General features: G+C 31.9%; 1 protein-coding gene across 2 annotated transcripts; it reads left to right on the forward strand.

Annotated features, from left to right (window-relative positions):
* Positions 1-29,461: 29,461 nt before the first annotated feature.
* LOC127715152 (putative carbonic anhydrase-like protein 2) lies at positions 29,462-52,329 on the forward strand. 2 transcript variants are annotated; one of them, XM_052221175.1, is made up of 11 exons: positions 29,462-29,600; positions 36,495-36,542; positions 42,691-42,827; positions 43,276-43,467; positions 46,349-46,444; positions 47,094-47,160; positions 48,223-48,377; positions 49,520-49,649; positions 50,474-50,513; positions 51,326-51,593; positions 52,148-52,329. In XM_052221175.1, exons 1-10 carry the CDS (start codon positions 29,540-29,542, stop codon positions 51,330-51,332), a joined length of 933 nt encoding a protein of 310 aa, XP_052077135.1. In that variant the 5' UTR covers positions 29,462-29,539; the 3' UTR covers positions 51,333-51,593; positions 52,148-52,329. The 2 variants fall into 2 exon arrangements, with proteins under 2 accessions (XP_052077135.1, XP_052077134.1); XM_052221174.1 differs by having other exon boundaries at positions 49,520-49,645.
* Positions 52,330-72,089: the final 19,760 nt, after the last annotated feature.

Genomic DNA, 72,089 nt, shown 5'->3' on the forward strand with positions numbered 1-72,089 from the left:
TGAAGGTTTGAATAGACAAGTAACTTATATGTAGACAAAGAAGGTGTTATAGAGGCTTACTTAATATGCTCACGTCAAACTGTTCTGCGTCATAACCTGGCCGAAATAAAATAATTGTATAACTCTATCACAAAATATATCACATTTAAAAATGATGCAAAGAATCACCAACTGCGTAATGCACGTGAATGTAACTACTATTAAATGTGAAAGAATGAAAACATCGGCGAATAATATTCGATTGAAATGCAAATGCATTTATAGGGCAAAAACTATTTACTAGTTCATTCTAACGGTGTTAATGGGATTTGATATTTTCCTAAATTTGAAGAGATAAATGTCTTTTATAATTTGATTCCTATGCAGATTTGAAATTGACATTCCCTTGAGTATACTTTCCGCGATTTGTTTCAGGAAATGTCATTTAGTTTTTGTGAGTTAAAGGAGAATCGGTAAAAAGTATAAGCCAAACTACCGAACTCAAATGTAAATTAAAAAAGGGCGGAGTCCATAAAACTTGACAAAATCAAACTTTAGACGTTGAACAAAAGTCAGATGTTGCTCCCTATAAGACAAACTCATAGAAGGCTCATACTTTAGAACGTTAGACTGCTTTTGTTTCCATAAGATCCATCAATGTCGCTCCGAAATATAACAATTTCATAATGAATTTGAAAAGCATACAAATAATTTCAAAGTCATGCTAGAAACGCTTAATGCCATCTATGCCTTATGAGTAGAAACATCTTCTTAAAGAGGAGATGTGGGGCATTTAAGTCAATTAGATAGCAAATATACGATACAAAAAAACAAGTTTATTTTCATTCAAGACTCTGTGGTATTTATTTATTTCTCATAAAAAGTTGACCTGCTACAACACTAGTGTAATAACCTCAAAAGTGTCAGCCATTTCTATTTAGAATGAATCTGTAAAACCGTATCAGAAAGATCAGAAAGTGTTGTTATTTGAATAGATATTTAGACGTTTCAAACTGTGAAAATGAAAGAAAAAATACCCATTTCTGGGTGTTATTCAACTGGTTAATTTGACTGTGAAGGAAATATTCTCTAGCCTATTTCCAGGTTTTAGTTTTCAATGTTTGAACTATTTAATGTAAAAACAAACCTTTTTATACATCTTACGGAAATGAATCATACACAATTACTTGAAGAAAATATCATTAAATCTAAGAATACTATTCATAGTAACCAATGCAATAGGGAATTAATGTACATGAACGTCTTGAATGAAGTTGCTCGTTTTCTATTTTGAGGTACTACATATTTCATCATTAATAATTGATTGCATTTTTTTATAGTTGGGTACAAATCAATGAATACACCGAACAACGACACAGGAAACGAAAGAACATATAATATTTACCAAATAACTGATTCATTGAACAGGGAAATGAATTTTAGGTAATAAAATATGTGAAACGAATTGTTTCTATTGCATTCTATAATAAATTATTTTCGTTCGACATTCCTCAAACCTATATCATGTATGTGTTATAGCAAAATACAATTACCCATGTCACAAGTTTTTTCAGTGTAAAGAGGAGGGGCAAATATCCCGTGAAATTAATTTCACACTAGTGCCAAATTAGAAATTCCTTCAATCATTTAGAACTTACAGCATTACAGCTTCCTGTGTGTTCACTGGGGTGAAATATTACAGATTAACCAATGATACAGGTTGGGTTAAAAAATACAAACAATATTTTATACATTTATTGCATCCGACGCGCTTTTCTTAATTTATCTTCATCAGGAACGCTCAAGGCTGAATATTTCAAAGCTAAGGATGTATAAGAACTGAACTAGTTAAGAGCTAAATGACTTTAGGTTAAATGTTTAATAGTAAAGGAAAATTCTTTTTATTGAGTTAAGGTATTCTGATTAGAATTTTTACAGTTTGTACATACACATACACTGTGTTCTAATAAAGATTTAAAACAGATATTGTCCAACCTGACAAATATGCATAATGTACTTTGACTTGACCACTCTGATTAAAATAACGCTACTGAAGTTAAGATTTTCCTTAGTAAACACGTAACTTAAGGAAACTCCGTCCTTTTTACCTAAGTTCTTAAATACGCATTTTCTTAGTATATTCTTAGAAGGTTTAAGGCACGACCAAAAAACTTGCATAAAACCCCTTAACCTAAGAAAACTTTAAGATTATTAAGATTTATTGCGAAATATGAACGACCTTTACAACTTTCTTAAAATCACTATAATCAACAACATCACGAGCTGACTGAGGTTAGTTATGTAATTTCATTCTAACCGTCTGTCTCAATCTCGCTATTGAATATTCCGAAAAGTACTCAAAGTTTTTACACGCATGGAATTCATGGTATTAATTTTCTTTTGGTTCCTCTGTTCGTGCATGCTTACATAATAAGTGCGGTGACAGAAGTGTAAAAAGTCGTCTAAATGTCGAGTTCAATCTCCCCAAATAACACACAGCTAAAAATGGTCTCAACGTAAAGGCGCATATGTCTACTTTTTTTTCCACCCTGTCGTAAAAATTCGGATGGTCATATTTTTCTAAAAAAATTGTTTAAAAGTGAAGTAAATGTTTATTGTAAATTCAGACACAAACTTTGTTTTCTTTTCATAGTAGTAGTCATTACTAACTAATAATGTTTTAAGCAAATAGTACTTCATACAACTTGTTACTGATAAACATTTCAGAACGTGAATATTAAAAAGCCTTAAGATATCAACGAAAAAAGAATAAAGAAAAATACTGCAAATTCATCACGGAACTTAATCACTTCCCTTGCATCACATTTTGTGAATTATTATACCTTACGGTTAATAATTTGTACTCGACTGATATATGAAATTACTACCTTTTTCGCTTTTATATACAGATATTTTCAATTAAGTGCACTTATATATGTACAAAGTTTGTTTGTATATGTTTATATTATAACTTCTTTTTTGCTATAATCCGTCAAATATCACTTTGTCAGAAAAGTCTTATTGTATAAAATCAAAAATAAGCTTCCAAAAAATACATGGACCCTTTTTTCCTCGTCCATGTCATCGTTTCAAACAGGGAAAACTACCGATGCCAAACATTTCCCTGAGATTAAGGTTGTTTTTGAAACACACATGTTACCTTTGACTGAAGAGTTCCGGAGATGGGATTGTGAAAAGTCTCCAATATTTAAGTTCTGGGTCATGTTTTTGCAATACTTCTTCAGAACGTTAGATCAAAAAGAGAGGGTAATTCGTCTCTTCACTTCTCTGCTGCTATGTTACCCTTTATCCTATATAAATGTTACAAATATTAGTCATTTGCGGAAACTGTCATATACTTACGATTAGGATTACAATTACACTTATAGGTAGCATTTTAATCTTTGGTCGTCTCAAAGTGTAATTTATCTCCGTCGTTCCAAACAAAAGACAGACTCCTATAACATTTTTCTATAGTTGAAAACAATGGGTTTTAAAGAAATATATGTAGTAATGTGTACACATTAATTATTGTACAAATGTACTTGGTGTTATCCAGGTTGGACATGATGTAAATGTACGGAGTATGATAGAATGGACAAACACCATTAAATGAATTGTACATGAGACATGAAAAACAATCGAAATTATCGTTGGCTAGGTTAAGACAGTTAGAAATTAATTTAGCAAGACTTCGTGTTATAAAAGGGCGATCAACTAAGGAGCATGTTGACAAATTTAATGTTTATTCTAAGACATACGTATAAATTTTCCATATTTTTAAGAGAATTAGGGGTTGGGTGCTTACGAACTATTTATTCTTCATGGCACTATACTTGCAATTCTGTATATTTTGATTAGCTTTTATTTTTTCTGAATTGGACATACACTTTTTCCACGTTTTTGGTATAAAAAAAAATTAGAAAAATATACGAAAAAAACATAGCACTGTTATCAATTAACATCTTTGTGTCGAATAAATAATTTGAACTATTCGTCATACTCTGTTGAAATGTAAAATAATTGGAATTTTACTGCCTATCTTTTCAAATTAAACGAGACCAATACCGGGCCTGGACCTGCGTCACTGCATGTAACTGAATGAGGTTGGGTGTATACTGAAGAATAACTGATAATTCCTGTTCATTGAAGGCACGAAAAATTTGACGAGAAAATTCCTTATACACTGAGTGTTGTCAAATTTCAAACTATACAAGTATGAAACAGGAAATGGCTGCATGGGTGATGTAAAAATTGTTTACCCGCTACAACTCGACATTATGAAGCTGCAGACCAAATATAAAATCATTCCCGTCAATACAAACCAAAAAAACTTTAAGAAAAATTCATTGCCACAGGTCTTTCGGACGGACGGACGGACGGACATAATCGTACCGATTATCAGGTTGTCTGCATATTGATATTGTAAAATATCAGCTGCGAGTCACAATATGAGGCTTTTTGTCGAGTGAGCGCAGCCAACGAGTTTAAAAGGGCTTCATATTGTGTCGAACAGCTGATAGTTTACAATATAAATATGATGAAAATCGGATTATTGATTTATCGGATTGTATTGGTATATTTTGCACGAAAGAAACAAGTGTTTTTCATTGTTTTAACATCAAACTGAAGATGACTTGATAAGTTTGGGTCAAACTTATCAACGTCAGTTCATTTCGTATGACGTCGGTGAAATGTCCGGGTAAGAGTTATTTAGACTGGAATAACGTTTTCTAACGTCACAAAGCCATGGTATGCAATTTTATTAAGAGCTGAGCAGAGGGATACAGACAGTGGGAATACCGATAAGAGCTGTTACTAGACCTGCTTTCGACTTCGGCGACGCAGGTAAAAATGACTACCAGGTTTTGAGTTGTATGTTTGTGAGTATTTTTTGTAGAGATCTTTGGAATCATTAGAGTATGGATAGTTTCTTTTCACGGTGTCGATAATTCTCTCCCATGAACATGGGAGGGGCTGATCTGATCGAAGCATGAGCAGTAACTCCTGATCCGAGACCGGTACAATTGAACTATAGTGTGCACTTATGACGGTCACATAAAGTTATTCGCAAAATGATTCCGATGATTAATAGGTATTTAAAGTGCAAAAATATATCAGGCGATAAGAAATTTAAAAAAAATATCACAATCTATTTAAGTCGGTTAGGGAGCAGTTACGGATAGAAACGTGTAATTGTGAAAACAAGGACAATACTATTTCAAAAACACTGCACTGCTGAGGGTTTAATTACTATATTGTGTTACTTGATTATTCTCGTGATGTTCAAGTGCACCGTTCGTAGAGTACCCTCTTAACGATTTTTTTTTTATTTTGCTGTACTAAATTAAGGTAAGACACAATTTAGGAATTATAACATAAAGAAAAGTACTCTGTTTCTCGCGAAACGCGTATGGTTCTCTGCTTTTTTGGTGGGCTTTTTTTACACACTATAGAGAAGAGGTTGAACACGGCATCGGATCATTAAAAAGAAATTACAAAGTTATGGGGATTTATACGTGAAATCCAATACAGCGATTCAAATCTGCTGTGGCCATTTTCGCTGCATTAGTGTGTTGTCAAAAAGATTTATTTACATAACAACACAAAAGTCATTTGGTTTTACTTTGTATCTCTACTGTTGTTTTTTTTATGTATTTTGAGATGACCCCTTGTTTTTTGTCCTACATGAAGGTAAAGACCAAGTTTCCGCAAATGTCTAATAGGATCAACTACTCAGGGTGGCTACCTGTCTACCTGCTGTATATGCTAGCTTTACCAGTGAGTCTGATCCCTACAGCGTTTTTTTTCATGATGATAGAACCATGAGAAAAATCATGTAAAGCCGATCTTAAATTCACTTTCCTTTATATAGATGATGTTCTCTCACTGAATAATTCAAATTATGGTGATTATGTTGAACGCATCTATCCTATCGAACTTGAGATACAGGATACAAGAGGTACAGTTAATTCTGCCTCATATCTTGACTTACATCTAGAAATTGGCAAAGAGGGTCGGTTGAAAACAAAACTTTACGACCAAAGAGATGATTTCAGCTTCCTAATTGTGAACTTACCATTTCTATATAGCAACATTCCAGCAGCGCCTGTATGCGGAGTATATGTCTCCCAGTTGATACGATATTCCAAGGCTTGTATTTCCTATCATGATTTCCTTGATAGGGGGTTGCTGCTCACAAGGAAGCTATTAAACCGAGAATTACAAGTGGGGAAGTTGACATCATCCCTTTGTACATTTTACGGACGCCATCACGAGTTGGTTGACCGTTATGGAATATCTGTTTCACAGATGACGACGGACATGTTCCTAATGTCGTAACTACAGTCTCGTCCCCTTTCCCCCAAATATGACCTACCGAATTAGACATATTACCGGGTTTGTATTTACATTAGAAACTCAACGGATGCTATATGTGGAGCAGGATCTGCTAACCCTTCCGGAGCACCTGAGATAACCCCCAGTTTTTGGTAGGGTTCGTGTTGCTCAGTCTTTTGTTTTCTGTGTTGTGTGTTGTGTACTGTTACTTTTGTCTTTTTCTTTTTTAGCCATGGCGTTGCCAGTTTATTTTTGACTTATGAGTTTGAATGTCCCTTTGGTATTCTTCGACTCTCTTTTGTCATTATTTTGAGAACGAGACATCGTATTGTCCCTCTCTCCCCGAGTTCGATAAATCGTTTACCGTTTTGATTAGGAATGGTATGTCTCAGTGTATCAATGCTAACAATTTGAAACCTTTGGTGACCTGGGGACAGAGATCTTCCAATCTCAGCTCTACTGTTTTTCAAGGGCTACTTTCGTTGTTGATATCTTTGTCAGATATGATGTCAAACTTTCTATCAAGGCAGCAAAACGGGACGTCGACCGAAGATCAAACTTTACACAAAAGGTCTTCCAAGTAATTGAAGGTTGCTACCTTCCAGACTGTAAAAGTTTTTATCTTCCAATGAAAATAAGCAAGCATTGCTTTAGTATCTTGGAAATTTTATTGTTTGTTACCACGAAAAGAAACATAATGCACAAGCAAATAATAGTGAACTAACTTTAGCTGGAACTTTTTCCGATCCTGAAATCGTAAAACGCATATGTGCTAAAACGGTCATTGACTGCGTCGACCGTAACAGTACGCATGAGGAAGCTGATACGCGTATGATTTTGCACCCCATATACAGTTTGGCAGTGGTAGCTGTAAAGGAAGGATCATAGTGAAATACCCTGACACGGACGTTTTAGTTTTTTGTGTCAACTGTTTTTCTCCCTGAAAAACACAGAAGAACTTTAGTTTGAACCAGGAACTGTAATCAACACCAAGGACGCAAGACGTTTTATACCTTTACATGAACTAAGTAATTCTTTGAATTCCATCGTCAGTCAATGCTTGTTTGCCGTGAACGCAATGTCAGGATGTGACTCCACATCGGCAATGTTTTGTATAGGTACAAAAACGGTTTTCAAAGTCCTGAAACAGGTGTGTAGTGATGTTTCCGATTTAGTTAACCTGGCAAACTGTGATGTTGATAAATCTCTTTCAGTCGCAAGGAAACTCGTAGTTTTGCTTTATGATCAAAAGAGTAAATTTAAAAGCTTACACAGTGACCTCAATAGATTACGCGTAAAACTGGCGACTACTAAAGATGCGTATCTGGTCAAGCTTCCTCCTTGTGAATCAACATTTAGGCAACATTTGCGTCGAGCACCTTTGCAAAGAAGTATATGGATGACATCACACCTTCCTAAACCACCTATAAGGTTCTCCGTTAAAGTTTGAATGGATTGATAAGGATGGTTTGAAGCCGGTTTGTTGGAGGTCAAATGTCTTCAGACTTCCTACAAGACCTTCTCTGTACTTGTAAAGAAAAGTCTGTGCGCTCAAAAGAACATGTTTGCTTTGAGCAGAACCTTTCATGTACACACCTGTGTTCATGCCAGGCAAGTGAAATGTGTGGAAATATCAATAGGCGTCTTGTGTCAGTTGATGGAAATGAAGATGCTGGAGATCAGGCTTGAGTAACTTTTGAAGTCTGTGGTACGTTGCAAGGGAAAAAAAGGGGTTAAGGGAGTTAAACCGATAATATTATAGACATAAACTTGAGTAAACACACACAACAATAGATAACGCTATGGAAGCAGCAATAAACGGTGAAAAAAACAGAAGCAACATTTCGTCTATAAAAAACAAACTTATCCTCAAAGTTAATATGAGGTCATATTTGACTGTAGTGTTCTATTGCATCTGGCTTGATACCTCACCCAATATGCTAGTTTAAAAAAATAATATTGAAGTATAGTCCTTCATGACACTTGATATTTACGTGAAATTAAAACAATTTATAAGGTTATGGTGCTATAAAGAAATAAAGGTTGAAAACTGGATTTTTGAAGTTTTGTTTATCATGTTTATAAAAACGTCGTTTTGGGAAATTTTTGAAGAACAAATATCTATGATTAAGGTTTATTTATAATATCAAACATAACTACAGCCAAAAAAATATCGTTTGTATTTAAGTAGAAGTTAGAAATAGAAAAAACATTTCAAAATTGAATCCTTCAAAATTTTAACAGATTTGTAAAGATGACCTTTGACCTCAATGTTAAACAATTGTGACCTTATCTGGTAATTACGACAGGCATATTGTTAAAGTACAAAGTTTCCTCTTTCGAATGATATATAATATAGGTGTGTGTTCGGTGGGGAGATTAAATTCCAAAAAATCTGCCCTTATTCACCGCACTATAAATAACTTTGAACCTTATATTGTTAAAATACACCTCCTAGTATCGATTGTTAGTAAAAAACAGTATGAAGGAAGCGATTAGAATCCTTAGGCATGCAAAATCCTATATTCTAGGGGGAGGACATCAATGAGTTTAATTTTAAATATATAGTTTTATTCTAAAGATTAAATTTCTCCTGAATTGTTTCACTAACTGGGACAAACTCTATGGAATTCGAGGTCTATATAACATACTCATGATACTTAAACCGTAATCAATTATTTTTTTATATTTCCAAAAATATTTAGTGATTTATTGCTGTTAACGAAAATATTGCAAATTTCTAATTGTGCATAGACGGACGACATTTACCTAAATAAATTATGGTATATCTGAAAGACAATTTATGCAATTACTTCTGTTAGAATGTTTGTATTGGTTAGGAATGTCCTTCTCGACAATGTTTTGATAATTGCTCAATTTTTTTCTAAAATCCAGAAAGAAGGCTTGCAGTTTTGATACATCTTTAGACAGTGATGAAATATTTTGATATTTTATATTTATCCCTCCATGCATTAATAGATAAAAATCTGTCGAAAGTGTACGATTTAAAAGAAAATGGATAGAGAACCGACCATTTAAATAATTAATAATTATATCAGAAGTATTTTGTTTGTTTATTGCTTAATATTAATGACCATCTTCATTTTCTTAAGATCACGTTTAATCAACAAAATCAAGAGATAACAAAGAGTAGTTATATAATTGCATTCTACCCTTATTCCTCAATCTCGTTATTGTGTATTCCGAAAAGTACTCCCAGTGTTTACACACATGGAATACATGCTATTATTTTTCATTTGGTTCGTCTGTTCGTTCATGCTTACAAGAATAACATTGAACGTTCTATTGTTAAAAACACCGCCTAGTATCGATTGTTCGTACAACAAAGTATTAAGGGAACGATGGGGATCTTAAGGCATGCACAATCATGCTTTCTTGGGAGGGGGACATCGGATTTTCAATCATATAGTTTTATTCTAAAGATGTAAGGCAAATTTCCATGAGTTTTTGTTTCAACAACTGGAACAATTAATAAAGATTTTAAGGCCTACTGGAATTCGAAGTCCATATAACATACTCATGAGACTCAAACCGTATTCAATTAGTTTTCATATTTCCTAAAATGTTCAGTGATATATTGCTGTTAACGAAAATATTGCAAATTTCAAATTTTGCATAGAAAGATGACTTATACCTAATTAAATAATGCTGTATATGAAAGAAAGTTTTTGTACAGAAATTATTACCAATAGAATTTTGGTTTTTGGTTTAAAAATGACCTTCTTGACAATTGTTGGATAATTGCTAAAATTAAAAACATTTTCGATAATCTAGCAAGATATCAGTTTGAATTATTTTTAGCCATTGATGACTTTTAAGTGAAATATTCGGAAATACGCTTAGATATTGTTAACATATGAATCGGATACTGTGTGTTTTAGTACAGATTGAAGGAATGTCGAAAAATGTCCCTGGTTTGATAAGAATTCATGGAAAATTGATCCTACCCTTTTTTTATTGTTTTAAAAGGGAAATATTAAAAAAGTTTATTGCTAATGGGTTTTTTTTAAATTGATTTTGAAAACATCTTGATCCTGCATGTATTGTTAAGGTTAAAAAGTTATATGGTTATCTCCAGAAAAAAAACCCATGCCCCTCCATCCAATAATACTCATGAAAGATGAACGGTCGGTGCCTTAGAGATTGGACTAATCTGATGATGATTTAGAACTTTTTTTCATACGAAGATTTTACTAACATACACCATTATTACGCTGGATCATTTGCTACAAGATAATGTTTGGTATCCATTAAGCGACTCCTCGTGTGATTGAAGTATAATATAATTGTTTGTAAACCCCCCACCCCCCAAAAAAAAATGAAAAAGGATAATTTCAAAATATTTTGAAATTTTACATTTATCACTCCATGCATAAATTATCCAACTTCTTTTGGATGTCTCCTTATGGCATTTTCTGTACTTATCATGTTGTTATATATTCGTCATTTTCTTCCAAGCCTCTTTCTTATTACATTTTTTTTCTTCCCATGTTTGTCCATCTAAACAACCTTTTCGCTTTGAAATTTAGTTGTAACTCAAGCTGTGAATTCATTAATTTGAACTGTAAATAAACAAAAAAAGATAATTCCTCACTACGATATTACATGATTTTTACATAACTATACTCATGGTCAATATGACATTACATATACATAGCTATATTCATGGTCAATATGACATTGCATATACATAACTATACTCATGGTCAATATGACATTACATATACATAACTATACTCATGGTCAATATGACATTACATATACATAACTACACTCATGGTCAATATGCGGAAATAGAAACACCCAACAAAATCGTACAGGACGCAAAATCAGGAATAAACATTTCAGTGCAGATCTAAACAAATTCGTGCTGATACCATTTTCAAGACCACGATTGTGTACTGGGAACAAGAAGGGAAAGTGCATGTAGTTTACATGTATGCCTTAATCGTGTAACTTAGCATGGTATCAATTAACTTCTTTATGTTTCTTTAAATAAATGTAATTTGAGAGATTCAATTGAAAGATGATCTGTCCAAGAAAAAAACACACGCTTGAAGCCAAATCTTGTTTAGAAATATCCCGTTTAACTTGATATAGGTATTAGAAAGTACTGGTTTTTCGTACTTTCGGAGATATGTAAAGATACTCAAATAACAAAGGGGGATAACAAAGCATGCGAATATTGGGACCGTATGTAGGGAATAGTTGTTTCAAGTCAATTGATACATCGGTTTTACTTTTCAAACCACAATTATATGAAAAACATCAGTTTTTTTAATATAAAGAACAAACTTGTTCCTATGAGTCTTGGATAGATGAAAAGCTTTATTTACATTTTTTACCAAACCTAAATTCTATCAAACTAAAAGCAAATTTTATTCTTTTTTCAGATTCAAATTAATAATTCATTTGCATTAATTTTATATCGTTATTATTCTTATAACTCTTGTTTGTCATGTTTGGTTAAATGCATTTTAAGTTATCAACATTGAAAATCATTATTTTTAAACTGTTCTCGTTCGAACAATCATCGCTGTTCTTCAAAATTGAAATTATGTAATTCAAACATGATATAAAATGTTTTGCATTATTCCAAACATCTTTAAATACAGAATCACATATTTCTTTGTGTTTTAAGCATTGACAAAAATTAATGCAGCTTTAACAATTCTCGAAGGTCTATAATACTTTTCCTATTTTGAATTTGAAATAAAGATTTTTTTTATTATTATACATATGTAGTTTGCAACAGCTCGTCAACAATCCATAATGTAAGGTCAATTAGGTGCAGGTGCGAATTAAATATTAAGCTTACATTAACATAAAGGCATTTCCTTTAACCAGACACAATACTGTTATTAGCTTTTAATTACAAGACAAGTTAATATTATATTCAAAATCTTGTACTTCTTTTCAATTTGCGTTCGTTTTAAGATTTTATTTGAGGATTAAAAGGAACTTAAAAAGGTTTATTTTACTACAATATGACTGTAATTCTGTTTTATCCTGATCTATATACTAGATCACATAAAAAAAAATGTACATTTAGCGATCAGGTTACTAAGTACAACTGTCATAAGAAACAATATTCTTAATCATATGTCATCCTTATTAATTAGATATCAAGATAATTTTATGGAGAGTTCCTTGAAGTGTTTGTAATTAAAATAAAATATATTATATAACGTGCTCGGATTTTTTCTTTATTTCAACTAATGAACTGACAAAGCGTCCATCTTAATAATTTAAGTATAAATAGATTTGACTGGCTACATGCACATAAATGATCTCATTGCCATGCCGTGATTTAGAGAACATTTCTAGCGAAATAGATAGGTGTCCTGTACTGTATAATGGTCCTTTCTCCTGGCAAAGTAACTACCCAACAGAGCTATGAGGAAAACCACTGCATCAACACTGCATAAATTTGACGATTACCATCACGAATTGGTTGACCAATAGGATGTATCTGTATATTATAAACTCACGAACAACATGTTCTCCAGTGTGTGATTTGTACATTAACCTATCCTGTCGTATACCTTATCGGGACATTTTGTCTGATTGTGGATTCACCTTGCGGTTGATACGATGCATGCATTGCAGGAGACGCTTGGTCATGCGTTTCCTTTAGCTTTTGTTTCTACCCTTATTTGTATATAAATGTTATTATTAAATTTTAACACCTGTAATCTATTGTTTACTCTTATTTTTGAATCGGAACGATTTAGAGCTTGACATTTGTTATTGCCATGTACTTATTAATGAAGACTGTATGTTACCCTTAAGATGTATTTTGGTTTTTCGTTTCGTTGACGTGCTGTTATCTTGTCATACATCTCGCACCACCTTTTATTCAAATTAATTAAGATAAACGTTACATAACAGTTCCCCCAGAACCTATACTACTGACGTATCATAATTCGACAGTTGTTGAATCTATTTTGAGTTGAAATTTTATTATACATGAATACTATAAAAAGGTAATCCTCACAGATATCAAACAGGGGCCTCGTCTAAACAAGACTCAGCTGTATCGCCCGATTCAAACAGTTGGAAGGCTGAATATAATGTGTACTTACCGGTTTTATGAAGTCTTTTTGTTGTTTTGTTGTTTAGCTTTCTGTTTTTTGTTTTTAATTTTACCATTTTTCATAAATTTGTAATTAACGCTATCTATCACTTCTGACGCCAATGTCATGAAATATTGTAAACTTTAAAAACATGTTAAGGAATGAAGTCGTATGTTAAAGACACGCTTTATTGACGATAACATGTTGTTTCAACTATTATAATTTGGATTCGAGCGCAGAACAACATCATAATACAAAATAAAATAGATATAGTTAATCAAACATAGATGTCTTTATGTCAATTTTAGTCCAGATTGAAAATTTCGGTTCTTTTTAAGGTCCTGGAGAAAAATAAATTCTTTGTATTTGACCCCACCTGTTATATTCATATTCACCTGTTATAAACATCAACTTTTCTGAAGCCGAAATGTCAAAAAATAAACAATACAGTTGGCTGTCGGATTATGTATACAAAAAGTTACTGACAAACCTTAGTATTATTATAGGCACTTAGTTTATTCATTCTGCTAATGTCCAGTTCTCAGAAGGAAATGTCGATACTATGTTCCTATTCTTGTATTTTTAGATCAATACGATCCGACATACGCCAATTGCCATTCCGTATTAAATAAAACCTATAATGTTGTGTCATAATGCGATTTCAAGTGATAGAATACACACTGCAATTTAAAATGTTACGATTTAATGTATCATTGGTCATAAAAGGACTTTTAGAAAATAGCATATAAAGTCTAAAACAGAAATTTTATTTCAAATTGCTTATCAATGATTTATTGATATAGACAAACATGTCAATTTGTTTTTATAGTAAACAGTAAAGCGTTTTATTACAAACATTGCCAATGAAGTTTCTGTTAAATAAAAATGTCAAATATGCTGTCGGCAAACTTCATTTTTCTTTTTGTCACAAATAAAAACTGCATGGGTGTATCTTGTGACTGGGTTATGTGTTGGCCTGCAACCACACACACAAAATTGACAATAAGAAGAGTCTGCATGAACTCTGACTCTGGAACTAACTCTTGCAACAAATGACGACTCTGGTTTCCTCGACATATGATTTAATAGTTCAGCATGGAATACAATTGTACAGAGTTGGAACTGCTCAGTGTAATACTAAATCCAATCTGCCATATCGAAGTGATAAAACAGTTTATGTAACAAAAACTACTTGAAAAGACTTGACAAATATTTCTCTAAATGAGTGACAAATATCTCTCTAAATGAGTGACAAATACAATTAACGGGTTATAGAAAAATTAGCACATAGCAAAATAATTAACAATAGACCTTACAGACTTATTTATCGAATTAAATAAATAAAAGAATAATAGGTAAAATTAAAGTAAATGTCGCTAATTGTAAGACAAATTGAAACAAGAAATTAGATTAGCTTTATCTTCCAAAATAGACTTAAACCTTTCACAATAAAAATAACAAAATCCCTTAGTGAAATATTGCAAATATAAGAAAAACAGTGATTTTACAAATCTTTTACAAAATGTCCGGAAAGTCTCAAAAATCCAATTTTGTCCATTTTTCCACTGTGACAACATTTGTTGAATGTCGAATATGAAATCTATTTTTCTTTGTAGGTCTAATTCCAAATCATTTATGCGTTTTAAATGACTAGGACCGTTGTCTGTAGGTACGGATTGTCTCTTTTGGTCTTTTGTTAAACGTTCCACTACTGCAAGTTAATCATCTCTTTCATTTGAAGCACTTCGTAATGATGCTAACTGTTCTCTTACGTTTTTGATATCGCCTGTCTGTCTCGCACTTTTGTTTTGTTCAGTTGAAAGTTTGCGTTTGACACACGTTAATTCACATTTGATGATATTAGTAGAGTCCAAACAACTTCTGAATGCCGAATCACGTAAGTTTACGAATGGCAAACTGCGGGTCAATGATTTTGAATCTAATTATTCCTTTATGCGTCTCGAATCTCGCTCCTTTTTTGTGATTTGGATTTTATTTTTGTCTGCGGTACATCTTTGCACTTTTGAATTTTTCTGATTAGGACGAAAGACACACATTCGGGCGTAATGTCCTATGTGGTGACTTTTAAAACAGTTCTTCCTTGCTGCAAAACAAAATGTTTGTTTATGCTGATTACCACATCTGGCGCACGCTGGAATCTGACGCATTTGGAAAAACCATGGTCTTCACTGTGGCCAGAAGTTGTATTCCATTGCTGCAACTCTGCTCTGCTACATGTATATGTACGTCTCTGGGGAACTGGTAACTCGCTTGCTGCTTGAGGTATCAGGAAAGCGTGTTGAGCTGAAGAGTCAACACGAACCGGACCTGTCACCAAATGTCACAAGTAGAAACTGCATGGGTGTATCTTGTGACTGAGTTATGTGTTGGCCTGCAACCACACACACACAATAGACAATAAGAAGAGTCTGCACGGACTCTGACTCTGGGTCTAACTCTTGAAACAAATGACGACTCTGGTTTCCCCGATATATGATTTAATAGTTCAGCATGGAATACAATTGTACAGAGTTGGAACTGCTCAGTGTAATACTAAATTCAATCTGCCATATCGAAATGATAAAACAGTTTATATAACAAACTAAAAATTACTTGAATAGACTTGACAAATATTTCTCTAAATGAGTGACAAATACAATTAACGGGTTATAGAAAAATTGGCACATAGCAAAATAATTAATAATAGAACTTACAGACTTATTTATCGAATTAAATAGATAAAAGAATAATAGGTAAAATTGAAGTAAATTTCGCTAATTGTAAAACAAATTGAAACATGAAATTAGATTAGCTTTATCTTCCAAAATAGATTTTAACCTTTCACAATAAAAATAACAAAATCCCTTAGTGAAATATTGCAAATACAAGAAAAACAGTGATTTTACAAATCTTTTTACAAAATGTCCGAAAAGTCTCAAAAATCTAATTTTGTCCATTTTTCCACGGTGACATTTCACTGAAAAAACATTACTTACCTACTTCGAAAGCATGCTTTTCATGATAAAATGGTAGTACTTTAATTTTAAACATAGCAGTTCAAATTTTATTTTTAAAACTCCATGTTTATAATTGCCTAATCTTAAACAGGTTTTTGTTTTATCGTAATATTATTCATTTACTTTTTAGGCAAATACAAAGGTATTTTGGAAGTGGTACTGTAAGTTTGTACTAGACTTAAATTGTATCAAGGAATCATTATATGCTGAAACGGGCATAGAAATAAGGGTTGAGATCGGTTTACTATTATAAACTCAGAAAGATTCACATGTAGCAAAAACAACACTAGTCATAGACTGTCTTCACTTCCAGCAACTGGATGATCTACGTCCTTATTGAGGTCAAAAAGATACAAAATAAATTCCCTGTCGTGCATGCTTTTAAAACATTAGTATGTTATCATCCATGCAATAACAACATTCATTTGGACTTAGTTTCCCAATATTTCCGTAGCATTTCACCTTGTGCATTTGATGCATGCATTTTTTTCATTGAAATCACATCCAATAATGTCTTGTTTCTGGTAATGTCACAAATCTTTCCTCAATGATTTGACATGATGTCGTGACAAGGTCTAATTAAATTATCAGTCATCGGTAATGCAGTATAGATTTCAAATGCTGTGACATTTTAAACGTCAACTTCAATAATTACTGGTTTCGTGTGAGGTGGAACTATTGCAATCTTCAAGGAAGCTAACTTCCTCTTACAAATTGAAGTAATTTAACTCGTTATAGTATTTCATTCTATTTGTTCTTGATGAAGGACTATGAAATCTAGGGTAACTATCAATGCAAGGAAATGCTGTTATATTAAATGTTAGATGGAATAGTGCTATATTTGAAAGACCCATTGCTTCTATCAAAAAGAATTAACATAACTTTAAAAAATGTTAGTGTATACGAAGCCGGCATAATTAGACCAGTGTTTGCTCTAAATCTTCACTTCTCGGGAAATTTAAAAATTATGATTTATTTTTCTTAACCGATATCTTAACAGTACAAAATAAAGTAGCAACCCAAAACTTTAAATAGAATTAACGATAGCATGAACTGTATATACTCACCTGGAACTATGCTTGAGCAAGTTAATTAAGTCGTAATTTGTACCAAATTGTTCGTCATAACATGTGATTTACTTCGTAACATTATAATGAAAAGAACAACTGGAGTTTAGAACAAACTTTCATTACAAATTTACAAAATGAATTTGTTTCTGGGAGTGTTTCGTTTGTCCTTTCTTTGATTAAACACAAACAAAATTTGAAAAAAGAACAACTGGTTTCTACAAATAAGTAGGACGAAAATGAATTAGTAATAATGTGCATACACTGTTTGGTTTTACTGGCACTAAAACATAAGACGGATTAGTAGTTTACCGGTGACCAGGACTCGTAAAGCCATTTGAAATGACTTAACCAAGAGTAAATTGTATGGAGAATTACACGAGCAACAAACGAAGTGCTACCTAGTGCATCGAATATGTAACCGACTCTTGATAGTAATGCATCAACCGCCATGCAAATTCAGACAGAAGTGTCACGATCAGCAATAGGGCACAATCGAAAACTGTTTACGCCAGACGACCATTCTGTTTCCATGAGATTAAAGATTACGAAAATATTTCCGTAAGTTAAATCTTAACCACAGTGGGTCTGTCAAGCAATAAGGGATAGTGACCGATACATTTTCATAGTGTCTTTATACTAATAAAGTGGATATGCTTAAATGTTAGAGCAAAATAAATCTATAAAATAGTAATTAAAAAATGTATTTATCCCCAAGCGATTGAATCTTTCTAAATGGCATAAGTAAATACACGTTATTACGACAGCAACCAAACAATGAAGTTAAGCCAGGAGTGATATCCAGGAATCAACTAGAGATATCGATCGATGAATATTTTTTTAATCCTTAATAAGATGTATATTAACATATGGGGATGTATGATTGCCAATGAGACCACTCTTCACCAAGACCACAGGATTATACAACAACAAGGCACTGTACGGTCTTTAACAATGAACAAAAACCATATCATATGATAAGCTATAAAAGGACCTAGCATTACAAAATGTGAAGTAATTCAAACGAGAAAACCACCTGCTTGATTTATCATAAAAGCATGAAAAAAAATTAGGCAAAGACAACCACTGAAATACAGGTTCGTGACTTAGGAAATACACGTAAAGTTTGCGAGCGCTCAATTCTCCCCTTGCAGGGGACAGAGGTGCAACTACATAGCATTAGAACCAAACTACTTTTCCACAAGGTCAGGCATATCTCAGACTTTTTATGACGTTTTTACACTTAAATCCGTTGGATTTTTACTGATTGATACTTAAATCTCTGATGAAATGATTTTTATTCATTAGTTGTAATTAGCTTTGAACTAGCATCAGTGACTAGTAGTATTCTTTTTTCGGCGCTTCTTGTCTATTGTTTTATGTTTGTGGTGTTTAAACCTCGTACCGATCTTTTGAGTTAGCCAATTGTAACGGCTTTTGAACATTTGTTCTTATTTTGAACTGTCAGACCACTGTCCCAGGTTAGGGGAGGGTTGAGCGCTCACAGACATGTTTAACCCCACCACTTTTTGTATATTACAGTGGTTGTCGTTGATTCATGTCTGTCAAATTTGTTTTTCGTAAATTGTTTTATTATAAATAAGGCCGTTAGTTTTCTCATTTATATTGTTTCACATTTTTTATGTCGGGCCTTTTATAACTGACTATACGGTGGCCGATAATGTCTTACTACCACTTCATTTTAACTCTGGTGGCAAACATTCCACAACTCCTCGTTTTTTCTACTAAAATCATTGGAAAAAGCTTGACCCTTCAGATCGGCATTGGGCACACAAAATCCCTTACAAAAAGACTAGAAACAAAGGATTCCGGTCTAAGCGTACTCGCAGTTGCTGAAAGTTAGTTATTACAGCTAATAAATAAACCATGTTTTACCATACCAAAATTTCAACAAGAACGCATAGAATGGATTTAGCGTAAAGACGTCATGAAGGTGAGAAAAGCATAGTTTTGCGTAGTGCCACAATATAGGTATCAATAGACTGTAGGACCAAAAGTAATCGCATTTAAGAGGGAAATTCAATACCAAAGAACCGTCATCAACAAGAATACTTTTAAAGGATAATATACAATCTGCATATCATTTTAAAATATCTGCATGGTACATTTTCGCATGTTTGTAGCCGTATATAATTTGAGGAAAACACAAAACAAGTTATCAAAATATAAGGCTGAATATTGGAGTCTTCTGTTTGTTTTATTAAGCCCTAAAGTATTCAGAAAGTTTCACACTGCAATAACTCATAATATCAGCCCAATAGATTATCTTTTAATTAATTTTGACACCTAAGATACACAATATTTCTACTATTCTCACACTTTCTATATACAGAAGATGGACCAAGATATAATGTATTGTCATTTATTTCGTTATAAAGAATTAGATTTTGATATATCTGTAAAAAATAAACGCATTATTCATGTTGCACTTAAGAATTTTGACAGCTAATTATATAAATGTAAATTAATCCTACAAATGCAATTTACCCAGGAGAGGCAGTAGACATTAGAAATGATCTATGATTACCGATGATATTTTATTTGGGACATTTATTGGGAAATAGAACCACAAGTATAAAGTAAATTTAATACAACAACACACTAAACTAAATTTTGCCTGCTTTAGATAAATGTTTATACCACTCCAATACTAAACCATACCAGAACACCGGCAATACATTTATATGATTATTATTGGCGTTTATGCATAACTTGTTTCCAACAACAATCTTAAATATAGAGAACATGTGTTTAAAACATGAATAACCTGTCGGTTTTTCTACTTGGATTTGCCGTGCAGGATATTTATTTTCTAGCAAAAACACTTTTGAACATTTGTAATTTGAATTAAGACTTAGCTGTCCGTTATTATTCTGCAGTTTACATGTTGTAATATTCTATTATATTATTTATGTATGTATGTCTCTGTCCTGAGTGTTCTTGCGTATAGTTGTAATGTATTCCTGTCACGTAATGTTGTCATTTTAGCGGTATTTTGAACATTCCCATATAAGCGGGAGGTTTGGCTAGCCATAAAACCAGGTTCAACCCACCATTTTTTCTTAAAATGTCTTGTACCAAGTCAGGAATATGGCAGTAGTTATCAAATAGTCCGTTTCTATGTATGTTGTCGTTTGTTTTTGTAGCAGTTCAGTGTTTATGTTGTTCCGTTGTTTTCCTCTTATAGTTGATGTGTTTCCCTCGGTATTGGTTTTTGACCCGGAATTGTTTCAGTTAAATCGATTTATGACTATTGAACAGCGGTATACTATCGTTGCCTTTATTTAAATCAACAAACTCACGATTAACTGGAAAATAATCAAAAAAGCAAGTTTACTTATATTTATCATGATTATGCTGATTTAGACATTTGTAAGGGTAAAAATTTCAAAAAAATCAAAATGCTCCAAACTTGATGAAACTTCACAGTAATGTTGACTGGCATACATGAGTTGATGTGGCATTTGGCTTTGGAATTTCCAAAATGGCTGCCGTTTCCATGGAAACAATGCAAAAAGGTCAAAATGCTCTAAAAACCTTTCTAAAAACCTACAAGTGGCATTTCCTCTCTTAAAATGGTAGGCCAAACCCAGTGAAACTTTGATGGTATTTTCACTCTCATGTACTTATGGGGCACCTGTCATTAAAATTTTGGAAATGGTCAACGTAACCATGGAAACAGCAAAAATGTTCAAAATTTCAAAATGCTCCAAACTTAATGAAACTTAATATAAATGTTAATTGGTAAGTGTAGATGAGACTTTTGACTTTTGAATTCCCAAAATGGCCGGCGTTGCCATGGAAACAGCAAAAATGTGTAGAATTTCAAAATGCTCCAAATGTTCTGAAAATTTACAAAAAGATGTATAGTAATGCATATATGTGCATTTCCTGTTTATAATTTTCAAAATGGCTGCCGCTTAGTGGCAATAGGGGAAGGGTGACACCCGCTATTGCTTGCAATAGCAATTCTAGTTGTCCTTGCCTTTCGTCTTATCTGCTAAACATATTGACAGTTTTTTATAACAGATTCCAATATGTTTATTTTTTGATTTTATATTTTGCTTTTGATTTATTTTTATACTTATTATTGTTCGGTTTGCTACACGTTTATAAATAAGCTAACTTATTATGACCATACGCTGAGCTTCAGTTGGATTGTTTCAAACAATATAAATACCTAATATTTGCTTATATATATCTAAATTATTTTTTTTTTTATTTCATTTTGTAAAACCTTTGTTCAATTTAAAAGCAAATCATTTTATGTAACATCTGACTTATAAGACAGTTGTAAAAAGACAGAGAAAATACCAAGGTGGCAATGAACGCTTATAACCTAGGCTAATAAAAAAGACCTCAATATTGCAAAAATAAAAAAACGACAAAAGAGAAACAACAATAACATAGAACTACACACACAACTAAAGATTGTGCAACATGAAACCCCTCAAAAACCGAGGACGAAATCAGGTGCTCCGGACATCTTATTATTCCCAGCTCATCTTTTGAATTGCCACATTCTGATTGACCTAATTGCTTTAGATTTAATTGGTCAATTTAAACAGCCCAGACTTACAAAAAAAGTAGTGTATATCATTTCGCTATCAAAAAATAGTTATGTATGATATAAAAAAGTTTAACTTTGTGTTGTTTTTTATCATGTAAAATATCTAACTATGGGCATCAAAGAGGAAATCAGAGCACACAAGAAATACACGTACTAGACAATTGTAAATGTAAATCAACAGGTACCTACAGACTAAAGAAAACGCTACATCTAAATAATAACAAGTTTATGTCGTCGTTTTAATCTTATGGGTTAAATTTTCATTTTTAATGCTGTCGTTGTTTATATACTGTATTTTTTTTGACAATTCTGAAGACTCGCATTTCAAATATAGTTCTTGTTATTATGGACTTATATCAAGCGTAATAGCCGAAGGTATAATTCCATAAACACGAGTTTCTTTGCATGAAAATGTGTACCATAGACTACTATTTTTTTCTTACTGCTTCTAGTTCGGTTCCCCTACTGTTAAAATATTAGTCCTCAAGAATTAAATTAAACAAGTAGGAATGCATTGCTTCGGTACTGGCATGCTTTAAACGATACATTTCTTGTTTTAATTCAAGATAAAATATGAAAAGTGTTATATGAACATGTATTAGCTAGACAGGTGTAGCTGTTCCTTAGGTCCTTTCGTTTTTATTTACTCAAACGTACTGGTTTGTTCTCTCAGCTTTTAGTCTGGAGCATACCCATGGAAGTATTTTCAGATGAATGCGTACTGCACATGAAAATCTACGTCATATACAGGAGAGCACTTTTTTGCATCCAGGTTTCAGAAAAACAACGCATAAGTCTGAACCTGGTCATTTAAAGCGCATATTTCTTTTTACCATAAACATGTTCTGTGTTGTTTATTATATAATTGCTAGTCAGATATTCTTCAAGATATGTCCATTATCAGTTCATCTGTTTCGTGTCATGAAAATCAAACGAACTAGTAATGTGCTGCAAAAAATGACAATTTTAATAATATAATCATTAAATGGCGTCAAGAAGTATTTTGTTTCTTTATAAATTGACAGGTAATTATATTCATTACTAATAAACAGCAAACATATATTTTCTATGACATTATTACAATGTTTAACGAAAGAAGGCAACAATTTTCGGGTGTGTCTATGTATAAAAAAGTATAACAAAAATACTGAACTCCAAGGCTAATTTAAAAAGGGGAAGTCCATAAAAAATGACAAAATCAAACGCTATATCAATCAACGGAACAAGCGAAAAACAACTGCCATATTCCTGACTTGGAACAGACATTTTCCGAAGAAAATGGTGGTTTAAACCTGGTTTGATAGCTTTCTAAACCTCCCACTTGTATGACAGTTGTTTATAGTACCGATATATTGACCAAATTGTGTAAGCCACCCAAACAGACATAATAGATATAGGTTAATGAGACAATAATTATGATCCAGCAGCTAAAACTGTATTACAGACATACAGCACAACACAACTGACTAAAAAATTCATACAAACATACTAATAAGTCTAACAAAGACGCAGCAAAAAAATGTGTAAATAGTAAAAAATTTACAACGACGGTCAATAAAAAAGTTTTTGTCGTTGATAGTATATAAAAAATTATACACTTTCTCGATCAGGTAAAAAAAATTATCAAATATAATAACAAGGGTAAACAAAATAGAAATAGTATTGTACATGAATATTATTACTTTGATTTCAGTATAATATCAGATTAGGACATGACATTTTTCTTCATATCAGATGTATTATCGGCCAAAGAGCCGAAGGCTCGAGGGCTGATATTGACCGAGGTCTGATAAAACATCTGATATGAAAAATGACATGTTATGATCATTTTATCATATGCTTCAACAATAGAGAAAAATAACAGTTTAATATATTGATCCTTTAAAGTGGTTCTCATGTATAAGTTCAATATGAAAAAAGTTTACGGACGACATACGTCAAATGTAATACATCCGGTATGAAATCTTTCTATCATATGCCTAAACAGAGGAGAAAACAACAGTACAATATGTATAGATTATCACATGGCATTTTTCATATCAGACCCTTTATCGGCCCTAGGTCATGATATCAGCCCAAGAGCCGCAGGGTCGAGGGCTGATATCATGAACTAGGGCCGATAAAGGGTCTGATATGAAAAATGACATGTAATGATCTTTTTATCATATACTTCAGCAGAAAATATACAGACAAAAACTATTAAAGTTTTGTCTTTCTTTGAACTTTTAGATAATAATTTACAGACAACCAAATACAAATTTCTTAACTTTAATTGTTTTTATTGATATAACAATCATTTATTTATCTTGTCACAACAATTATCATGTTCTTAGTTTGAAAAAGTTATTGTCATCTTTCCTGTGATGGTTGCCCCCGAAAACATGTGCATAGTTTTTCCTTTAAATTGTAATGGACAATTTCTGGCATCTCATTTATGTCTTTCAAAACATGTTTAATCTTAATTCATTTTTGCTCCTCAACCATTTTGTGAAAAGTCCTTTTAAATCACTTGCGGTTTTCCGCACTGTGTTGTCGTTTTCAAACAAATTTCCGGAAATGCACGAAGTTGCATGTGATAAACATTACGGAAATTAACGGAAAGCCATGTGATAACATTCCGGAAGCAGTCAATAAAGGTTCCTTTATCAGCCCGCTGAGGAAATTCTTAGGAATCTGGTCAATAAACCTATTAATCCTTTCATAGCCTTTTGATATTTTAATTTGTTATTGAACTGTAAAATTTTAGTAATATTTTATACAAGTATATGATAAACACTGTTATCAAATCTTACGAAATTATTTTTATATCAATGTAAGAAAATCATTAATGTTTATTTTCTTAAATAAAAACACAAAAACTTATCACAATTGCATTCTCACCTTGACAAAAGGAATGAACTCTCTTTTCTTTTTATCTTATTTAAAGAACAAAAAGACAATAAATATTAATGGAGATGTTGGGGAAATATTTCGACGAAGCAGTTAATCAACGACATAAAACACAGAAGACGTCTAGCTTTAATAAGTTAAAATAGCGTTTCCACAACATACGTGTGTTTGGACAATAGACAAGCTGTAAGTTTTTCCGATTCTAAACAATTGTGAATTATTCTAATAGATACTATCAAATGTCGGAAAACGTCAAATATAGACCTAAACACGCAACTTGTGTTGTGACTATAAAATGTAACTATGATATTATTAACGTGCACTAGACAGATGTTTAGGGAAAATATTCAGCTTCATTGGGGGACATTCATTGAAACCAAGAGTTGGAAAATGAAACGACATAAATATTAAACGTTGAGATTATAGAAACCGAAAATCCTAAACAGAAAAACACGTGTAGTTATAGGTAGAATTATTATAAAGAGACAAAAGGTCCTAGTAAGAACGTTCGTAAAACCGTCTAAGTTATACTCAACCTTTGTTTAAGACAACATCTTTTAAATCATGCCAATACCGCAATACAAAAGTTTGATTGACATTATATTTAAAACAACTCGCTGTAAGTACACTCATGGGAATGTCTATTGCAAATATGAATAGAAATCAAATTATAAAAGATATATATCCCTGCAAAGTAAGGAAAAGTTCAAATTCCATTAAAACCGTTTGAAACGAGAAGTTACTATTTCTTGCCCTGCAAACGCTTTTACATTAGAAGCTATGATAATGTACACCAAAGTTTTAATTCCATTAACATTTAATGACAATTGACTTTGCACAGTCAATGCTTCAAGGCGAAAGTTGTTTTCTAGATTTGTAACATTTTGTGAAATATTTATATAATACTTAATTTTACCACGACATGACGGATAGTAGTATAGCGTGAGCACTATAATTAGACGTCGCTTACACCTTTCTGTCCTTCATATAAATCATTTGTCTATTCTTGTGGTTACCGAGCTCTGATAAATTGACATTTATTTCAGAAGGAGCAAACAGATTATATTTCACTCAATCAGGAGATCTATTGTTAACTAATCTACAATAACATAGATATTAACTTATCATGGCTCAGACATTTCTCTTCCTTTTCGGGAGATTCAAAGTCATATGTATTGGTCACGTGGCGTATGTGTGCCACTCACAATATAACTATTTGTACCGAATTAAAACAATTTGCAATACTATATTCAGTAAAACATATATTTTTCACAATTTCCTTGGTTATTGAAATCGTAGTTTAGGACGTGTTCCCAACTCTTCCATTGTCACTTCTAATATTGCCCCCACGGACCCAGCCTTAGCTATATGCGTTATAAATAAAGGCAAAGTATACCGGTGTTCAAAGTTCATACATCGATTGAGATAAGCAAATCCGGGTTATAAACTAAAACCGAGTAAAACAAAGGAACAACAGGAAAACTGAAGTAATAGTATTAATGAAAATAAATGTTGGGTATTCCAACAGAAGCTTTAGTCAAATGGTACTAAAATGTACATTTAAGGACTGATCAAAGTCTAAACAAAGACGAACAACACGAGAATAAGAACAAAAAGGATAAATCCAGCATGGTTAAATTTCAATTAATATCTGATTATCAATAGTTGCGGCATTCTTTATAGTGAAACAAGCGATGATCTCAAGAGTTCAGAGTAAGAATTTGTGAGATGATTGATCCAGATATGAATAAAAGTGTACAAGCAAAAACTAATTATATAGCACCATTGAAAGTTTCTATACCAAAGTGTCAAGCCACAACCCCCAGGGTCTAGAAAAGGTGAAACATTAATTCAAAATATTTTTTTTTAAATTTTCATATCGATCATTCAAGAAGTGGAGGTTTCACAGAAATCAGTTATTGTAAAAACATATTTATTCCTTAAGTTTTATACAGCAATGCCATAATTCGTGTAATTATGGACACTCTTTCACGAAGTTCCGCTGCAGAGTAAACAGTTCTTTATGACTCGAGAATTAAGTTACTCTGTACATTTCGTTATCAATTGCGTGGATGATAAGGTAATTAAGTAAAGATATAAAAAAAAATGACATCATACTGTCGTGATATAATGACTTTAGTACGCCAGACGTTGTAATGGCTACTTCAGTAGAAAAATGTTGCGTGTTGTCTGCTACATAGTGGTAAAGACGTGAAAAAATCTCTGCTTTGGTTCAGTTTTACAGCGCTTTTACCGCATAATGGTTTAATTAACTTTTATGAATATAAAAAGATCAAACTTTCTTGACTTTTATCCTTGTTTGATCACATTAGATCGTTTCTAATGAATACCAAAGTCTAATTATACAAGAGATATGACACCTTATGACTTTTAAATAAACATTGTGCAGAAAGTAAAAGGATTTTAGTTCTAGCAGTACCATCACACAAATAAACATTTAATGACCATAAATTCGAACCATTAAGATTTTTCTAATACCTGGTATAGATTGGCTTAGCCGTATTTGGCACAACTTTTCAGAATTTTCGATTTTTTAATGCTCTCTTACTTCGTTTTATTTTTGCTTTTGATTCGAGCGCCACTGATGAGTCCGATGTAGGCGAAACGCACGCGTCTGGGGTACCAAATTATAAGGCTAGCTTCTTTGATGAGTTTTTAAACTATCTGAAGAAAAATGATGCGGTATTCATCTCTTGATTGTGTGGATTTTATAGTCTTAATTACTATATTTTTATCAAAACACGCAAAACAGAAATACTTAGGCAAAGACCTGTTTTCTATTCTTTTTAGATCTCTCTTTCTAATATAGTTCGTCAAGTACTTATGCATCCCTGCCTTTTAGATTTTACTCGATGAAGTAAATCCAGAAAAGCGCTTCGGACGCAAGAAATAATTTATCTATAGTTATTTTCATTTAATGTTATATAGTTTATAAAAAAATACACAATGACCTTCTGATGATATTGCTCCAGATGTATTGATAAAATAAGCGTGTCGAAGTTGATACGGTATACCACGATAGTGTATGCTCTTGATAAGATTTTTTTGTTCTCAAAAGGAAAGACATATATGCGAATAGACAAAAACTACTTCAGTAGTATGAGGAAGAAATATATAATAAATATTTCACTTGTCCATTTGACATAATCATGAAGAGACTAGATAATAATGTTACTTAGGGATCTACAACAAAATGCCAAAAGCATTCAAGGTCAACTTTATCCAAGATTTTAAAATACAAATTTAATCGAAAAGGAGAGGCGAAAGATATTAAAGGACATTCAAACTCATAAGTGGAAAATAAACTGAAAAAGACAAACAGACAAACAGACAAATAACAGTACACAAAACAAAAACATTGTCGTAAAGTTTTGTTTTCAACCGACACTAATAGTCAATTTCTAGATGTAAGTCAAGATATGAGACAGACTTAACTGTATCTGTTGTATCCTTTTATCTCAAGTTTGAAGGGATAAATGCGTTCAACATAGTTACCAAATTTTGAATTATTTAATGAGAGAACATCATCTATATAGCGGAAAGTGAAGTTGAAGGATACTACTAACTTCTTTTCTTTCTTCCTAAGAAGTTCCTGTATGAAGTAAGACTCATATGAATAAAACAAACAAGTCGGCAATAAGAGGAGCACATTTGGTTCCCATCGGAACGCCGATTGTTGGTTGAAAAACACGTCCTCCAAACGTAACAAATATGTTGTCAATCAAGAAATTAAGCATATTGCACAAGGCATACAGCATGTTACTAAAAATACATTCTAGAAATCCCCAATTTTACATTGTTCATGCAATAGTTGTTGATTAATGATATAACAATTTAAGCCTTCGTCCTCAGTCAATGTGCTTCTCGTAGGTCGATATAACCTCTCATCGACCTCATTCAAAGGCTATAATTGTATAATATCAAACAAATAACAAACTAAGTATCTCAATGTAGTAGCAGAGGACCGTATAGATTAACAGTTGAGTAAGAAAGAGTTTCAAGAGCAGCACAAATGGTCTAACCTGTTCTTGCTACCTTTCACCGTCTCAAATTACGGCAGTTATAGTGGTAACAAATTCATTTTTTTTTCTCTATCGTGTACAGAAGATTTTTGTCTGCCGTTCAGCTTGAAATTGCAATATATTGAATTTTGTAATTGTGAACAGCAGGTTTCGATCTATGTTACCTATTGAATCTTCAGTACTGATAGCAGTGTGTGTAGAAACCATTCGGAAGCTTGGTTTCGTAGATACTTTCATAGCAGTTGTGTTTAGTTGTTTTTCAATACAGCAAAACTGATTCTATTTAGTAAAGCTAAGTTTACAATGGTGATTGCGTGTTACTATAATCCCTCCCCTTCATCATTGATTAAACAAAGAAGCCATATAAGGATTTATTGATTAACAATATCATATAAATCTACTCTGCATGATTAATTTTTCTCACACTACAAATCGTCACTTGTTAACATAACATTTATTTTCCTCAATTCTGTAAATTGACTGTTTGGATATATTAAAATGAAGGTGTAACTATACCATGGAAGAGTTTTGGATTTTTTTTAGTTTTCTATTAGTTGTTGGCCTTCAGAGAGTAACAGGTAAGACTCATACATTATAAAAATTTGAGTCCTGGAATCCGTAACATTTGATATCAAGTATATTTAATACGTATCTAACTAAAGCAAAGCTTTATATTGAACAATATCTTAACGTAAAGTAAATCCGAACGAAAACTTAGTGTCTTAATTACTTTTTCTACAACAATCTATTACAATTGTAATCCTATTTGCTATCGAATACGTATCGATAGTATTAGACTTAGGAATCTTATGAACATAAAAAAAACTTTCTTACCATAGTTTAGTATTAAGTGCTTGTTTCTTTCAGTAATTTTCAAATATATCAGTAAAAGTGATAAATTAATTAAGTAAAGTGATGTAACCATTCGGAAAGATATCATAACACTAAATATCGACAAAATGATCAACTAGATAACCAGAGATACAGATAAACTACATATCCAAAGTTACTAATAAACTAGAATCCAAAGATACTGATAAACAAGATATCCAGAAATAATGATAAATTTGATATCCAGGAAACTTATCTAGATATCCATAGATACTGATAAACTAGATATCCAGAGCTACTGATAACTAGATATCCATAGATACTGATAAACTAGATATTCAGAGATACTGATAAACCGTTAATATAAAGTACGAAATAAGGAAGGATAGTAATAATACAACAGTTTCATTTGAAATCTCTGTAAAAGGTCGCAATTTAAACGTATATAGTAAAACTCAAAGATATCAGGCTTTTAATTTGGTAACATAAACGCGCGTTTCGTCTACATAAGACTCATTGGTGGCGCTCGGTTGAAAACAATAGACTTTATAACAGTGATAAGAATACAACTTCCCTTAAATTCTACTCTTTATAAAAAGGAAGGATAAATCATTTAGAAATAATCAACTTTATAATAGAATAAAAAAAAGGATGCTACATGTATATCTATAATCTCTGTTTTCCTACCTTATATAGTGAACATCATATCATTTCATAATGTTCACTATATGAAGGTCCGATTAACTACAGAAAGTTAATCATCATGGAGATTGTAATTCTATCTAGTTTATTACAGCTGCATACTATAGTGATCTCTTATTTGATCTTATTTTGTTTACAGAGGTCATCACAATATCTAGTCAATTTACTGTTATTGACTTTGTATTTAGTAGTGTAATAATATTGTTTGGAATACTAAAATAAAAAAATTGTAGATTCCATTTCGTCAAAGGCTATTGTACTCAGCCGAAATCGAAAAAATCAATCACTTAATGAGTTATCACTTTTGGAAAGATAAAATTAAACAACTATATATATATGTAATTATATTTTATAATATGACTCCCAGTAGTTGGCACTGACTCGGCCACAAATTGGATACAGACATGAAGTTCGAATGTTTCGCCACCAACTCATTCAAAAACGTTCAATTTCCGATTGTACACATATCAATCTTACTGCTATATAAAGACATGTATTTACAATCTTTTTACTAAGATGGCGATGATTTTATGTCAATTCTTATAACCTCTGCAGATCAGAAATGTCAGTTCTCAGTTTAAAACAAAGAACTTGTTGATATATTGTTTTTATGGGGATTTTCGCTGTGTAAATGGCATCGAGAAACCTTTGTCAACCCACTACTTTTCAACAAACTATAACAAGTCGGAACTATAACTACTAATTGCCAATTATGCAAGTGTTGATCATCTGAAAAAAAATTTCAACCCACACGCTGCCTTAATGCACAGACATGGTTCTTTTTTAATTTTGAGTTTAGAACATTTATTATTTGTTCATATTTATGTCGTGTGTAAAAGGTATAAACTGAGTTTAAATATACTTTGAAGGAATTCTAAATAATTACTATTTCAATTATAATCGATATCATTAGAAATTTAGTTTGAAACGTTTTGTAAAAATTCACAATATAAGTTATTCATACATTGTAGCACTTCTATTAATATCAAAGCAACGGCACAAGATTCTTTGTTGAACGTTTTGGAATCCAATAGTTTGTTTTATGTTTCAAGTTTTTAACACCATTGCCTGTTTCGCTAACTTTGGCAAGAGTTCTTGCAATAAATCCAGTAACATGGCGAACTTAGAACTTAAAATCATCTGAACTATCTGACTCGCATATTCTTTGAAATAATATAGAGCATAACCGACGCTAAAAAAGATATTCCCCAATGAAGTGTATTTTGTGTTTTACTATCTACTGTCAAATATGCCCTCTATGTTATTTAAGCAAACAATTTGGCATTACTACATGTGTGATTCAGTAAAATCTCCCTTGTGATGTCGCTTTGATTACGTCACAGGTCAATTGTGTAAAAATTTACTTCACTAAAATTCAAATTTTCTGAAACCTTTCTTCTGAAGTTAATCTTTTTTATTAGTTTTTGTATCATACAATTCATATCACACATGTATAAACCAAATCGATTAAGTGTTATTTTGACAGAATCAATATATCGAAGCCACAGGACAGGATCTCATGGTTTCTTGTCCTGTAGGACCTAATACCATGTTATCTTACCCTGCTCATACAATTATTATCATTTTACTATTTTTATCGATTTTCTTTTGCGCTCTGACTTAGGTGGAAAAACTTGATTCCTGTGCGTTTTGTTGTGGCATCTGATCAGATACTGTATGGGTCATTTATCGCGAATGAATGCAACAATTTACATTGATAGAAAATCCACGACTATTTTGTTGCTTTAGATGGAACTGAAATAACTGTTGTTATATCGTTTATTTCACAAATGATAAATCATTAACAATCCACACAAATAAGTGATGATAAATTAATACATGCCTTTTTCATATCTGCCCAGTTAGTATATCTCAATCAATATCTGCCCTCGGGCTAAAGCCCACTGTCACATTTCAGTATCTCTGGATTTGAACAGGGTTGATATTGAAAAAGGCATGAATTAATAAATTATCATTTTGATTAATTGACAGTGCCAAATAAGCCCCAAAGTTTACCTTCCATTTGAAATTTATCAACGAATCCGATATTTGTTCAATTATCGTAAGTACAAGTATATGACATACCGTAACAAACACAATCTGGATTCTATGAACTATAGGGAAGTATTGAAGTATTACCAAAGGCAATCAAAGTAATCAGTACTAATTCAGAACATGTTGCAGAATGACCGAGTTTATCATGGCTTTATATTTTTACATTTGGGAATTGTGCTTTACCTTAATATTTCTTAGATTAAATGTTACAACTGTAATACATTTTCACTATTGTGCTACCAATATGGTTATTTATGGCATTACAAGCTATGTACTACTGTATTGGACAATACTGTTGCTTATTATTATCGTACGATACAATATTTACAAAATTTTGGAATCGAAAAACTAAATCTATAAACCGACATTAGACAATAAAAAAAACAACATATAAAATATTTACTACCACCTTCATAGAAATGTGGAATGTGGTGAAACTTATACTAGACACCCTAACACAAATTGGTATTATTATACATGCATTAGTCATTGAAGAGTATTAAAGTGATCTGTATTAAATGATTTTGAATGCATATCATTTACAAAGACTGCTGAGTGTGTACTTTTATAAATATTTACTTTTTGTTTAACGTTTAATTTGTTGTCTTGACTACTTTCATCATGATTGATAATTTTGCATGTTGTTTGAAAACTAAAATCACATTGTTTGCTCGATATCATCGCTAGTTTGCGTTTAACTATGAAAAATGTATGATAAATTTGAATTCTAACATGAACATGGTTTCGAAATCAAGAAATTTCCGTGACAACTGTAAACCCAATTCGATTTTTAATAACAAATACAAAAACAAAAAACAAGGCTGATTTATTGAAATCGTTTTAATTGCTATATTCTTAAATCGGAAGTTCGCTTCAATGAACAGCAAGTGAGTTCCCCATTTATCACGAAACAGACGATTATTTTTGTAATATTAAAGAACGTCAAGTCTTTGAAAATAACACCAAGTCATTAAGAACTGTTAAGGATATTTAGGTAGGACATGTCACATTGTATCGACTTTGCAACGAGAGTTAAGATAATAAGGAAATGATAACTCAATTAAAGAACAAAAATATAGTAAGGTACATAAATAACTTATGAAGGACTCCATATATAGATGTATAATCGTCGTTATCAAAGTACTTATCTGCTATATTTTTTTTAATGTTAACGCATAAACTTTCCCAGTATTTGCAGGGTAGTATTCTTAAAAAGATCAAAATTGCTAAGAACATTTTGTAAAGTTCGTATGTTCGATATAAGTTCTAATTGTACGTGTAATAACGCGCATTATCATAAAAAAATGATTTCTTCCATCATTTATTACATATTTTGTTTGATTTACGAAAGCTTGAAACCTACATTCATGTCATACATAAGTTTAATCTTAGAAGATTATTATCGTTTTCCTTATGGCCATTCACGTATTAAACAGAGGAAAACATTGTTTTACTGTTTCCATGTTATTAATAATCAGTAGATTTAGAGTGATTTGTTGATGTTTAGTCTCACAACTGTTTACCACTTCTGTGTTGACTTGAATTATCATTGATATGGTCATAATTATAAATTAACTGTTTTCAAAACTTTAGTTTTTGAAATACTAAGGCCTCTCTACCTCAGGAAAAGATTACCTTAGCTGTATTTGGGAATTTTTGGTCCTCAATGCTCTTCGAACTTCGAACTTTATTTGGCCTTTTTAACTTTTTTTTATTCGAGCGTCACTGATGAGTCTTTTGTAGACGAAACGCGCGTCTAGCGCAAATACAAAATTTCAATCCTGGTATCTATGATGAGTTTATATACCATATTTTAATATAAAGATTATTTGTTTTGTTTTCTTGATGTGGTTTCTGTTGGATGTTTAACACACTTTGATGTTATTCATAAGAAATAGATCGTTTATAGTTTCGTGTGGTATCGCGACTGTTTACCACCAATCTTATTTTTCAAACTATGTAGATCTAGTGTATCATTGAAGATCATCGCGACTTTTCCCGTACATTCCGTTGAATATGTAGGGTATTTTAATGGTGTTGTCTCAAGATTGTTTACTACAAACTACATTGATTCTGTACTTGTAAAAAATGATAAATTTCATGTATCCGAAGTGCTTTTCTTGATTTACCTTCATTAGGAACGCTCGTGCCGAATATTAATTTGAAAGCCAATGATGTATAAGAAACGAAACAGTTGAAGAGCTATATGACCAACAGGAGTTAAATTCATTAAATATTATTTACCTTCCGTAAACAGACGTTACTATGACATAACGAGAATAATCGTGTGTGGTTAGCATAAATTCATGCGCGTATTGAATAGGACGAGAGGAAGCGCTGATTGTGTCGATACTAAAACCTAAAGCGTACACACAAAATATGGCATATATATATTAGTGTGATCATTTGTAATATACTTGGTAATTCTTGTTATCCCTTTATTTCATTATTGTACTTACGATAGCCGGGTCAACAATTTACAAAGTTAAGCAAAATCCTTTTCAGCAGAGACTCTGTCTTGTTAAAATTTATTTCATATTGGGAACGTCAATGTAATATAGATTGATTTTCAAGGTAGATCTTAGACAATACATAGATAACTTCATTTGGCAGTCGCTTAAGAGTTAATAGATTATAGCTGTTGTCTGTAAAGAACATCATTTTGGTACACAGGGATTAGACCAGTCGTTGTAATTCAATATAACTATCTTATATGAACACTAAATGTGATCAAAAATGTTTAAACGCTTCTTTTTATAAAGTAGGTATAGTCTTAGGATCTGCAATCGTGGAACAGTGGACAAATGTAATGTCATATGTCGCACATAGACTTTTGTGGTTGAGCTAGGAAAATGAACTTTAAATTATACATAGTTCTAAATTGCCAATATGTTTACAATATTCTTGCCTTCGATATATTTAAGAATTGTTTGATTATTATGACCTTAATTGCTGTATTCAAACACTGACTTAATATCAAAGACAAATTTGAAAAATTCAAAGTGTTCATCTTTTCTGTGGTGGCTATGCCTAACAAGACACACACACACATATATATAGGGTCATAGTCGACTTATAAAAGTTTTCGTCTGGATAAATAAGTTAAGAATTTTAGATATTTTTATAATTGATTCTAATGAACAATTAAAAAACGAGAATGTAGGACAAACACGATATTATAGGGTTCCCATTCTCATTTTTCATTATCTTATCTGCCACAGCTTTGGCGTTTACTTTACCCAGTTGATAAGCCTGTTATTTTCACGAATGTCCTGTCAGATGTACACTACTATATCAAGTATCACTCCAGCAAACACAATTCATGTAGTTAGACATGACAGCAATTAATATTTCACGATTGATGCAGTCGCTATCATGAATTTACTGTTCGTAATAATATCTGAATTGTACGTTGTACCAGAGACCTCAAGGGTTAATTGACCGAGGTATAGAAATTTGGTCATCATGATCTCTCCTTCCTGTAATAAATTCCAAGCTAAAGAAGAGCGTTTGTTTGGCTGTCCTTGATGTTAAAACACTATTGTACAAACCATTTTAACATTGTTTTCGGTAAAGATTGAGAGCAGATCTCGATCTGCCCTATTGACGCTCCTGTTTACAATGGAAACAGATGTCTGCCCACTTAACACTCCTGTCTAGAATAAGCGATCTCTGCCCTCTTGACCCCACCACCTTACTCTGTTTGGAGCTTAATGGATTCTGATTGTTTTAATTCATGTGTTCGTTTGTTAGAAGGACATTGGTTTACTTAGAATAATTTCTTTTTTATAATTTAGTATTTGAATTAAATTATCTCAACAAGTATTATTGGGTTTTTCTTTTATTAATATATTTTAACCTTAAGTATATGAACTTTTTTGCAGCCTTTGGTACACTTTGGACAGAATGGTGGACATACAGTGGTGTCTCAGGTAACAATCACTATATATACATTAAATCTGGACTTGATCTTAATCGTGTCAAAGCGTGAAAAATATCAATAATTCAAAACTAAATGCTAGTTGTTACTGTCCTTTATAGGGACATAACATACAAAAAGTACAAATATGTAAATGCTTTTGTTATTTGTGCATTCGATTTCATCGATCTGATAAGTCAAGCCCTTTTCAACCGATTTTTTATAGTTTGTTCTTACGTTGTGTGTTTATACCACTTATCTAACTGGGGAGATGCCCGCAAACATGTTAAACCCCGCCACATTCTGTTTCAGGAGGTTATCTTTTGATGCTGCATACCATTACTGTTTTTCTTTTATTGGTTTGTACATTTTGTTCTTGTGATTTACTGTTGCAGCACTGTCCATTGTTAAGAGGAGGGTTGGGCGCCCAAAACATGCTTGACCCCGCCACACTCTGTATATGCCTGTCCAATTTCAGGAGCCTGTAATACAATGGTTGCCGTATGTTGATGTTTTTGTTTGTTGTTCTGTACATAAATCAAACTTTTGTTATTTTGTGTGAAATCCCTAACATCTGCTTATGTCGGGGCCTTTGAAAGCTTGCTTTATGGTATGGGGTTTGCTCATTGTTAAAGGTCGTACAGTGACCTATAGGTGCTAACATTTACGTTATTTTTGTCTATGGGGTATAGATGTCCCATTTTGAAGCATACCAATTTTATTTTGCATAACACAAAATGCTATACTGACAACTTATCACATTTTCGACGCCGGTTTATCGGTTTTATTTTTTCCTAACTCGCTTAACATGTGTGTATGTAATAGTATCCATACTGATGCATTATTTATTATTTTAAGGAAATGCATACTCGGTTTATGCATCGATGGTTCATCGAAAAAAAGTCAGGATAACATACATGAACGTTATCTTCATCCCTACCAGATTAATGTTGAAACTAACAGCATATTTTAATTACAAAAAAGTCGATATCACAGATTTAATTTGTTGATAAAGATATAAAACATAATTTTCATAGTTATTTAACGTGACAATCATATGATTTTGAGTCCATGTATAACATTAAATCTATTGTGTGTGTTCAGAATAAAAAATATCATAACGGCCAATATAACTATCAATCAATCAATATATCAGTGTCTAAAGAATGAATTATTTTACTGACTCCAATTTACCTTTCAAGTGCTCTAGTTTGTAATTAAATCTTGTTTCATTTAACAAATGTCACTATGAACGTGCCATAGACCAATTTGATGAGTAATCTTATTAAAATATTTTATTTCAAATACAATAGAACGCTTCTACAGAGTAATTATTTGGTATAGCCTGACACAAGCTAAAAGACAAAAAGACAAAAAGTCGGTGTATGTATATCCCAACTCGTTCGTTATGCCCGTGTCTCTAGTGACATTTTGGATTTCAATGAGCGTAATCTATGTTTCACTGGTAAATTATTAAGTCAGGGGTTTCTTTACAACAAATTACTTAAACCCTTTACTAAGTTCTTCCATAGATACAAAATTTGGTTTGCAAGTTTGGCTGTACATGTAAAAAACTTATTTCAGACGGAATAGCACATCCTAAATTCGATCCCTTTATTTTGGCATTGCACAAGGTCATGTTTTTCTTTGACTGTTAATGATGTCTTTATACTAAATCCATTTGATGTTGGATGTGTAGTGATTGATATTTTAGTCTTAGATACATGATTTGTTTTATTAGTTGTTATTGGATTTGAACTAGCTAGCTGTCAGTAACTGCTAGTACTCTCAGATCTGTACTTAGTGTCTTTTTTGTTGTTAGGGATGAGGGATGGATAAATACCCTGCCACGTCAGGTCTGTGTTTATGTTTGATTTTTTTCTACTTTGTATCTATCTGATGAGTTAAGCCTTTTTCAACTTATTTTTATAGTGTGTTCTTATGTTGTGCTGTTACACCACTGTCACAGGTAAGGGGGTTGTCGAAGGCCGTGCGGTTGCCTATAATTGCTTACATACACTTTATTTGAACTTTGGTTGATAGTTGTCTCATCGGCAATCATACCTCATCTCCTTATGTTTATATTATTACATAAATTCAATGAATGAGCTTCCGACGAATTATAACTTGAATTAGATATTTGCTGACCATGGTACACGATGAAAGTTGTTGAAGGCACACGTGTTGTGTGCAGAGAGATCAATACAATACGTTTTTTCGTCCAATAATTCGGAAACAAAAATCCATGGATGGGTACAACATCCAGACACATGAATTTACTATTTGATTAGATAACGTGTTATTTTAAGCAGCAATTGCATGGAAATTGTAGACACATGTGTCACAGGACAAATTACAGTAACAAGATTTAAAAATCGTATAATTTTTTTTCTTACAATTGCTTATTTTATTACAATCGTATATCGTATCACATAAGACTTTCGACAAGCACACAATTTTGTTTTAAATTTCGTAAAGGGGTACATTCATTTGTTGCCTTTTATCCGTTTTGGTTTATCTCTTTTCGAGGATCCTACCTGTTGATATCGTTATCATTGATAAGCTAAATGGGGTCAATGAGTAGAGGATATTCACAATAAATACAGATGTTGAATGTATATATAAATTTGGATTTATAAACACACTTGCGATGTTTAACAGCATTTGGGATGTATGAATACATTATTGGTGTAAAAATACTCTACTTAGGGGTATCTTTTTCAGTCATAAAGTATTATTCCATAAGGAAATTACCGTTAAACTGATCCGAGTTTTTCCAATTACATGCCTCGTGTGCCTCAATGGGGACCGTTTAGGACGAGTTTGCGAAATGGGCTAATGTATATAGACACTCAAGTCAACTTTTTTAATATACTTTGAGATCTCGTATTTTTGTTTCCTGTTCTAGAACAATGTATATATGTTTCATTGTTTGTATATAGTTTTTTCCTTTAGGTGGTCGAAAATATTACTCCTCCCATCTTTTGCATACTTAAAATTTGAATAATTTGAAGATTAGAACCTCTTGTAGCCCGTCTTTTTTTTTACCGATGTAGCTATTACATTTGGGCAATTGATACGGAGAAAGGATATTTGCTATCTAAAATATTTTTTGATTTTGTTTGTGCTTATTATTAATAATTTAGGTTGTTCTGATTTTTTGGTGGTGTTCCTTACATTTTATTTGGATAGATATATCATATTGATATACTCTTTGTATTTAATTTATCTAAAAATTGGTATTGTCGTTCCCTCAGTTGGATTTGAAGACATGCTTCTGTGGCATTGTGACAACTCCACCTGCACTGTATTTAGCGCAACATACCACTCGCTTAGGTAGGCTATAAACTATATTCCGTCAGTTGAGAGGTGCAATTCCTAATAGACAAACCCACGGGGAAGTCGAGAGGAAAACATACCTCGACTGAAAAAACTATATGTAAATATCGTATTTGTCATATTGTTCTTCACTCAAAATATCAAATGTCAAAAACTGAGTTTGTAGGCAACGTACCAGAATGATGTCAGACCCTCAACCATACATGTCATAAAGAAGTAAAGTTAAAATCAAACTTCAATTCGTCGAAATTAATTCAGTGGTTTGCAACATATGTCAATATATTTGTGTTTAACTGCTACTATCTTCCAATGTGCTCCAACCTATCATGAGTTGATTAGGTGACGTTATTACTATCTGTCAGTGATAAACTATATGACGAAAGACTCTTGCTATTTGAAACTACTTTAGCAATTACAATTATTTGTTCTTTTATTCGTCATGTTATGTGATATGACAAATATTTTCATATATATGCGTTTGTTGCAGTCGTAGGCAGCAAAATTGGTTTTTTTTTTCGTGAAACTTCAAACGAAATTTCTTTGCACATTATACTGTAGGGTGATTATGTCTGCGTTTGGTGGAAATAAATGTGTTTGAACCTTGGTGACTTTGTACACGAAAGACATCATATTTTGATATACTTCATTGCCAAATATTAAATAATAGACTATGCTGATATTTACACAGTCAAATATAATTTGTGTTACAGTAATTGAGTACATCATATCCCTGCTGATATGATTACATAAGGACATACTTCCCTTGGCGTGAAGTTTATTCAGTAGAAATGATTAATTGATTCATGTTGCGATAAGACTATGAAATAACAATGTCAACAATTAATTTACTATTAATGGCAGCATTCAATTAATAAGGATAGCATAATTATTGATTTCCTATAAAGAGACACGATAAACAAACTAGATCGAAATGATTTACACAATTGGCGCTGAAATGCCAAAACCATACGGGACAATACACTGATCTGTCACAAATGGCAGAGTATAGAATGAATACCATTGCATCTAAACAATAGAAATAAAAAACGACAAGGTCAAATAATGTGCATCAAATCCTTCTGAACTTGAAACTTAGAAAACAGAAATTGTGATAAGTAATAGTTTTTCCATGAGGACGCGGTGTGTCAGTGTAAGATCATCCCGATGGCCGGAGGCCAGAGGATGACCTTACACCGACACACCAAGTCCAAATGGGATAACTATTTTACATCAGAGCTGTTCTAGATTAGATAAAAAATCATTTACGCTTCATAAAATCTTGTTTAGAACGCCACACAGTCATTATAATTTACTTTATATATTATTATATAGTATACACCCTTTATGAGCACCGGACACAATGTTTAAATATATAAAATTAACAGTGTATTGTATCCAGTCGTCCTGGTGTAGGGGTATGAATCGTGGGTCTGTATGCTAAAGGTCTTGAGTTCAAATCCCAGCATAGACACTGGGGTTTTTCTACATCAATATTGATAGTTAGTCTTTTCCGTAAAAAGTAATTCTTAGTTTTATTGTGGATTCGTCATTCCCGCCAAAATGTTACAGAACAAAGGAAAGCATGCGGAACAAAGAAACTCAAGCTACTAGGGTGATCTGGTAGGGGTGTTCCGGCTCAGATAACCCCTGGTAGAACAAAGGAGCTGGAATGTAAGGTTATTGATCAATTTCTGTTAAAGATTTATTGATTGTTCGTCTTTTTCTTCTCTTTATGTCAGTGGTGCTACCTGTCTGTCTTCATCATGTACTTTTTGATTGCCCTTTATAATTGTTCATCGTTTTATAAGGCATTACTAAATTTATGAACCTTCGATATATGTAAATTATCTATCATTTATCAATGACCAAATCTCGACGAAGGATATTCAAGACAACGACATTCATTATCCAAACAATTGCTGAACAATAAAATACCCCACAATACACCACAGAAAATAAAAGTAATACCTATACCAATGCCAAATAATTTGATGTCATTACTTCTATAAATGAAACTAATTTACGTGCATCAGGAGTTTCCTTCGAAGAAACTAGTAACAGCGAAAACCATCATGTGTCAAACCTGTTGAACGTCATATATTGTCAATGTAACTGTTAAATCCAGAAATTCAAAATAAATGTTCATACTTTTTTATTGTAAATTATATCTGTATACTAACTATTCTTATTTCAGTGTAATGATTGATTTTAAAATTAATAAAGCAAACCCTCGGTAATGCTTTGACTTGGAAAAATCACAAAACGTTAATCTTTACACATTGAAGAAGATAAAAATGCGTGTTTTAAAAAAAGAATTGATGCATTAGTATAGCACACGTGATTACACATTTGATAACCCTAGATATTAGTTACAGTTATCCGCATACTTTTAACCGATTTTGATTCTATTCTAGTTTAAATATTTTTTGACTGTGACAACAGATGTTTTCTCTTCATGAAACATCTGCTTTTGCTTCTGATTTTCGTAACAGTTCGTGTAACAACAACCGCATGATGCTCTGTATATTCTAACAGGATTTTTTCTTCATTTAAATAAAGTTCAATATTAATTCAACTCACGGTCTGTACTTTACCTAAGCTATCAAACTTATACCAATAAAAGGATTCCCACTCTTGCATCAATATTTGACAGTGTTAAGCCAAATGCCATGTTAAAGACTACTTTAAGGCATTTATATCTTTGTTTTTTTTTTTCTTTTTGTAACAATTGTTTCCGCTACATTTGTAATAGTTTTTTGATTCTATATTGCTCTTAATGAAAATGTTAAATCATATTTCTATTGGGTAATTTTGTGTTTCAGGTCCACGATATTGGGGAATTCATAATCCAGACTGGAGTATATGTAATAAAGGGAAATATCAATCACCTATCAACATTGATCCTAAAATATTAGTACATGATCCACATATGAAACATCTCAATATTAGTAAATATCAAGTAAGTTAAACAATCCTAAAGTTTCCCAGTACACGACGTCTCTTGAATCTTCGAGTAGTCCATGTGAACATTTGTATATATTACCTTGACATTAAAATAATCTGTCTCCTATCAGTGATCACTTAAAAGGATCTCTTTGGTTTTTTTTTCTCTCAAATTGCAACAATGAGGGGCTAGTTTGTCCTTATCGTTTTGTGGTCCCGAGAAGACTTTCTATATTCCAACAGTTTCATATTAATTTCATGCAAAAGGTGTTAAATTAATTAAAATAATAATGTATTCACTATAATATTTTTAATACAGACTAATGACAATTAATACATATGCGATTTTTCATCTTTTTAATATTGAATTTTCAAAACCTACGCAATTTTATGAAATATATTCTCATACAGTCTATTATAGCCTATTACTACTTTTATTCGTTCAATAGTATTTCTTATTTCAGATTGATGGTCTTTTCAAAAACAATGGACATGATTTATCTCTTTTAATTAACAATACCAATACAAAACCATTTTTTATAACCGGTGGACCTCTATCATATAAATATACATTGTACGAGATAAAAATTCATTTCGGAGATCATGACAGCATAGGATCAGAACACAGTATTGGTGGGAAGAAATTTCCGTTAGAAGTAAGTAAACAAAATTATAGTAATATTCTGTTTTTATTAAATACATAAACAGTTGATAAACATTGCATCCTGTCGATGGTTATGTTTTAGATTTGCACAATTTCATAATTTCCTGGACTTGTCATGCAATCTTTGCATTACACCTGATGGATGTGAACTGATTAATATACAAGACTGTGAAAACATTATGAAAACATGTTGCTTATTAGATAGAATAAAGCTTCAAACTAGGTTTCAGTACATGCTAATGCATTTGTATACTTCGATAGGTATTGTGAGTTTTTTTGTCTCTTTGTGAGTTGTTTGTAGAAAAAACCTAAATGTTTCAAATAATTCAACATTTACAATCAGTAAATTTACCAAAAATCAATATATCAGTGATATTTGATGTCAATAAAAAAATGTCGACTACTTGGCTGGTGATACCCTCGAGCACGAAACATCCACCAGCAGTGTCATCAACCCACTTAAAAAATTTATTAAAGATACCAGGCTTATAAATTTGTACGCCATATGCGCGTTTCTGTCACATAAGACTCATCAGTGAGAAGGTTTTACAAAATTGTATAAATGTGTATAATACAAGTATGAAAAGCCTGTAAATACAAGATCTTATCAGCCCTCATTTAGGCAACAGTAGTTTACTAATGTTAGAATCGCATAAAACGATTTAGACAAATGAACGTACAAAACAACCTAAGGGAATCGCATTAAATTAATTGACACGATTGCGTCCTGCAAAAACGTACCTTTGTTCTTTCACAACAAGTTTGGAATTATCGACCAAAAGTAACGTTATAACAACTTTTTTTTTTTCTGTATAAATTTAATTATCTTGAACGGGTTATGACGCACTGTGATAGGTAAAGTTGTCGTGTAAAAAACAAATTATTCTTTTATTGCGATTAAAATAATTAAACGCCTTCATACTTGAGTAGCTAATAGACATCGGAGACAGAATGTACGAAAGTATTACACAATAAACCGAATTAGGGAGGTCGTTGCAACCTAACCAAGATTTAAGGTAAATGAAATCGATACTGCCTAATGATTGATGAAATATAAGGTACTGTATTTAAGAAAGCTCAATACCAGGTAAATGATTCCTTTATAAATTTACACCACATTTCAGGAGGAAATCATACTAATCGTTTCTGAATATATATGTATCAATATTATTATAAATGTAGAAATTAAGTACAAAGGAAAATGATCTGAACATGACATAAACTGTGAAAACGCTTCATGAAATTTGGAAAAGGTTTTTTTCACGTTTTAAGCTACTTTTCTGATATTCTCTTCGCGAAAATTCAACAATGAGAAGACATTTTCATCGAAGTGCGTCCAGAAATGATCAAGCACTTTCAGACAATTAGTTTTCTTTTGGTTTAAATGGTTGCATGACTGCTTCTTATACTGAAAATAAACAGCTTGATAAGTCGTTGCAATTGAATTTCCTGGAAAATATTAAACACAATCCTGTTAACATTTCTGAATAGAGGACTCTTCTTACGATTCATTCTTTTGACGTTAATATACATTTATATTTAAACAGATAGTTCATTTAAAATCAACCCTTCGAAAATTTTACGCCCATGATTTGGAGGAAAGTTTGCGATATCTGTATCTAGAAGATGTCGGATATTTTCCATTTTTCGTAGTCACCATCCCTTCTGTTTTTTATCGACAAAAACTTAATAATTGCCATGAACAACATGACGGGTGCTACTAGTCGACCACAAACTGCTAACTCTTCTGGAGTACCTGAATTCACCCCAAGATTTGGTTCATGTTGCTCTGTTCTTAGTTGTATTGGTAGTTGTGTTGTTTTGTGGACTTCTTTGTCTTTGAGTGGTTTTTCTTTTTGGCCATGTTATTATGTGTTTTATTTTGACTTAATTTGCCATTGTTTCTTGGTGTCTTCTACCATTTAATATGATGAGTGAATGCATAGATTCATGTGTTATTGATTTATTAGCTCATCTTACTTCATCAAAATATTTTATTAGATTTGATTAATGTTTCCTGAATGATACATATAATCAAACATACATTTTGTTATTATTTAAATATTTAAATGGTTTGTATTGTAATATTATAGAACGAAATGACTTTATGCAGTATGTAGATAAGTAGATGTGGTTTGATTGTCAATGACACAACTATCCAACAGAGCGCTATCGTCTCTATAAAGACGTAGGTGTATTGTTGCGAGGCAAAATGTATGTCCCTTTTCACCATACCCTCGTCTTCAATGACGCAGTCGTTATTCCCGCCATCATCCCGGTCGACCTATTTTGCAGAATCAACCTTGTCACTTTGTTACTGTCCTAAATATGCATGATATATATGTATTGGACGTTATGCAAACAACAGTCGACTAGTCAGTCAATTTCAAGACCATTTAAATGCACTGGTTTAAACTTACTTTTAAAGAATATCGCCTGTAGAATCCATTTAATTCATTCTCAAACTCGACTCTGGACGCAGCACTATCGACACGATTTTTATTCTTGCATATCGTAGATAAATAACATCAATGTATGCAACAAGTTTACACAAAATATACTTATGATAGATTGTAAAATCAAACAACTTGCGATATGAACGTGTTCGCTAAGGAATATTTATCTTCCGAAGATATCATGCATTCGATATAAGTAGTCAGACTTTGTAACGGCGAAATTAACCATTTACAGTCTTGCAAACTTTTCAACAGAATAATGTCAACGTTGAAAAAAGATCGATTAACAAGGCACATTTTTTTTTATTTACTTTTTTACATTTTTTACATTTAAATCATTGAAATGATTTGTTTTTATATAAATTATTTATTTTATTATGTAGTCTTGTTAATATCTGTACACCACCTTAATTACAGATACAGCTTTATGGATATAATGGCGAGATTAATAAAAACATTTCTCAAGCATTAAGTGCTCCTCATGGTATAGCAGCAGTATCAATATTAGCGCAGGTATTCATATAATTCATTATATGTTTGATATGCATATTTTTTATTTCGGATATGTGTATAATATTAGATATAATAATACATACAAAAAATAATTCATATAGTCAAAACAAGTGCGCTATCATAAAGAAATAAAAATCATAACACCATAGTAAAAGCCAAGCATTCCGAGGGCATTACATGTGCAATACAATGTGTCCTACCAACGGTTACCTTGTACCAGTTCACACCTTTAATCGAAATACGTTCGACTGTGATGGAATTCGGATGAATCTTAATTCAAATTAAGAAAAAAAAGGTTTCGTTAATATCTGGCTTTCAACCTTGAGAACGTACATGTTCTGTTCTGTTCTGATTGCATATCGGAGCATTCCCACATAGGATAGAGGTTTAACACTTAGCCAATATCTTTCAAGATATTTACATAGTGTAAAGGGATGCTATAATTTAGAAAGTTTATAGAATGAATTGACTCATTTGGTTAAAATTTTGATTAACTCATATATCTAAATGAAAACACTTTACACGAGCGCCTTATCAAGTCAGACTAGAAATCAGAATTAATTGACATCTTCAACTAATTTATTTAATTATTAGTTTTATTATATTTACGTACATTGCCGATTCATCTGACTGATTCATATGTTTACAGGTCACAGATCATGATAACGATTATTTAGATATTTTAATACAAGCTGCAATGAAAGTTCGATTAAAAGGTAATTCTACTGCTGCATTTTTCTAATATGTTTTTTAATTTGAACACTAAAATATTAATTATAGTCACTATCACTAATCTTACTCAAAGAACTAATTACATATTTTAGCCTAACACATGGTAAAGAGATTGTCTATAGACATGTATCATCGAAACAGTATGCAAACCGGTAAACCTTTTTTTTTTTTTGTCTTATGTTTTTTAATTGGAAGTTGTTTCCATGTGTGTGTGTAAACTGTTAAGTAGCGACCGGTATTCTATTGAAGTATTTTCCAGATATCTTTTTATTCATATTTGTAATCATATAAGTTCACTTTATTTTTTGTTTGCGATCAAATATACGATATAATGGTACCCTTGAAAGACTTTCCGGGGAGATATATCCATCTAGTAGATATCTTCTTTTCGATAGTAATATAATGTCAGTAACACATTCTGATTGTAATTAATTTTTCATTTATATACACTACGTCAAGATTCACTTTATTCACATTATACGTTTGTCTAAATGTAATAAATGGCATCAATTTCACTGCACTTGAAGTGCATTTAAAAAATGTATGTCTCTTCATTGATGTTCAAGGCCAAACTTTTTTTTTCGAAATCCAAAACTTAATACAAATATTTCAAAGATAATTAAAATGATCAAAAGTAAAGGCAATCCCGGACATCTAATCAGAGCTATGATAAGAGATAATTTCCAATTTTTATAACTGAAAATTTTAATAAGACAGTATCTATATGTTTATACATCACATCGTCATGGACAAAATGTACATCGTCTCGACATTTGAAAGTCTTCAATGACCAAACGAATAGCCAAATGGAAATGTCGTAATATCGTCTCATTATAGTGGTTAAGCCAATCAAATTAACGCAGTGTTCGTATTACTTTTTCGTATCACACTCCGTGCAGCGTGATACGAAAAATATCATTTTCGCAAGAAATATATAACAGGCCACAACTATAAGAGAATATCTAATACATCATATCAGAATGGCAATTATTTGATTGATGCTTGATATAATCTACCATAGACTATTTTTCTATTTTATATTTCAGGAATGACAACGCCCGTTTTAAATTTCTTTCCAAAGGAATTCCTTCCTGTAACTCCGTCATTTGTAACTTATGAAGGGTCACTAACCAGACCCGGCTGTATGGAGACAGTAACCTGGGTTATATTAAATAAACCAATACATGTATCTTATAATCAAGTAAGTTATCCTTAACTGGAGATTTTTATGCGTACGTATTTTACAATATACACAATACGTGTTTCTGGGGTTCGGTTGTCTGGTAATCTATAAACCTGTGGACACATGTAAAACGTGTTATAACGAAAAGAAGAAAAAAGGGATTAAATAATGGTTATTAGATATTGTTTAGTACTGTTATGTGAATGAGTTTTTTTTTCCAGTGTACATCAGCCCTGTTCCATAACTCTGTTGTTTACATAACATCTCATTAAAATTTTCATTTTCTGTTCATTAGAATGTTAAATCCTTGTATTTGTTACCCACGTGCATTGAACCATATGGGCAATTTTGTGGAATGTTCTGTGCTTTTTAACTTATCATTTATTTTGGTCTTCCAAAACCTTTTTTTATGTTCCTTCCTCTGTTTCATGGATGTTTCTTCACATGTATAATTATCAGGACAACAGTAAGCAATTCAGTGCTGAAATGAAAAATCATAAACGGGGTCTATTTCTGTTCAGTTATTATTGTAAATAGTTAAAATCATTCAAAATACTATTTCATTTACCCCCAAGCATAGATTCTTAAAGTTAGTCATATCATATCATATTATTAATAATGACCATTTGCAAAAAGTCATGTGCAATGTGTTTCTTTTACAGCACATTTTTCTTACTTGACTTATATTATTACAAAACCCATCACAGATACTTTGAACTTTGAACGGCACACCTGATAGCGAATATATTTCAGGAAAATCCAATCGTAATCAACCTGCGAAAGTGTAAGAACGTCTTGGTCTTATGGGAAAATGAAGCTTGAAATAGGCGTGCGGATTTGGTATGAAGTTGGCGAATTTCAATCATGCAGTTGTTTTGTAGGTTGAACAATACAAAGGGTTGTAATTAAAAATACATTTACAGAAATTTTCATTACGATATAAAAATGAAATCTACAAGTCTGGTGTAAATCAATGGGATATTCTCGAAGGTAAACTATTGCATGATTGAAATCTAACTTTGAAGTTAATACTTGAAAGAATTCTTAGCCGCTGACAGTTATTAGTAGATATAGTATAGTCAGACACTTTCTGTTAATTTTCTCATTACAATTGATATCCGTCTCTGGGTGATATTCATTTATATTTTCTTATTTTTCAGCTAGAATCGTTACGATCTCTTACTAATCATGATAATAGTGGACAATCCTTAATGGAAAATAATTTTAGAATAACTATGCCAAGTCATGGTCGACTGATTAGAACCAACATCAAATCAAAAGCTAAAGTAGGTATGCCATTGATTGTAATCATCCTTTACAGATTCGTTATAAAATAAAATATACTATCATTTATGATTTCTTGGAAAAGATTAAAACTGTAAAAGAATGAATTATTTTTAAATCTGTTAACTGAGTGACAAGGTCAAGATGGTAATGTACAACGATGCAGACTCTGAAAACGCCTCTTGAACATAGTAATCATATACCATAAGTACGTAAATTATAATATGGCGATGGAAAGATATTACTATCATCAGGTATCTTCAAGAGCAAACCATATACAGAAAATATTCAAGAACACTAAAATAAAATAGGCCAAAATATAATAGCAAAAACCATATGATATTAATTTGCTAGACGCAGTTGCAATTTAAGAGCAATTATTATCTTCGGATTCTAACAATCAACCGCTAAAATATATATATATGATTCAACTTGTCTGTAAACTATCAGTTGCAGAACAGCTTATGGAACACAATCAAAAGGAAACAGAGTAAACAGTCCGTAAACAGCAGCGGTACCAACCAAATGATTGTTAAATAAGCGTTTGATGGGTTATACGCATTCAATTTCATCATGCGCCTACAATGACAGATACTTGAAACAGCAAAAAAAATCAACTTTAGTGATTTTGATAGGGATATAGTAGTTTCTGTCAATAATTGTGACATTTAGAATGGCAAGATCTTGTACATTTCTATTAACCATATGTTGACTTATTTAAATTGCTGAGTTGCGTTTTAATTGACGTTTATCGAATATCTTCGTTTGAAGATTAAAACAAAATAAATAAAGAAAAGTAAATGAATTTCAAAGATTAGCCTATATTACAGGTCGACGATTGTTACAGCATGAAATTGACGTCATACGAAGGTAAATACATTTTTTCATTCAGATGATGAAGCATACAGGTGTATAAAATCCCAAAGCAAAATTAATTTAAAACAAGTAACGCATAAAATCACATTTCACAAAAATGGTTCTAGCATGTTTATTAGCTCAATTCTTCAGTTGTATCAACATTTGTTAGTTAAAAGATATCGTATGATCTTGATATAGCCCATAGATTTTTTTTATAAATATGACAGTGTCAAGTAAAGTATATGACAGTCATTTTGCTGCAATTTGAAACTTCACTTTGAACTTTGCTGTCTTAAATTACCTAACATGTCTAACTTGCAAAGGATAATAAACCAAAGGCCAACCGAAAACCATAAGGCGACGAAAATCAGATAATACCATTGCTATTTGCAGACCGAAAATCAGATGATCAACATCCAAGGGGTGAACATATGTGCCCACATGGCACCAAAGCAAGCAAACATTTGGTGGTAAGTCGTAATAGGTGATGTCACAATCGAGAAAGAGCGGTAAGTTGTAGCTACAAAATAACACTTTTAAATTTGGTGCGTCCGAACGCCTTTCTGCATCAGGATCGTCCAAACCCAAAACATGTAAAACAAAATGATGTATATTTGTCTGCATACTTTAGGAGCGATATAAACAAAATAGAAATCAAAGTAATAGCCAAATCAACATATCTCTGGTCATATATGACACAGATATTCCGATCATGATGTGGTCCCAAAACTTTCAATGGTATGACTTCAGATTCACCATTACATTTTATTTCAATTGTGTAAGATAAAGGATATACAATATATTATATTTTTTTCTTTTTTCAGTGAATAGTAAGTTCAAGGAGGAACACTAACCTAAATTGTTTGACTACAGACATAAATATCTGCATATGTAAATAGCTAATTAATGTAAAACGGTATACAAAGATATTTTTATGGTGTCGATATTATGTTATATATGCAATACTTAAAGCAACTGTGATAATTGGTGGAAACACCATTCAAAAATGAAGAGAACGTTATACATCGACTTCTTCATATCTCATAGTTTCAACACTTCAAAACGGTGCTGTGAAGAGGATAAAACCTGAAAGTAGGTATATTAACAATGACACACAGACATGCAACAACAATACAAGGAATTATTAAAAAGGAGCTTTTAATCATCTTGTTAAAATATTTCAATTATAACAATGGTGTATGGATATTTAAATGCTAGAGATAAAAAGTATTTGAAGAAGTGTGTTTTCATTTTATTTCTCTAAATACAATGACATTGTATATGCTATAAACAATTTTATCTAATTGATGTATTCAAAACTGCATGTGCCAAATTACAAAACAAACAAAACGCTTTTAAAGATGTCTTGTAAGAGGCTATGTAAAATCTACAAAAATTTAAATATGTGCATTAATCATCATTTTATAAACTGAGTGATAACATGCATCCAAACATAGGACTTTTACATAGCGGGTATTCATTTGTTGTTGTAAAACCATATTTAAAGTCGTTTTCTTTGAATGCAGAATACTTTAAAAACTTAGCAATATGTTGTCATTTGAAATGTTTGTCATTATTTCATTAAATCATTAACAGAAATATTAACGTATTCAAACATTTATCATAATTGGGATTTTACATTGTAGGATCAGGAATTTATGGTTCAACAACATAATTGAAACGTGTGATATAACATTGTCTTCCAAAAGATGGTATCTGTTAGAAGACCATTCACAATAACCGCATTATGTGCCAAGATGATCAATAAAAACATATGTGTTGTACTCATATGTATATATTGATGATTACAATAAATCATTTTAATTGACTTATGATTTTGAATGTCCCTCTGGTATCTTTTGCATCTCCTTTTGAATTGTTTTTCTTCTTTTTCCTCTAGATACTTATCACACCATCATTAATTTAATCGTATTTACAAATACAGAATATTAACTATGCAAACGTATGCAATGTTTATCTATCAATATTTGATAACTCAAAGGTCAATATCATTACGAGATAGTTAGTAAATAAGACAAAATAAAATAAGATAGGTGTCTAAAATAACCCATATGGATTTATGATACAACATCAATCTACGACACTAATACAACACAATGGGTATTAAATGATTTGCATATTGATAAAGCAGCAATCCATCAGAGGATTGTTGAACACGGTACTTTCTGTTATATGTAATAATATGCCTATGTTGTATACATAAAAATTAGAGGCAACAGTAGTTTATCGATATTAAAATCTCATAAAATATTTAGATGATACAAATCAAGGTAAAAATAAAACAACCATGGGAACATTTCACAGATAATCTGAATTTAGAATTTTGAACATTACTTTCACAATCACGTTATCGAATATCATCAGAGGAGGTTTTCCAAATCAAGCATATATATATATCTCCTTTACTAGCTATCGGTCATTACTTGAACATGTGCTATGATTAAATGATATGACCGGTAATATTGGCACCGTAATTAATGAACAGATTTGAGACTTATTACTCAAAGGCCTGAACTAAATGAAATATTAAAAACTTCAATCGGATAATAAACTTCCTGCAAACAAAAAAGAAAACACAGACACTTGTTTGTTTGTTTTAGATCACAAACAACTTATTGTGTGATGAACCACAATGATTTAAACATCGAAAACATTTAAAACGATATTTTCAAAAATGCTGGACTTTGATAATCGACGACATTTTTGTTGAGTTTGTTATATTTATATATTTCAACAAAACGTTAGTTTTCTGATGATTACTAATTGTGCATCTGTACTGGCGGAGTTTTTGACGCATATACATGAAGCAGAGTTCATCCACATAAATTGCCCAAAGACAAAATCGTGTCAAGATATATTAATACTGTTCTGTTACTCTATTTAAAACACAAGGAGAGGTGTTATGATAACCAATGAACATCAAATGACAAAAATGTGAACAATTACAGGTAAACATACGACCTTCTTCAATGAGCAAAAACACACACTGTATAGTAAGCTATAAAACATCCTGATGACTATAAAGATAAGAGAGAATTCAACAACCTGATTTCAACTACAGTAATAAACGAAAAACAATTCTTACCAACCCACATTTTCAAGTGTGATGTTCAAATATTTCCTAGTGAAGTAACTCTTTAAAAAAGCCCATTGCAACTGGTTTTTACCGTTTGTTTTTATGTTATACTGTAACACCACTGTCCCAGGCTAGGGGGAAGGGTGAGCGTTCAAACCATACTTAACCCCGCCACATCCTGTATATGCCTGTACCAAGTCAGGAGCCTGTAGTTCAGTGCTTGACATTGGTTCATGTCTGTCAATTTTTATTTTTGGTAAATTGTTTTGTAATAAATTAGGCCGTTAGTTTCCTGAATTGAATTGTTTCACAAATTGCATGTCGGGATCTTTTTTAGCCGACTAGACGGTACTGATTTTCTCAGTATTGAAGGCAGTACGAATGCCTATAATTGCGTACATCCACTCATTGGAACTTTGGTGGATAGATGTCTCATTGGCAATCATACCACATCTCTTCATTTTTGAATTGTTCAAGCTGCTACGGAAAGGAAAATTCTGATCTTTTTCTTGACATTGATGGACGACGTCAAACTAGTATCTATGAGAGACGTGACATCTTTTTTATTTTCCAACTTCCTATTTCTCAATTATGGCATACGCCCTGTCCCATTGTATGGCTTTTACACATCTGAAATCATACGTTCCAAGAGTTTACATGGAGTTCATTATGTACAAGGAGTATGCATAAAACTCCTTTATCAGGGTTATACGGCGGAAAGGCTGCAATCAAAACTATACTCATTTTACTATCAACTACACGAATTTTTTCGTTGCTGTGTATGTTTCTCAACTCATGAGTGACATGTTTTTGTGGTCGTAGATCTTGCTACACACAAATACGTCGTTTAATTGGTAAATGTTCTGGTTTTTTTTTACCTCCTATTATGATATTAATAATTGTGCCTGAGTTCGTACAGCTGCTGTTGATTGCATCTCGACATATTCCTACCATTTTGAAATATTCTTTCTTGTTTCTTTTGGAGATCATGCGATTTCCTCAGTTTTTCTCTGGTAGTAGCAGAAGAAAAATTTGTGTTTTAATCTTGTTGAATTTGAGCGATAACTCTTCTTTAATACTAAGTACAGAGGAAAGAAGGGTATAACAGTGTATAATTGGCAGCGATTACCGTAACTCACATGTATATTTAAGCTGACTTAAAACAACAGTAGTCTACCGGAAGTCCATTTAAATGACGAAGTCGATAGTATATTCTTCGATTTGAACTTACTACATTGACAAGATCAATATACGGGTTTTTTTTCAAATAAGGAAATTTTTGTACAAAAAACCAAGCTCTGAATCACCCGAGTTTAGAAAAGTTTTAATTTAAAACTGACTAAAACAATTTTGCAATTAACACTTCATTCCCTAAATGAACAGAACATTTATGCATTACCAAGGTAAAACTATGACGGACTCCTTGCTTGCGACAGGCACATTCACTTTCCACGGAGTTAATTATTTTTGACATCGCAACCCTTTGAATCTCAATCAGTGGGAAAATAAGGGAAAGTTGATTATAAACACAACACAAAATTATCAATTCTATCAAATTGATATCATGACAATAAAGACTCGAATACCAAAAATAATCAAAAATAACATCAATTTAATCTTTTATTAATTAGTCGGTTATGCCAATACGAAAGGTTTTAATGATAATTCTTAAACCTTTACTATTATGAAGCTGGGCGTGAAATACTTGTTTTATTATGAAATTCTGGCAGATTGAATCAAATTTCCACAAAACATTCCTTGTGATATATAAAATAAAATTCAGTAAACGTTTTGACCAATTGGTTACATCTAAAGTATGCTGTAAATGTTTTTTATTGATGAAAATAGTAAATCGAAATCGGACACTTCACTGCAGCCATGCGCATATTATATGGAGAATATCTGTGAAATGTATACTTTAAAAGAAGTCACCGGCGTAACATCCCCATCGAAGAGAGAAAACAAAAGTCAACGAAATAGCGTCTAAGCTTATTATGAAGACCAGCAAGAAAATTCATGATACATGGAAAAAGAATAGAATCACTTTTGACAAGGCAAGTTGGGGTAAATACATCATTTGTATATTTTAAAGAATCAGAAGTATTTACCGAGATTTTGAGAATTTGTCGTCCAAATATCTGAAGGTATTTGTATAAATATCGGAAGTGGTTTGATCGTCTTCATATTAGCCAATTAACAATAATTCATAACTGTAAAAGAGCGACGAAAGATTCCAGAGGGACAATCAAACTCATAGATCGAAAACAAACTGACAACGCCATGGCCAAAAATATTGGAATAAAATTGAATACGCTAAAGGATTTTACAATCATTGAGAGCAATGCAATATGAATAACAGTATTTTCTGAAAACAGTATCTTTATTTGCTGTTTAAGGTATTGTTATACCGAATGTAAAATTTAAACATGCATACAGAATACCAGAAATTTGTGAGTTTAGTCTCCCGTTGTTTCTTTGTTTATGTTAATATGGCCTTGTCGATATTGTAGTCCTGGAAATATTGTTTGGATAAAAATAAAATAGTGATACGCATAAGTACCCAAGACTCAGTAAAACTCACTGCAAATCAACCTTGTTTCTAAAAGATTGCGGATGCATGTTGCTTCTATAACCCCCTCCCCCGGCAAATGTATGAACTGAAGTTTCTCAAATAAACTTTTTCATATTAACCGGAGACAAAATGTTTAGATAACCCCAAGCTTAAAGACGTTTGAATTGGTTTTTGTTATTTCTCATTTTGTTTCTTTTCTTTGAAATTCATTTCTAATGACTTATTCACTAGAATCGATGCCTGTTGAATCTTCATTACACTGATGAGAATTAAGTGTTGACAGAATATAATCAAATTTTCGTGCTAATTGAATTTCGTGTATTTTATCAAATTTATTAGCCAGGGTACCATCGGGTTGATTTAACATTGCATGATATATTATTTAATTTGTATGAAATGTATTTCTCCATATGTTAGCAGTACTTTTAGCTTTATAATTACTTACTTCTGTTTCTACGACGTCATTTGATGTTCAACATGGAATGGTATCTTCGACGTTCAATAACAATTAAAAGTTATATATACCGATATTAGTACATGTGACAATTTTTTAATGTCAAATTATATGAAACTAAGGAAAAAAATCAAACCTGTTGTTTGTTGATAACGAAATAAATGTAAAATTAATATGACTGTGCACGACAACACAATTTACCATTTTCCCAATAGTCAAACACATCATCCCAACAGTTATCTTTCATATGACTTTACAAAATATTAACCAACTTATTAAAGTACAATATTTGATTTAAATACGAATGATGCATGTTTATATTAAATAGCTTCTGGAGTCGTGTTTTGGTGTAAATTTTGAAGCTGTAAAGTATATATGAACAATAAGACCAACACAATGAAATGGCACATTATTGGTAATTTGGAAGATTTTTGAAAGCATAATTATATAAAACCTAAAAAGGCTTCGTTGTAAATTCAATAGTGAAACCCCCGAGATCATGTTAAATATTTGATTAATGTTAGTATATCTAATAAAGAATATATTCTGATTTCATTTGTTATTTATTTCCAAACGTTTTTAAAATTATTGCAAATGTTCATTTTTCACTGTTACTTTGCTCAGGAAAATTATGGTATGTACAAATTGTATAATATATGATTACATGTTGTGTGAACGACATTAAAAAAAGTTCTTCCAATACTGTAATTGTAAAGACCAGCAAATGGCTGAATGATTCTACGTTTTTTTGATAAAAAAAAAAGCTTTCACAAAACACAAAATTGGTATTTCAACAGTGAAATAATGAAAATGGTTCTTTTTTTTAACCCTGAGAGGACTTTTCTTACTACAAAATTTGATATCTCGAATTTTAACACTGATGTTCATACTTCAAATTGAAAATAAAGAAATGGTGCGTTTTGAAATAAAGAAAAAGCTTTTAATTTGAGATCTTGAGAAAATTTGACAGTAACGAATTATTTGTTAGTCCATATTATTATGTCTTCATTTCAACAACCCGTTTACTGCAGCTTAAATTAATTATAATATCAAGCAATCATCGCGTTTGAATATCACAATTTTATGAACGGTATTGATATCTTTGTTTCTAATTCTTGACTTAATATCTTTAAAAACGTTCGCATGTTCTTATTCACAGATAGTTTAAACATATTTTATTGTCCAAAAACATTGACAATAGGATTAGACACAATTTTTGCAACTTAGAACGTCTTCTCCATTACATACAAATAATAAATAACCGAACAAAATAAAATACATGATAATAACATTATTAACAATATTAATATGGAGACATGAAATTAACAAGAATTTAAACGACATGGCTCATCGATTTGTAAAAGTCGAGTTGACCGTAAATTTATTTATGATAGACCTAGTAGGTTGTTTTAAATTTGGAATAAATATTCACTCAAAAGGTAAGTTACTATTTTAAAGCAATTAAATTAAATTGTTGTTGTCAACTGATGGGATTTCATATATAAATCAAATTGATGATCCATGTCTTTAATTATATTCTTTTTATTCACAGATAACAGTCCGCAAGAAGACATATGTATATATATCACCCTACCGGAACACATTATTCAGAACTCAAAGCAGACCGGTCTTTGCTCTTATCGATAAATGGTGTGTGTTTAGTACAGAAGCAGCAAAGACAAGTTTAAACATCTTTGATTTGACCAGATCGGAGATGAAACACAATATCATCGGCACTCGGGGCAAGAACGCTTCCAAGACATAATCGTGAGAGTTAATCAGTAATTATGAAAATAGTGTTATGTCCATATATATTGATGTATTGAAATGAAAATGTTACAAAATTTATCTCAACAAAGGAATTCACCAGAATGATCCCGAACCCCTTCAAATTCAATCATCACTAGGTGTATGATTGTATTACCAATGTTTTTTTGCAACTGGTCGCGCTAAGCTTATGTTTTTACTTGCAGAAGGACAGTCTATTTGAAGATATGTGAGATAAGGATGATTGCCGTTATTATTATTATCACTGATTTCTAATCACCTATTAGTGTCACCAAACGGATATGCAAAAGAACTGAGTGTTTGACTGAGTAGTTGACAATTCATAGCATTCATATATGCTATTGCTGAAGTTTATTGATATATCGGTTACATCATTATTCTGCGTAAACACTTTCTAATTATGAGATTAATAACAAACGTGAATTATAAATATATTATGTAAAGAATAAAACATACTCATCCTATTTTTACTTCCAACAAAATGATCATAACATACAGCTTTAAAAAAAAGAAATTCTTGATTTACGTGTGTATGTTTTACCGCTTCTTAGATTTACTATTTAATATAAAAATAAAAGACGTGGTATAATTGCCAACGAGACAACTAAGCACGTCTACTAGTTTGGGTAAATCATTCTTTACTATGAATCAGGGCAGGGCGTAAGAAGATACTTTCCTCACAGTCAAAAGAAATAGTTTACAACGCGTCAAAGTTTTTCGAGTCGCAGATTCAGCAACCGACGGCCACTTTATAGAGAGAACTGCAGAAGCTACCCTGATAGGCCCCACAAAAATTGCCATCTGAGGAATAATTACAAGTAAAAAGTATACTTAAACGTTATAGAATAACGACATATGCATATTTTCCATATGTTCGTGTTGCTTAGCCTTAGTTTTCTATGTTGTGTCATCTGTACTATTATTTGTCTGTTTGTCTTTTTATTTTTGGCCATGGTGTTGTCAGTTTGTTTTCGATCTATGAGTTTGACTGTCCCTCTGGTATCTTTCGTCCCTCTTTTTTCCAACTGCCGTAGTCATAGTTATACTTTCATATTCACAATTTCCAGAATTTGGCCTATTTATTTTTACATGTTTTTAAACTCCGTTTTACATGTAAATCAACGGCTGTGTTTCACTTTTTACTTTGCGAATACCAATATAGTGTTTACATATTTTAACCGGATCAATGCCCATAACTTGATACTTCATTGATGAGTTTATCCCAAAACACCTGTCTATAGATGCATTGGTCTATGATAAGCGAACCGGTTAAGCCCCGCCCAGTGAAGTCAAATAAATCAAGTAATAACAGTGTCAATGTAAAAGTGTATTTTTTCCAATGAAGTAGGTGTACTAAGAATCATTATTTGGCCCCTGAAATTTAAAAAATATACAAAATTTTCAAGACTCACCACCGGGTTTGTACTTACATCAGCAACACGATAGGTAAGACATGTAGATCAGGATCTGCTGATGATCCCGATATTTGAAGGGTCTGTGTTGCTCAGTCTTTCGCTTTTTATGTTGTGTTTTGTGTACTTTTGTATGTCTTTTGGTCGTTTTTTGCAATTGCATTGTTTGTTTCCTTTCGACTTATGAGTTTGAATTTCCCTTTAGTGTATTTGCCTCTCTTTAAATATTATCCCGTCACTATGAATAGTGATATTTCAGGCTTATGTTTGATAATTATCCGAAGAATGTTATTTTGTAGTTTTATAATACTTTTGGATTTTCAAATTCACGAAATGATTGTAATTGCCCAGTAAGCATCAGTTATTAAGCAAGGGGCCAAATAGTTTCCTCATCATACTTTTCCCTTTGTAAGCGGCACTTTGGTTTCAGAAGGGATTTCTTTTACATACATTCTATAATGATCTATATAATGAAAATTATGAAATATTCTTTGCATTCAAATAGTTATATGTAGAAGTAATCGCGTTTGAATCGAAGATTCTATATATGTTCGTGTTTTTTTTGTAAAAATAATATGGTGCTCACCTGAACTTATAAATATGCCATAACATTTTCTCATTAATATGACTCTTAGACAGTGTGTTTTTCTCGTGTTCATGTTTTCATTCTTTGTAATTAAAATATACTGTGTATTTATTCTTGACAAAAAACAAGTACGGGTTCGCAAAAGAAAAAATCCAAGAACAAAGGAAAAGCGCTTTTATTGTGTGTGGTTTTTTTTTATCTCAACGTCACGATGCAGTTTTCAACTTGGAGCATATTCTCACCTCTCCAAAGTTCAGGTTAAATTAATTCTTTCGAAAATGCCTGCAAGTCAGAAATATTACAGTTGTTTTCACTCGTTCCGCTGATTGATAACGTGAAGTTCTATCAGTTTTTATGGACTACACTTTTTTGAATTTACCTTGGAGTTCGGTATATTTGTTGCATTTGTTTTCGAGACGGTCCCTAGCACTTGTTTGAGCGGTATTATTTGCTAGATGTTAATTTCACTTCATCTGTGCATTTAAGAACAAAGCTGTGGGGTATAACAAACAAGTTATAATTTATTTATGGGCTTTCCTCATCCACTTCAATCATTTTCACAGACTTATTTATGTCTACCTTTTTTCAATCAGACACTAAAGAGTAAACACGGTGGCGCTATGTCTATATGTCCTTGATATTCGTCTTTACTAAGTTCCAACCAATGTAAGCATATTTGGTCATTCACGGATAACTACAAACAAAACGTCATTTAATAATGAGAGCAATAACTGTTAATCTCGCCGCATTTGTAATGTCTCATCCTATTTAGATTCCATTAAGAATGACTTCTGGGAAATGTTGATAGATGACACAAAGATATGATAGGTTTTGCGATGGCGGATTTAATTTAAAGTATTGTTATCGTGGATGGTCTATTTTTAATGAAAAGTCATTAAAAATACATCGACAACCATACCATTAAGACCTTAATTACGTCTATGTGTCTGGAAGAGTTGAACAAGGCATTCCTAATCTCCATGCATTTAATACTTATTATTGCTTTCTTAAAGTAACCAACGACTATCAAACGTTTAATAACGTTTTCAATCGGAGATGAAAACCTTTTCGCAATAGACAGCTTGTTATTTCAACAAAGAGACAAAAGATGACAAAGGGATAATCTAAATTCACAAGTCGAAGAGCAACTTGACAAAAAAAAGAAAAAAAAACAACGAATAGACAAGCAACAGTCAACAAAAAACTTTATGGAAAATTAAAGACCGAGCAACACGAATCTTATCAAAAACCTAGAATGATCTTAAACAGAAGTTTCATTCGGTGATTTCACAATCCTAAAAAGAGGATGGTATTGTTGCTACGACATTTGGAACATATCCGCGGTCATCTATGAAATAGATATTCCATAACGGTGAACCAACTCACGATACTGTCCTTAAACTGTCAAAGGGATGACTTCATCGTTACCACTTGGAATATTTGATTTAATAGCTTCCTCTAAGCAGCAACCATCAAGAAGGAAATCATGATTGGAATGTTCATAATTGGAAACCAAACATTATCTGTTTGTTGATAAGTTTTGTCTTCAATCGACCCCATTGTCGGTTCATAGATGTAAGATAAGATATAAGACAAACTAGAATGTATCAAGCGTGTTATTTGTTTATGAGTATGCTACATACTTCAGCCCTTTGTTTTTGTCTTTTCAATTGCTTTATATTTTGCCTTTTATAGTTACTGTGAGGTTTGGGTATTGCTCATTGTTGAAGGTCGTACGATGACTTATAGTTGGTTTCATTTACTTAATTAAGACTAAGACGGTTACCTGTCTTATACTGGATACTGGAAGACTATAATAATATGAAAATCAAAATGACAAACATTACAAAGAATATTCTAGCAAATCTTTAAGAGAAAAAAAAACAGGCAAATAAAAAAATCGAAAAACACAACTATAATATTGAAAACTCAACCTTAGGTAAAGTTAACCTTTGTTTAAATTAATTATTGGTTAAGAAATGAAAAAGCACCCGTTGTATTGCAGAATCAACTATGAAGTTTTAATCTTATTCACACGAATCGTGAAATGTTAGCATCGAACACGAGGGATTTTCAATCGTGGAGTATCACTTTCTTTGCACAGTACTGCACAAGATCTTTCTTAACTATAAGTGTATATGAAGATTGTAGGCATGCAACACACTGAAATGACAATACTATCGATTAGTCAAGGTGAGTCTTCAGTTGGATACCTAAAATGAAAATCCACTACCTTTTTATACTAACAAATGATAGACGAATGCACATTCATTGTCCCATTTCCCACTGAAATTTTACATATGTTTTTATATTTCAATTGACTGAATCACAAGTATTAGCCCTGTTGAAAAAATCTAACCCATAAAAACCCATGTCCCACTTTACTTCAAACTATACAAAAAAATATCACAACAGTAGGTCCAGTCCAAGAGCATGACTACTAATAAACTCATTGAATTCAACAGTATTCTACGAGACGAAAAAAACATACCACGTCATGAAATTATTATATATGAATGAACAAATTTTGAACTTTTTGTCATCTCATTCAGGTGTTTATCTCTGATCATATCTATCGTATCGTTTTGATTCTTATAATATTATTTGGTGTCATTTATCCAAAACCATAACTCATATCCTTCTTCAAGTATTTTACTTTGGTATATATAAATGATTTTCACATAGTTGCACAGAATTGTACACATTTGTGTAAATTTGTAAAGTTGAGAGTGTTGCTAAAAACAAAGCACCAACTTACACTTTTCAGAACTACAGCATATTGCAATTTGTAGTATTTTAAGTTCGGTTAAAAATACGTTTTCTACAGTTTGCAGAATCATAAAAAGGGAATGAGTATATTCCGAGTAATACATATATTCTGCTCTTTGGTCGGTTTGTTGTCTCTTTGACACATTCCCCTGTTTCCTTTCTCAAATCTAAGGAGGCACTCATATATAAGATCCTGATTCGATAATAAACAAACAACAGGCTTCATATTACCAAACTATTTATATAATGTTTTATTTTATAAGTTTCACAGTACTCTTTAAAAATGCTTTGCTATTTTCCTTCATTTACAAAAGCTTGCTGGAGGAAGTCCATAAAAACATTACACAAATAATAAGAAAAATTGCAAAACGAACCATCAAAAACCGGGATGACCTCGTATAATTCTAAAGGGTGAGCAGTTAGTTGCACTCGTCATGATCTAACGACAGGTATAATTGGGTGATAAGTCGCGTTCATACAATTATTTTTATAATTGAATTTATTTTATCGTGACAAAAAGATATATTTTGCTACCCAGACTAAAATATTCTTAAAATAAATATTTTTGAATCATTATCAAATACAACACATTTGAAAAACACATAAATATGTTATTCTATTTCACGTTACTTCTCTTCTGTAACACCAGCCAAATCTGCATAATACCTATATGTAAATAATATCGTAGTTAAATCGTGTTAAGAACGCTCAATAAATATTTTCATTTTGTAAATCCTTTACTCATACGCTTATATTTATTACTATTAAGGATCCATTATATATTTCTTTATTATTGATTATAGGTCCAAATAAGATACATACGATCCATCGCCATGGTCTGTTTGTCTGTTTTTTATTGTCCCCTTGGTATAGTCTCCCTTTCTTAAATAGATATTGATACCACATAAATATGCTTTTCACTTGTTAAACATTTTAGGCTGCCCTGACAATAACCAAACACAAGCATATCAAATAAACCGGTGACCTCTCATAGGTATAATAAAAGAATGAAATGTCATACATCGGTAATAAAAATACTCGACGCATGACTGCGTTGCTCATAAAAAGAACTTTATCATTGACTACTAGCACAGTCTCTACTCTCTATCAGCATGTGTTAATCCGCCTTGTTCTATGTAAATCGCTTTTACGTGTTCGGAAACAAATAAATGAAACAATTAAGTGGGTAGAATTTGTAATATCTCGGGTGTCAGGAAGCCATTAAACGTCTGGATGCCGAGGTAGTATCATTCCAATTCATACTATTCTAAGACCTTGAACTGCTGTTTCACTTCTAATGTCTTAAAATTGTCAACTATGACAGTTTGGTTTAATTATAAAGTTTATCTGACTGAGCTGCATTAATTGATATACTTTCACAAACAAAAATTCAAACAGTGGCAAAAGTTACTTGTATTTTCTGATATTTACATGATGGGTTATACATATTATTAGTTACATAGTGTGCTAGTGACCTAATACGGTATATATGGGGTCAGTAAATTCCATATGGGGTGAGAGCGAAGCTCGAATCCCCATATGGAATTTACTGACCCCATATATACCGTATTACGTCACTAGCACACTATGTAACGAATTTATCTTACCGACTATCTTAACGTGTGAAATTTTGACTAGTGACCTATCAAAATGAGCAAGTCTTCAATACCGTTAGCATTAGTAAACTACTTCCATTGATCCTACAAAAACAGATGCCAACAGTAAATTCCATATGGGGTGAGAGCGAAGCTCGAATCCCCATATGGAATTTACTGACCCCATATATACCGTATTACGTCACTAGCACACTATGTAACGAATTTATCTTACCGACTATCTTAACGTGTGAAATTTTGACTAGTGACCTATCAAAATGAGCAAGTCTTCAATACCGTTAGCATTAGGAAACTACTTCCATTGATCCTACAAAAACAGATGCCAACAATAACAACTTGTTAGGTTTAAATGTGTTTTATGAATTTATTTCAATCTTCATCATCAATTTCTTCGTCTGTTGAAACCTTTAAGATTTTTTCTCAGTACCGTTTTGTTTTTATAAAGGGACGTAACACCACTACTAACCGTGTATGAAATAAGCCCCGCCTCCCTATTAACCTAATATGGTATATACACGGTCTCCACGCGGACGCTTTTAACCAATCATATTCCTAGAAATGTATAGGAGGTAAGATAATGATGCATACATGTTAAATATTATTAGTTGATCAACATGTGTATTGAATAATGAAAATGCATAAGGGATATGTGAGGTAAATGTCAATGGGACAACCACTCAATGACAAAATAAAGACGTATAGGCGACAACATAAAGTTCTAATTAGTAGACACTTGTCTTCACAATATGGCAAGCTGTAAATAGATCTGCATAAATTGTAAATAGATTTTTTTGTAGATTTAAAGGAAATCATCAGATCTGTAATTTTAACACTTTAAAATAATTTTCAAAATATTGAATAATTGGAATATCTTAACAGGGAAAAGCAAATTTGAACCCTTAATTTATAATTGTCAATTGTAAAAACAAAATATACTCAATTTTAAATTCTTGTACATTTTGTTTTTTTGTTTTTTTTTTCAAATATACATAAACATTATTTCCAAAAAGATACAGAAGATACTAAAGTCAATCACAGTCAAAAGTCACAAGTCAAAGAAAGATGTTAATACCATGGACAAAGAGAAAACAAACCAAGATCTAAGCAACACAAATCCGTCAAAACCATGATCTCAGTTGCTCCAAAAGTTTCAATAGATCCTGCTCCACAAGTAGTACATGTCGTGTTACACTCCAGTGATAGGTCGAATTCGGTAATGTCAAAATCGAGAAATGTTTTAGCTACAACAATTAGAACAGTTAAAAAAAGATCCATGTCATCTGTGACACAGGTATTCCATTACGGTTAACCAAATCATCATGGTGTCCGTAAAGCACATGAAGGGAATACTTTTTTGTAACATTTAGATCTATTGGTTCAAAACTTTTTGTAACCATCAACTTTCTATCAAAGAAACCATTGTAGCGAACGCAAGCTCTGGAATGGAATATCGTATCAATATGGAGATATGTATTCCATATGCAGGCGCAACTGGGATTTTGCTTCATAGAAATAGAACGTTAACAATAGGAAAGCTATTCATAAAACATCCTACAAAGCGAGACTGACACACCTTTAAAGAAGGTGTTTTGCTGTCGGATGACAGAAGTCCAATGTTCAAGATGTGCTCCAGATACTGTAGCTACAACCCTTCCTCAATTCCTCGATTGTGACATCGTCGGATTAATCTTATCATCTAATTTGTAGTTACTATGAGCAACACGACGGTTTTGATGGTTTCTTTTCTACATGTGCATTTGATTATATATTAATATATACATTTGTATATATAGTTCACTTCATTTTTCCAAGTATGTCCATATTCCTATATCCATTCACATGTTTTCGTTTGAATAAAAAAAAAACAATAGAGATGATGTACTAGCATTTGACTAGTATACACTGTGATAAAATCTCAATCGTCTTAACTCTAAGAACAATTTAAGAAAAGCATACTTAATACACTGGATTAAATCAGCAAGACATAATTTAAATGGGGAATATCATGTTAATCAGCCGGACTTGATGACTTGAATAACAAACTAGCATCATAAAGCATCGTATTGGCGAATTTTGAGTTATACCTCCCAAAAAAAAAGGAAAAACAAAAAAAATATTTTTTGCAATATTTGGCATTCAAACGCAGGAAAAGAAAGTAAGAGATGGACATTCAAGAAATATAATTACAACTGTAAAATAACATGTTTTATTAACATGCAGCTGGCTATGATCATTTAGAGAATGAAACGCAAAAAGTGGTAGAAATGTCAAGTCTATTATGATTAAGTTAATCTTACAATGATTACATGTATAACCAATCTTCATCTATAAATACAGAAAAGTGCTAGGCATTCACGAAATTTAAAAGCGTTATAATAATTTTAATTACTAAGAATGGGTCGATACCAATGCTGATGGACTGAGGGCATCATCAGATCATGTCAATAGTCACATGATTAAAAACAAACGTTTTTCAAATTATCCGTTGATAAAATCAGAAATTATCAGAAAAGTAAGGTTCAACTTTTGGGATAGAACCTCCTGCTGAAGGTAAATTCAGAAAAGCGCGTCGGACGTACGTTTAAAGTGTTAATCTCATTTCTGGAATTAAGTTCAATAACCCCACCTTTCATCAAACTTTGTAAAGTATAAATTATATAGGAGTTTATAAGAAAAAAGTCCTAAGTGAGTATAACTTTATAGACTTTATTTCACATTATTTGTTATTGATGTAGTGATAAAAGGATCTATGATTTGTTTTATATATCAGAACTGCTATTATTGCAAATATGGATTATTGATATTGACTGTAGGAATAACTGATTTTGTTTATCAAAAATCTATTTTCAGTAATAACTTACAATTGTTACAAGTTTTAATGGAACTCACTTGAATGTAAATAGTCCAATTTTAATGTCGTAAAAGCCAAATGAATGACAGTGGAACCATTTAGAATGTTATCAGGTTTTCTTGTCTAATAAAATATAGAAATGACCTTATTTGGCAACACTGACGTGTAATTGAATGTTTTGGCTCGACCCTACCTTAAAATGGCTAAATGAGAAGCACGAGCTTTTTGTAGAGAATTAATACCAAACGCCTTTTCTCAATCAATTAACGTCTAAAATAATTAATTTCAGAAATGCTATATTACAATTACAGCATTCAAATAAAACATCAATGTGTGTTACTAACTACATGATAATAATAAGGTCCACATCATTCTGATACCACACAGCCATAAATACAACTATATAAAATGAGTTAACAGGCGGTGAACCGGATGTTAAACAACATTATGAATACTATTCTTGAGTATTAAGGGCAGACAACAACTTCTAATGTATGTAGGCTTATCAAAATGATTGATCAAATATTGTTTTGTTTCTGAATCTGATTACTATGTAAGTTTTGTTCTTCGTTAATGCATTATTTATGTTTTGTAATAGAAATGCATTTAAAAACATTTGTAGATGTAAAACGCAGTAGATGTAATCAAAAATATGCAGTGACATTTTAACTGAAATAGATGTATCTTGCACTTTTCCGTCAACATCAAAGAGTAGATTGTTAAATCATTTTACATTTAAGGCGACTTTAGTGATTAATTACTTCTGAATTCTTATCTAGAACAAAAAAATATTATGTGAAAGCTAATCATTCAGATTGATCGCTGAAATATCTATCCATCTATATATCGATCAATTATAGATCGATTTGTAAATCTGCCGATCTATCAATCGACCGATAGATTGATCGACATACAGTTCATCTGCTCCTAACACTCTTTGTATGTGTATCATGTTCAAAGAAAAGACGAAAGCTTTGAATGGAGACAAATTGTTTTTGAACAAGTACTTAATTCGTCTGTCAGAAATTATTTCCCTTTTATTAAGTGTCCGGTGGTGAAACGCATTGTAAGACTTAGGTTTGCAATCGGTTAACATGTTGTATGACATGTATTATTGGCAAGCTGAATGTTCTAGACAAACCTTTAATTTGTTTTTAATTTCCGGTTTACTATACTATTTATACCTAAATGACAAAATAACAACGAAGAAACCTCCATGGTGATATTGTCAAATCAGATACTAACGCTTTTATGTTTCGTTTAGCAACTTGTTTGTGTACCTTAGCGTTACATATAATGTTATTGCTTTATATATGATGGATTGATATCGCAATAACATGCATCGAATTCATGTAACTTTCAGAGTCATATAATTAAATGCTTAGTAAGCATGTCAAAGATAAAAATGTTGTCCCATAAAATTAAAACACTAAAACAATCGGAAGATTTTAATAGTTGTCTGGTCATGTAAAACATTTTGAAATCCTTTCGTAAGAACATGCAAATATAACATAAAGATTGTTACAATGGGGTAACATACAATATAATATGCTTTGCTTTTTACGAAAGTCCATAGGGAGCAACAGAGATTCATTACCTGAAGTTTGCAGTCGAAATTCAATATCCAAAGTAGCCAATCAGCAAAATATTTAGTGTTTTAACTCATTCAGGCTAAATGGTCTAAAATGAACCGAGCAAATGATATGTAAATAAGGTTATGGCCTGTTAACTTGTTGAAGCAATAAAACAAATTTATATTTAACGGAGCACGAGGTTTTTGGTGCTCTTTGTTTACAGACATTGTTGGTCGAAGCTCTTGAAATTTCGGAAAGTTGATATGTGGTTTCATGGGATAGTATATGTTGGAAAAAGCGGTCCGGATTTATTTTGTGCAGTTTTTCTGATATTAAATTAGAAAAAACATTCACCGTTTACTAATTATAATTAATAAGTTAGATGGCATTTGCGTTACGTTGGGAACAACATATATACATACTTGAATATAAAAAGGATATGTGGGGTAAACGTAAATGAGACAGCAATATAACGGCAAAAATAACCAAAAGACATCAGGAGGGCCATGTTTTAAAAGTTACAGGTCAAGTTACTGTCAATTCCAGATCACTTTTTACAAAACAAAATAATGAACAGAATTTCAAGTCACAGGATTATTTCTAGTTTTCTTAGGGTTGCCCTTCTCGTGTTATAAGCATAACGTTCAATTATCTTTCCGAACTGTTTTCCAATTTTACCTTATGATGGTTATTATTGACAATAATTCGAATGTTTTCAGTTTTAGTTCAGGATTTAGGAAATTTGTTTATTGCTTGCTTATATTTCATTGACAATAATAGTTTACTAGTATTTACTTAAAATCTCTATAATATTTGACTAATAAGGATATTACACTTCGGATCTTGTTTATGTTTACTCTGGTAAAGAATCTCTTATATCGGATATCAAATTTTTATTCAAAATAAAGGATTTCGAATCTCGAAGCTCATGTTTCAGATAATAAATCTCGAATGTCTAATCATTAAGAGACTGGTTATTGATAAGCTTCTTGATTGCCATATCATAATCACAGGGTCAAACATTTGCCAATATATTTGTCGTGTCTTGATTACTTTATAACTTATTTTGTTACGTGGGGTGATAAAATGACAATTTATTTGACAATCTAATGCAAAACTTTGTTTTCGGTATTTGTCGTTTATTTCAGCTCTTCAATACTTGATTAGAGTTTGTTGTGTACTGTCCTCTGTGATGAGCAAAAGCTAAGGTCATATTGCAAGCTCTTTAATCGAATGGAAGCAGTTGATACAAGATCAGACCTCAACACCAAATAATAAAACAAGCAATGATGATTAATAATTCCTGACATGTAGAACTACGTGGTTCTTCATACTATAATCGGTTAATACGTTCAAGGCATAATCTATCAAGATTTGTGTCTTAGTGATAATATACATGTATTTCTATCATATGCCAAATATTTTGTATGACATTTGCTTTTCAAACTATCGTCTGAATCTGAAATATCGAAATTTGTTTGCATTTTTGTTTCAATTGATGTATTAAATTAAATTTGATCCTTTGTATATTAGCTTCGAATTGAAATTTAATATCATGAAACTTCAGTCGGTCTTTTCTTCGAATTTGTTACGTCGACTTTGTGACAAAAAAATTACATTCCTTCTGAAGCAATTTACCTGAATCTGCATTTTGCAGAAATCGTAACTGAAATTCTGTCTTAAAGTATTCTTACTTTTTAAATCAATCGATTTTTTATCTGACAAACAGGAATCGAGGTAATATTGGTTTGTCAACAGTCAATGTTAAATCAATGAATTCGATTTTTCTTTTTTTCTTTTTAGTTATTTTTATTCGAGCACATTGATGAGTCTTAACGAGCGTTTGTCCAACTAAAGTGTTATCCAGATTTTAAACACCGACTAACTGATAGGTTTATGTTTAGACAAAACTAATTTATATTAAATGAATTTTACATTTATGATATTCCAAACGTCTAGCTAATTTTACAGATATGATAAAAAGAGAACAAATTGTAGTTATAAAATGTTCCCCATGATTTATCAATATTTGCTATACTCTTCATATCAGAAGACATCGATCTATGCAAGGTCATTTACACTTCTTCGGAAAAAGGAAACTAAACACTTAGGTGAAATTAATTTGTTTCATTATTAATTTGAAATTCCAGGAAGTTATGTAGCCTGGCCGTTAAGATTGCTGGTTTTATTACCTTTGGCGTGACTGATGATCTTTGGTTGCCTTGACACAATGAGGTTTGTATTTAATTAAAATTCCATAATTGTTGCTACTAACCCCTAGAGTGTTATTAATCTAACCGACCCTAACCATAGGTTAGTTTCAAGGTTATTTGGTTCATTATTTATCAAACAGCTTAACAATGATTATGCAGAGAAAATATGTGTTTTGGAGAGAGATACTAAATTAACATTTCAGATGTCGTTGATCTGAGCAAAATGTTAAGTTGCATTAGAAAATGTCTTTTACGTGATTTATTTTTCCTTGCTAATAATTATAGATCAGGAAAGAGTTCATAGGCGTTTACCTAGAAATACTCAAAAAGTTTGAACAAAAACCTACCACTTTACGTGGAATAAAGGTTGTGTAACAGTTGCTTAGTTTCAGTACAGTACATGAAAACATGATTTATCTATCTATTACAAGCAGTTGCAATTGCTTTTTTAATACACGTTATTTTGACTCTGGTGGATAGTTGTCTCATAGACAATAATACCACTTCTCCTATTTTTATTTTAGAGTATTCTTAGATTGGTACTTTGTGTCTTTTGTCTAGTTGTCTTTTTGTCTGTTGTGGTTTTGTGCTTCATGTCGAAATGATGAATCAAGCCTTTTGTAACTGTTTTTTTTTTTGTGTGCTATTATTCATAT

Source organism: Mytilus californianus, unplaced genomic scaffold (genome assembly GCF_021869535.1).
Source record: "Mytilus californianus isolate M0D057914Y unplaced genomic scaffold, xbMytCali1.0.p SCAF_9, whole genome shotgun sequence".
Classification (NCBI taxonomy): domain Eukaryota; kingdom Metazoa; phylum Mollusca; class Bivalvia; order Mytilida; family Mytilidae; genus Mytilus; species Mytilus californianus.

Bases quoted from the DNA above. Each gene is read 5' to 3' on its own strand.
- LOC127715152 (XM_052221174.1), top strand. From the start codon at position 29,540: ATGGAAGAGTTTTGGATTTTTTTTAGTTTTCTATTAGTTGTTGGCCTT. The intron at 46,445-47,093 runs GTATTCATATAA...ATATGTTTACAG, and splicing joins CAGTATCAATATTAGCGCAG to GTCACAGATCATGATAACGA. The intron at 49,646-50,473 runs GTAGGTATGCCA...CCTATATTACAG, and splicing joins ACATCAAATCAAAAGCTAAA to GTCGACGATTGTTACAGCAT.